Source organism: Gossypium hirsutum, chromosome D01 (assembly GCF_007990345.1).
Source record: "Gossypium hirsutum isolate 1008001.06 chromosome D01, Gossypium_hirsutum_v2.1, whole genome shotgun sequence".
NCBI classification, from domain to species: Eukaryota; Viridiplantae; Streptophyta; class Magnoliopsida; order Malvales; family Malvaceae; genus Gossypium; species Gossypium hirsutum.
The window spans coordinates 51,273,640-51,345,728 of NC_053437.1; the positions used below are offsets into that span (position 1 = coordinate 51,273,640).

General features: G+C 35.0%; 6 protein-coding genes across 8 annotated transcripts; 5 read left to right on the top strand and 1 right to left on the bottom strand.

Annotated features, from left to right (window-relative positions):
• Positions 1-3,980: 3,980 nt before the first annotated feature.
• LOC107921997 (ABC transporter B family member 26, chloroplastic) lies at positions 3,981-12,148 on the bottom strand. 3 transcript variants are annotated; one of them, XM_016851805.2, is made up of 18 exons: positions 11,560-12,148; positions 11,296-11,423; positions 10,969-11,011; positions 10,727-10,771; positions 10,508-10,630; positions 10,323-10,426; positions 8,058-8,112; positions 7,893-7,963; positions 7,693-7,795; positions 7,374-7,584; positions 6,716-6,789; positions 5,780-5,836; positions 5,625-5,699; positions 5,358-5,432; positions 4,998-5,279; positions 4,802-4,866; positions 4,668-4,728; positions 3,981-4,527 (listed from the first exon to the last, which is right to left on the bottom strand). In XM_016851805.2, the coding sequence occupies exons 1-18, from the start codon at positions 12,007-12,009 to the stop codon at positions 4,447-4,449; spliced, it is 2,103 nt and encodes a 700-aa protein (XP_016707294.1). In that variant the 5' UTR covers positions 12,010-12,148; the 3' UTR covers positions 3,981-4,446. The 3 variants fall into 3 exon arrangements, 2 of the variants coding, with proteins under 2 accessions (XP_016707294.1, XP_040943314.1); XM_041087380.1 differs by having other exon boundaries at positions 11,285-11,423; positions 11,560-11,641; XR_005909497.1 differs by having other exon boundaries at positions 4,383-4,527; positions 4,790-4,866.
• Positions 12,149-12,547: 399 nt separating this feature from the next.
• Positions 12,548-14,532, top strand: LOC107921998 (uncharacterized). The gene is made up of 4 exons (XM_016851806.2): positions 12,548-13,097; positions 13,238-13,390; positions 13,572-13,777; positions 14,167-14,532. Exons 1-4 carry the CDS (start codon positions 12,606-12,608, stop codon positions 14,372-14,374), a joined length of 1,059 nt encoding a protein of 352 aa, XP_016707295.1. The 5' UTR covers positions 12,548-12,605; the 3' UTR covers positions 14,375-14,532.
• Positions 14,533-16,854: 2,322 nt separating this feature from the next.
• LOC107921014 (kinesin-like protein KIN-UB) lies at positions 16,855-19,990 on the top strand. The gene is made up of 7 exons (XM_016850863.2): positions 16,855-17,231; positions 17,336-17,429; positions 18,251-18,476; positions 18,722-18,871; positions 19,047-19,135; positions 19,396-19,590; positions 19,733-19,990. Exons 3-7 carry the CDS (start codon positions 18,257-18,259, stop codon positions 19,904-19,906), a joined length of 828 nt encoding a protein of 275 aa, XP_016706352.1. The 5' UTR covers positions 16,855-17,231; positions 17,336-17,429; positions 18,251-18,256; the 3' UTR covers positions 19,907-19,990.
• Positions 19,991-23,854: 3,864 nt separating this feature from the next.
• LOC107922522 (60S ribosomal protein L27a-3) lies at positions 23,855-24,594 on the top strand. The gene has a single exon (XM_016852602.2). The coding sequence runs from the start codon at positions 24,010-24,012 to the stop codon at positions 24,448-24,450; it is 441 nt and encodes a 146-aa protein (XP_016708091.1). The 5' UTR covers positions 23,855-24,009; the 3' UTR covers positions 24,451-24,594.
• Positions 24,595-38,947: 14,353 nt separating this feature from the next.
• On the top strand, positions 38,948-44,342 carry LOC107922409 (copper methylamine oxidase). Its single transcript, XM_016852438.2, has 12 exons — positions 38,948-39,402; positions 39,890-39,999; positions 40,119-40,424; positions 40,689-40,801; positions 40,902-41,232; positions 41,316-41,531; positions 41,640-41,876; positions 42,202-42,387; positions 42,610-42,750; positions 42,907-43,175; positions 43,257-43,338; positions 44,012-44,342. Exons 1-12 carry the CDS (start codon positions 39,201-39,203, stop codon positions 44,132-44,134), a joined length of 2,316 nt encoding a protein of 771 aa, XP_016707927.1. The 5' UTR covers positions 38,948-39,200; the 3' UTR covers positions 44,135-44,342.
• Positions 44,343-45,187: 845 nt separating this feature from the next.
• LOC107922569 (ARM REPEAT PROTEIN INTERACTING WITH ABF2) lies at positions 45,188-48,297 on the top strand. Its single transcript, XM_016852659.2, has one exon. It carries the CDS (start codon positions 46,160-46,162, stop codon positions 48,017-48,019), a length of 1,860 nt encoding a protein of 619 aa, XP_016708148.1. The 5' UTR covers positions 45,188-46,159; the 3' UTR covers positions 48,020-48,297.
• Positions 48,298-72,089: the final 23,792 nt, after the last annotated feature.

The window sequence follows — 72,089 nt, forward strand, 5'->3', positions numbered from 1 at the left end:
TACCATTGAACCATCTAGAATTACATTGGATACTCGAAAAATCTCACACATAGTGTGCCTTTACATATACCCGTAACATTTCCTTTACATCGATGCTCATACGAGCTGTGATATGGGTTTGCTCACACGAGCTGTGGGTCAGAATGTAAGCTACACGATACTGCTTACACGAGCTGTGGAGAATCCGCAACAAATGCAGGACCTCAACCATTGGTAATACATTCAAGACCAACACTCGAAACAATAAATCCCTAATGACATTTCATTTGTCTCCTAAGAATTCTTAAGGTTCAATCGGTTCGTTATCCGTCAATTCATCATAACTTGGATTCGTTTATATATAGAGAGATTCATTTATATTAAAGCAACATAGTAAATAGTCGATTTAGCTAACATTAAAACGATCATAGTTCATACGAACTTACCTCAATAACTAGGGCGTAGAAACAAAGTCGAGCTAATCTAAAGTTATAATTTTTCCTCGATATAAGTCCAATTGTGGTTTATCTTAATCTAAATAAATAATTTCATTCAATTAAGCATTTCTAGAATACAATTTATTCCATAATTCATATTTATATAAAATTATGAATTTTCCCCTAACATTTAAACTTTTCACAATTTAGTCCTTAAGCCCATAACTTAGAATCTAACAATTTTAACCTAAATCCAACTTAATCCATGTTACCAGGGACCTTAAAGCAACTCATATTTATCAAAAATTCTCAACAAAACCCATATATTTATACTTTTAATAATTTAATCCCTATTTTTAAAATTCAACAAAAATTACTTAACAAAACATGTTTATTTTCTAAAAAAATATTCATAATTTACCAACTAACATCAAAAATCATTCAAAAAAATTCATGGAAAATCCATTAACCCTTAACAATTTTACAAATTAACCCCCGAGCTAGCTAAATTAAGCTAAAACAGACTCAAAAACATAAAAAAATCATTAAAAATAGGTTGAAAAACACATATCATGCATCAAAGAAAGCTTTGCCGAATGTTATCAACCTAAAAATAGTGATTTTCGGTAATAGCAAGTGAAAATGGAAGAAGATGATAACTTTTACTTAGTTTGTTTTAAGTTTATTTACTAAATTACCATTTTACCCTTACAAATAATAAAAAAATTTCATTAATGCCTTGTCCATACACACCCACTAACTCATTAAATAGTATATTTACCATTCAATTCTTTTATTTTAAGATTTCATAGCCATTGTACCCCTTTAACTAATAGAACTCAACTTTTATACTTTTTACAATTTAGTCCTTTTCACTTAATTAACTATTTAAATATCAAAATTTCTTAACAAAATTTTAATACAAACTTAATATAATCTCGTATAAATTAATTAAATATTAAAATAATAGTTTACTCGTCAAAATTGTGGTCCCAAAACCACTATTTTCGACATCATTGAAAACGAACTATTACACGGACCATCTATCCACAAGGATAAAGGCAAAGCCAAGCTTGTTTAGTTCTCAATTTTTTTGGTGAGTGGTTAAGAATTGCCATAAGTATGCTAACTAATATGTTTTTCAATATTGGTAACCAGTCAGACCTTCTATCCATAACTAATATTCCATCAGGTGGGCTCGTGCGTCTCTCCTACCCTTGAACATGTCTTTTGGGACCTTAAAATCTCGCGATAGACTTATTGTCGCTATCTTCAGGGTCAACTGATTGTTAGAACAAAAAATCCAGTCTATATCTCTGGACTCGGGATGCAATACCCTCACATCTCGCCACAATGCATCCATCACGTTTTGCCATTCTCTCGCATGCAAGCCTAGACCTTCATCTTGCATGGTCACATTATTGTGAAAAATCAGAATTATCAAATTGTACCTTTGTTTTAAGTTCTTTGTTCTGCTTCATTAACTCCTGCTGGAAAGTCTGCTACTGCTCAAACCGTGTATTCTATGCAGCCATTTGTTCCCTCATCAACTTCATCTACTCCTGAAGAGCAAGAAACTGTTGCGGCGACGCTTCTTGGTCAGAAGGAAGCGGTAGCCCTCAACCAGAAGGAAGGTTCAAGTCAAGCGGGCTCAAAGCTCCTAGGTGAGCCACATTACCCAGGTTTTCCAGCCAATCTACAAACCATCTAGCAATCCGTTCCAACCGGTTAGCCACCGGAACTTAATGCTCCAGCTTGTCCAGATGAAAGATCAAAGGGGAAATTCTAATTTGGGTGAGCCATTGTAACTTTTGGTAATTTTTCTCAAACTTGAAAGAAATTTGTTGGTCGGAAGTATGTCCACGCTCATCGCACCAATTGTCGAGTATTTTTCCGTTATGTCTCTTTGGAGGGGGCAATCGAATATTTATACACATGGTTACTGTTCATGAAATTGATGTTCTTGGTAAGCTCTATGCATGCTTGACACGTGTATTGCTTTGGTCTGCCTACTGGACCTTGTAGCCCCCCACATGCGAGCTCCTTGGTATACGAGAACTGGGACCACGAACTTCCCTTACTGGACCTCGTAGCCCCCCACATGCAAGTTCCTTGGTGTACGCAAATTGGGACCGCGAACTTCCCTTGCGAGACCTCCTAACGAACCCCCACTACAAGACCTGCACGCACCCAACTGGTGGGGCCCAACTGATTCGCGGGTAAGCGACCTAGATTTTATCTGGGTTTCGGATTGGTGATCATAAATACATAATAATTCTCAATAATAAGCTACGCAAAATACAAAATTAAAAAAAAAAACATGACTTCCATAGAATTATAATGTATACCATTTACAATATAAAATTATAATGTCTTAAATACATATAAAAAAATTCAAACATTATATAAAAAAAATAACACATATCTAAAAGAACATGTTTTTTTATTTTTTATTTTTCTTACTTCGTCATGATCAAACAAAATATAAAATATTTAAAAAAAAAACATCATACTATCCTTCAAATCATATTTAATGAACTGAAAATTAATCATTTACAATGTTAAATTGAGCTTTCATGTGCAATTCATATCCCATTTATTTATTGTTATGGATAATTATCATAGATAAGCTAAAAATCAAATTTAACGAAAAATTAGAACTTTTAATAATTGATGCTTAAATTACCTTTCAAATCATTTTCTTCTTCTTATGCTTAGCAACTTCTAAAGCAAATAATCCCAATTCCAAACTTAAAAAACAAAAAACAAAAAACAAAAAATAAAATTATCAACAAAAATTTTTAAATTGAACTAGGGATTGAATCAATTAGATCACCCAATATTCAATTTGATTAATTCAACTGACAATAATTTATCCATCCTTTTGTCCTCTTAGGCCGAACAATCCAAATTTTAAAGTATTTACTCATCTCGTTTCTCACTTCCATCTTTTTCTTCTCCAGCATCTCATCTCATCACTTTTCTTTACTTTTATTTATCACTTCCTTCTTCATCTTTCATCTCCCTTTATATTTTTTTTATTTGAACTTTGCTTCATGCCTCTTCATCAATCCTTCACAATAGGTTTTTTTTTTTCAAAATCTTTCACAATTTCACTCTTTACTTACTATATTCTTTCTCATAAGGTTCTGATTTTCTTTCTTTTAATTTTAATTTTTTTGTTGTTGGGTCATTGGGTTCGATAAAGCTGGGCACAAAATGAATAAATTATTAGGTCAAATATATAAAAAATAAAACAAAATTCCAAAAAACTATAGAACTCGGTTTAAATAGTTTTGGTTTCCTGTTTAATCCAAAGACAGTTCAACATCACTAATTGAACCACCGACTTAATGAATTTCTCATGATAATGACTGATTTACTCATCTCAAACGTAAAATTAATTAAACACATTCATCCCGGTGCCTAATAAATGGATTTTCCTTCCTGTTAATCTCCCTTCAACCCTCATCCCTTTCCAATTTTCAAAATTTTGTAAGATCAAACTCATGGTTGTATTTCATTAAAAATTAAAATGGGAGTATGTAACCTAAAAGACAGAAGTGCTTGAAACTACGTCTAAAGAATCTTCATAAATTCTGAATCGGATCAATGTTTATCATCAAAATTACATGGCTTAAAACATTACAATTGTATAAGCATAGTGTTGATGGATTGACTATGGTGCGTAAGTTTATCACTACATTCTACATCTAATCACACTTCCCTTTCCCTTCCATTCTTCAATCTTTACTGCTGTAATGCTATCATGCCTGCATAGTACAGTTCTGCCTACTGAAAATTAAAAACTCATACCTTCAAAGCGCTGGCAGGTGCCGACTCCTGACGCATCTCCTTTTTCCGGCAACCTCCTTCTCATACCAATAGACACTGAATTCTTGTTGTGTGATTATACACTCATCGGTCAGCTGTAAAAAGTTGCTTTGATATCCTACGCTTCATCTGTTGAGATAAAATTCGAAGGATACTTGAATTGATATTAATTACAATATGCCAATTTACATGACAATCAAACTACAGCATCGGTCTGTCTTCTTGTCAATCGTGCATATAGACCATTTTTGTGGAGAAGTTCGTTATGACTACCCATCTGCAAGTTTGGAAGACAATTGTTTAAGAACAGCAATTCTCAATGCAAGCATATGCTTTTCTTAACACACCTACATATATACTAAAGTTATGATATAAAAGACCCAAGAAAATTATATTGTCTTCAAGAAAAAAACCAACCTCGGCAATTTGACCACCATCCATCACCACAATTCTGTCAGCAGCTTGAATTGTAGAAAGTCTGTAGATAAAGCATGATAAGACTTTTATACTCACTGTTAAGTCTTGGAAAAAGATGATACCTGAAAGCTTACCGATGAGCAATTACTATGACGGTTCTTCTAGATGACAAATCACTTCTGACAGAACGAAGCACACCCTGGATAAGGTGACATGTGAAACATTAAGGGTAAGAAACAAGTGGCTCCACAAGTTCCATGCTCAACCTCCTAATTGGAAAAAAGAATATAAAGAATGGAGTCGGATATTGGTATTTATAACAATGGTTACCTTAACATTGTGTTCACTCTCTGCATCCAATGCACTGGTTGCTTCATCAAGGATGAGAATTGTAGGGTCTCTAAGAATGGCTCGAGCAATGGCAATTCTCTGCTTTTGTCCCCCACTGAGCAGATCATCATCAACAAGTGTGTTATACCCATTGGGGAGTAATGTGATGAAGTCATGGGCATATGCCAGCTTGGCAGCCCATTCAACATCCTCTTGCTTTATGTTTCTGATACATCCGTATTTAATGTTGGAACTAATGTCCATGCGGAAAAGTTTTGGTTCCTGTAACGAAAGAACGTATTAATGAGGTAAGATCCACCAAAATTTACTGAAATTCAATCCTGGAACTAAATGGAGGACCTGTCCCACATATCCTATTCTTCCCCTCAACCACTTGGTGTCCAGTTCGTTAAGAGGGACACCATCAATTAAAATCTGCAAAAAGAGGTGTAAATATAGCATAAGATTCGATTACAAATACTGGAATTAAAATTGCTGAGATGTAAGCAGAAAATACAAAATAGATGGCTACAAAACACTATGCTGTATGAAAGTTCCGAGCAGCATATGTCCAACACCGACTGCTCAGAGGTAAATTGAATAGGATGAAGATCAAAACACTTCTACCTGACCATTTGTTGGCTCATAGAGACGGAGCAAAAGATTCACCATCGTACTTTTCCCGCTACCACTGAGACCAACCTAATCAAGATCAAGTACATAGAAAATTATTCCTCATAATCGGTGAGGAAGTGATGAAAATTTGCAAGAGCAACACTTACTATTGCAACAACTTCACCAGGATGAACCGATAAATTTATATGCTGCAGGACTGGTACCTGTTAAAATTATCTATACTATTAATTGTTTCCACATAGCTATAGTAACACATTTACAAAGATATAGACATTGATGCACCAAAAATTTATGTACATGGTCTTGGGGTTAAAGGAGACCAAATAAAAGGGATTAAAAGTCTCAATTATTTTGAATCAGGCAATCCAAGGTATACCACAATGAAATTTACCACATAAAGGGGGGGGGGAGGGAGGAGAGAGAGGGAAAGTGCCACAGAGCTGTAAATGCTTAAATAGGAAAAGGTGTGCTTTACTATTTTCACATTTTTCCACTTTTATCTGGATTCTCAAGAAAAATGGAGATAAGGTTGTCCAAACCTTCCATGTAAATAGCATGGGAGACAAAAGCCAAAGAAAAATAGCATTCTTTGCTTGAGAAGCATCTTAGGAAAGAGCTTCAATCATAGTAATCTCCTAAGGATGTAGGAAAAACTCTTCTGGAAAGATGCTTTCTGTGAAAAAATGCAGCTGAAAGCCTGAAACAGTACATCATCTCCTTTGAATTGTTCTTAGACAAGACAATGTCCATAGTGGTGGCAGTTATATTTTTGGTTTTCAGTTTGAGAGGATTCTATGGCATGGAAATGGTATGCACTTATGTAAGAGAAAATAAACATATAATATAAATTAAGTCCTCTCTCTATATGTATATTTCTTGGAGAGAAAGGAGCAAAAGGGGGCATTTGAGGGAGGACAGTTTTTCTCTTGAAAATAAAAACTAAAAGAAGAAAGTTGCATCCACCGCTTGCAAGTGGCATATCTGGTTCCAGGACCATGTAATCCACTAAAATAATAGATAATATCAACAGTATCAAAAGAAAGGTGTTACTTGGAGTACTTGTGATACTAAGGACAACATACCATTTCTCTTGAAAGATATTGAAAAGATACATTTACAAATTCTATATGCCCTTGCAGCTTTTGCAGTGCCATTCCTATAACAGAGCAAAATCGAATGTGATACAAGTTAAATGAAAGAAATATGTGCCATTGAAGAAAACTTCTTCTGAAAGGAGTATTTAATTAATAATTAAAGAGAATGTTCCTCACAAGATTAAGGTTCTCTTTAATTTTGATAAAGGGAAAGAATGATGTAGAACAATAAAAACTGCTCTCTCTACAGACATATATGTCACCCACTGATAAGTAACATGCTTAAGAATGATACCAAACCTTTCATCTAAAACCTTTGTGAATTAAAATCAAATTTGAAGTACCATATGCCAATATAAAGAACATATCTTACTGTGTACAACAACACATCCCTTAATCTCAGAGCCACGCAAGGTACATCAAAAGAAGTACTATATTCAACCAAGTAACTACATGCAGGAGCATTTACCTACTCTTTTTATAAATAACAGGTTAACATAACATTAAAGTTCCAGATTACAGGTTTGCAGTTAAAACTCTACAATCTTCACAATGATGGAGTGCTATATATCACAGGAAAGTGAATGAAGGAACATTTCAGAAAAATATGCTATGAATTGTCTATCAAAGTTAATAAAATTCTTGCCTTCTGATATGAATTGGTCACTAGGCAGAAGATCCATCAATTGGAAGACCTTTTCACTTGCTCCAACAGACTGCATCAGTGATGATACATTATCCCCAACCCACCATGTTGAATAGATTAGCCATTCACTGTATAGTATAAACTTTGTAAGTTTCTCTGCTGTTATATGACCAGCAAGAATATACATCCCTCCAACAAGCACAGCGATAATCTATAGAGAAAAAAGAGGAAAATTCAATAACCAAAGGAGTATATTACTATTTTCTTTCATTTACGATATTATACTTGTTTAGAAAGGCCAGAGCCATGAGTTGCAAACCTGAGTTGCATGGTAAAGAGTGTTGAAGGTCAAATTCCAAACTCCATAAGCAGCACTTTGTCGCAAGCTTACCTCAGCCAGTTTATCCAGCCAATGGTTGTACCTATTAATCATAAACAGATCAAACCTTTTTCCATATGCTATCAAAGGAAAAGACCAAAAGCAATGACATTGACAAGAACTCCAGTAGAATAATTTACCTTTTCAGTTCTTGCTTCTCTGTTCCATAAACGCGAACAGTTCTCATTAAGGAAAATGTCTCCTGAGCTACCTATGAAATAAATAGTAAAGAATCTTTCACCCTAATGCGAAAAATTGGGGAAAAATACAGGATGTAAACTAAAAAGAAAGTTTCTATTAAATACCTCATTGGCAGAAGCAGCATATTCTTGGATCAATTTTGCCGTCTTTTTCTGGTACCTACAGAAGACGACAAAATATATTTTTCTCAGAAAATGACTACACTCAGACAATAGTCAAACCAACCATATATCTGAAAATCAAGAAAGAAGAAAACTGTGTCACTTTATATTTTAGTAAGTCAAAATCCTCAGTTTGAATCAAAGGTTTGTTGTTTGTCTGTCTTTCTTTTCTTTTCTTTTAGAATCCAAGCACATTTTGTTGTGGATGCTTAGTAGTTGCTAGGTGAGACTCTTAGGAGAAATTTGTTAAGTAGGACTCTTAGAATAAAGTTGTTTTAGGACTCTTAATATGTTGTGTTTGGTAGTGCTTTAATTACTGTAATCTCTACTTAAAAGGAGGGGAGATTAAGAAAAAAAAAGTCAAAATTTATCAAAACTCTACTAAGAGATTTGGTCTCTCTCTAACGAGAGCTAAAGGTTTCAGTCTCACTTTGATGAGTTGAACTATCAATCCCAAATTCATGGTTGTAACAATTTGGTGTTTAAAGCCAACAATTCTTGGAAATGGCAGAGCAATGGTTGGTGTTATGAATCAAAACAGAAAACAGGAAATAGAAAAGGAAGAAGAAGAATAGAAAGGAAAGAGAGGAGAGGAGAGAAATCACAGAGATGAAGAAGAAGATAGAAATCGAGAGAAAAGAAGCAAACAAAACATATTCATTTCATAACCTCCCCTCTGTTATAGACTAAGTTAAAAAAAGGGAAAAAGAGGTGAAGTTGCACCAGATTCAGTTAGCAGCTGTTACTACAGCTGTAAACAGGAGGGATTGAAACACATCGTTTCATCACGTTTCCACTCAATCCAGCCCACTAAAATATAAGTAAAAATGTTATTTTTTCCTAATCTTAATTTTGCCCCATAACAGTTGGAAAAGTGGGGAGCAGACATACGCAAGAAGCTCAAGAATATGCAAACAAAGATAGAACAGATGATTGATTGTACAATGCAGCATGTAACCAACATATTGCAGAAACTAAAACACACTGTATAACTAAATCTGTGGTAGATCAAAAGTAACTTTATGGTAGATACAAAAGTAACCCTCTAACTGAACAAAATCAAACCATGGCAGCCTCTACTAATCTCTATTTCTTATGCCATGCATCAACCCCTCCTTAACCCATCTCGACAAAAACCATCACAGTCACAGCCAACTTCGTTCCTTGTCTTATTCACGTAAACGCATATCCAGCAATCCATCCTTTTCTCTAAATCCAAGAAACCTTCAACTTTATGTCGAAAAAGTTAATGGATCTAAACTTGCTAGTGTATTTTTGAAAATTGCAAATGCTGGTAAGAAGTTTGTAAAAGGTATTGAAATAGTGAAAGAATGATGAGCTTATTCATACCTTGGTAAGTATTTATAGTGGTTACCATGCTCATTAAACCACAAAGCAGAGATAAAGAGATAAAGAAAAAGATAACAGCAAGAAATCAAAACAGAATAGTTGTTTTTGTTGCGGAATAAGTCAATGACTGTTATAGTTGTTGTTGTTGTGGACTAAGTGGCTGTTATTAGTTAGATTCAATGGTGCTGATAAATGAGAATAAATTTGTGAAGGTCCATGACCCCTTCAATTTTAACAGTTAGCAATAGAAGGAATAATGGTGCGGTAGTGGTTGTTTTATAGAGTAAAAAATGACCTTTGATCCTAATACAAGGATTATAGATGGAAGTGCAAGCATTGGATAACGCCAATCACTCTTAAGCTCTTTTCCAATAAGTATTGTTGTGGACACTTAGAAGTTCTTCGGTAGGACTCTTGAGAGAATTTGTTAGGTAGGAATCTTAAAATAGAAGTTGTGGAAGTAGGACTTTATTTACTTTCTTTAATTATTGTAATCTCTATTTAAAGGGATGATAAATAAAACAAAGGTATGTTGAATTTTATTAAATAAACAAGATTTGGGTTTCTCTCAAACAAGTCCTAAAGGTTTCAGTCTCCCTTTAATGAGATGAACTATCAATCCCAAATTCACGGTTGTAACACATTTTTAGTTAAACTGTCTCTTCCTCGAACCCTCTAAACCTACCGTGTGACTTTGCAACATCTAATTAACATTAATAGCATTCAGATATATCCTCTACTCCGCTATTTTCTTTAATTTCCTTCTTATGCATCCATTTAATCATAATTACTACCTTTTATGATATATTTTAAGTAAACTAGCTTCAATTTAAAGTGAGGATACTCTAAAAATCTTACATGCCATAGACGGTCATAATTGCTGCTAGACTAGAGCATATCACCAACGTACATACACCAAGTGGCCATGACAAAATCAGCAAGTAGATCAAGGCACCTGTCCCCTAAAAGAAGAATGAAATGCTGATGAGATTCCCACCATTCCAGCAAAGTCAAACAGATTAATTATTTGATCAATGACAAACCTGAAGAACATTCCGCATAATAAGATTAAGATCATTCCCAATCACACGGGACACTTGTTGACAATCTGAACCAAGCCTACTTGTTAAATCACCAACTGTTTCACCATCAAAAAAGGATATTTCCTGCACAAAATATGATGCAAAAACTAAAGGTATATACCTGTATGCCTAACAGCAAGCAAACATTTGAAGAAAGTAGAGTTTTTATATATTCAGAACCTGAAGAAGAAGAGACGAATACAGTGTTTCTCTCATTCGCTTAACCTGTTGATATTACATGAACAAGTCAGGCTTAAGTCACTCCAAGGAAAGAAATGTTGATCATCACTAAATACACACTCAAAAATGGAAATTAAAAATTGAATAATGGTTCCCATGAAACACCCCCAAACACAGGGCCCTATGTGAAAACCAGACAAGGCATCGGAGATTAAACAGTAAAAGCATGATAAGAAACTCACCAGGATCATATTTGCAATGCCAAAGCAGCATCCTCGCAGACCACTGAAATTCAAGCAAACACAGCAAAGCCTAAGCAGCTGTTACCTTTTCCTTCATGAAAGCTCAAATTCCAATAAAAATAGTTAAAACTTTTACAATCACTGGAAACTAAGCAATGGTGAATCCTTTCAAGCATCAATACAGGCAAACAATTAAAGGAAAAAAATCATTGACTAATAGAAGCATGACTTCAGTTTAGCTTAGTTGCGACCACAAGAAAAGGAGAATCCCATGTTTAGTATTGCAACTTTATATAGAAGGGAGATTTGACCATACTAGATTTTGACCTGCATATTCCTGCGGTAACACATATCATAATCAGATGGCGTACATTCCTGTGGAACACTGCTATTTCATGACTCTGTGCCGAAAATATTGTTGCGGTCAAGTAATGCGGGATAGATATTTCCGAAAGCTGAACCAATACATGCACCAAACAGTTGATCAGAAAACAAAAACTAAAAATCTCACCGGAAAGTAAAGTTATAATTTCAACAAACAAGATAATAACTAATAAATTATCAGAAATCATTAACCACAATGGGTCTTACAGCAGCCACAATAAGGGTAGAAAAAGCAGCGAAAATGACCAAGCGATCTTTAGCAATCAATTGCCACATTCGACTAAGCGCCCTCCAAACCGTCACTGGTTTGGCCATGAATTTAATCTCCACATCATCGGAGAAGCTCCACCAGCTCCCTCCTGGTAAAACCGATCGAAGAAAATCAATCCATTTCCGAATTCTGTCTCGCAACTCGACATTCTCTACGGAATGCTCTTCCTCAAAATGATCTAGATTCGTCTCTAGCGAGAATCCGTTAATCGAAGACGATTTTAAAGGAGCTAAGCGATGGCTAATCCTCTTAAAACAAATCGAGACCTCAGGACTCCTGGAAAATCGGAGAGTCCGGCGGTTAACGAAATGAAACAGTCGCTGGTAATGAGCCGAAGAACGATAGCCAGGATGTAACTTCGCGTTGCAGCAAAGAGGAAGCGCCATTGGACGGAGTAATAATGGAGGGAGTTTGTTTGGGGATAAAGCTAAATGTTTTTAAAATCTTTAGCTTCTGGCCCATGTGCACTTGCCAAGAAACGCCTCCGATTTTAAGGCAGGGGAAATAAATGACAATTCACAATTGTCACAAATTCTCGCGCGTGCTTAACTGCGCGCGTTGGAAGATTTTTTTCCTGTTTTGTTATGAACGTTTTCTGTGAAGTGGATGGTCTCGTCGTGTTGAATGCCACACCGTTAGATCCGCCCCAATAAAACGACAGCGTTGCCTGGAGTACATGGGAGAGATTATTTCCGATGACGTGTTTGAACGGATTAAGCTTTTTGGTCTCCACACACGACACTCGTCTTACGTAGTAACGTAGCGCCCCGTTAACATTCTTTTGACGGTATCACCCTCATGGATTTCAAATATTATCTTCAAACATTATTAAAATTTAACGCGAATGGAAGGATAATTTAGTCATTAAGATAGAAAGAAACAACCTTCTAAAAATATCTTCACGTTCACGGCGGCTTTGTTTACTGGAACCCGGTACATATTATTACCCTTCTTTTCTCTCTCTCGGGATCGGACTCCAGCCATGGCTGTGGTTCTTGGAAATTTGGCTTTGTTACTAGACGTGACGTCTGCGAGGACCGTTACGACGGACCGAAAATCTCGTCCCTTGGCGATCGACGTCGTTTTGAACCTGCAGAAGAGGGATCCTCATTTCTCCCACGTTTCTCTTCCCAACAAGAGCCAACTCGACTACTGGGACGGGGAGAATCGGGCACCCCGGGCCGTGGCTCGTGGCAAAGCGAATTCGAAAGTAAAGGCGGTGGATTTTGACGCGGCGTCCAGTGACGACGATGAAAACGGCAACGGATTTGAGGAGGAAGAGGAGGAGTACGATTGGGAGAACGAAATGAGGAAGAGAGTTAAAGAAATTGAGGAGATGAGGGAATTGGAGAAGAAAGCAGAGGAGCTGCAGAGTAAAGCGGAAGCAGAGGAAACTGAAGGTGAAGATGAAGGTGCAGATAGAGAAGAAACCGAGGAGGAAAAGAGGATGAGAGTGAGAAAAGAGCTCGAAAAGGTTTTGCCTTCGTCTCTCTTCCCTTGCTACATAAATAGAACTAATCCTCTACTTCTTTTTTCGGTTTTCGTTCCAATTTTGTATTAGAGATTCAAAGTTTAAAATTTTTTAATCAGATATAGATGCCTGTGTGAGAACAGGTGGCTAAGGAACAGGCAGAGAGGAGAGCTACGGCACAATTGATGTTCGAATTGGGCCAAAAGGCTTACGGAAAAGGCATGTACGGACGTGCCATTGAATTTCTTGAAGGTGCTCTCACGATCATTCCCAGGCCAACATTATTTGGCGGTGAGGTTGGTTGATACTTGATATTACCCTATAAGATAAGGCGGAAATTTGAGGAACTTCGATGGCCCTGTATTGAAATCCATGTTTGAACCAAACCCCCCCCCGGCCCCCAAAAAAAATAAAAAATAAAAAAAAATTGCCAAAGACTAATAGACTCTTTTTTTTTCGCCCTTTTGCGGGTATCAGATTCAAATATGGCTGGCTATGGCTTATGAGGCGAATAACCGCCATGCGGACTGCATTGCTCTGTACCAGCAATTAGAGAAGAAGCACCCTAGTGTGAGCATTCGACGGCAAGCTGCTGAACTCCGCTACATTTTGCAAGCACCCAAACTCAAGATATCCCAGGAAGAGATGGTTACAATACCGCTGATTGGTTCTAGTTACGACAGGTATATGCTTTTGGCCTTTTGGATATATATAAAATAATGGTGCAATAGACTTTAATAACACTTGCTTTTATGATGATTGACCAGCAGTTCATTTCAGTTCTCTTTTTGCATCTAAATTGGAATATTTTAGTTGTTGCCCTGTTGTTTTGCGATTAAGCTACTGCACATATTTTAATTCTCAGCCAGTCTCATCTGTTCAACTGGCAATGGCGTCTGATACTATTGAGTTCTGAGAATATTATAGGGGTTCTAGTCCATGTCCGTACTTCATAGGTTCTAGATACTTTATGAACATATAACGATTAAATGGAAGCAAGAACGTTCTTTTTGTAGGCAATCTTTTTTTACCACTAACTATATATAAATATGCATTATTTCAAAACGTTCAGCTATGCAGCGACATGGACTGACAAGTACAAGGACAAAGATCAGAAGACAAGCGGATCAACAACCAATCAGCTTCGCTCCTCCAGAGACTTTCTGGCTGATTTTCTGGTGTGGCGACCTCCTGTTGGACTGGAGAAGAACAGAGCATTTTGGGTTGCTTTGACTTTATGGTTTGGCTTGGTGGGAGCTGCCGTTTTACTACAAAGATGAATCATCCAGAACGGACTCCATAATTATTGTTGTTGTTGGATTATGATATATGTTCATTTAATTATTTATCGTGCCTTGTTAATTTGATGTCAATAATGTATGTATAAAGCAAAAGGATGTGTTCCTTAATGATTTACAAGCACACTTGAGATCTGTCATCTATGGCTGGATATCGAATTGGGTATGGTTATTTCTTTGTACAAACAATTCCTTACTACGAAACCATAAACAAGTCCAAGCGAAAGGATGTGTTCCGTAATGATTTACAAGCACCTTTTCCCCCTTTATCAAATGATGGAACTCCATACTCTTTTTGACTCGATAATAGTTTGATAAAAAAATATTTCAATTGAAATCACCCTCTTAACACTGATTAATCACTTCTGGACTTCCTAATATAAATATTTTATTTGATTTGTTCTTTTATTCCAATTACTTTTAGGACATACGAAATTGATGCTTGTCAACTTTTATTCCGGTCGGTTCAATAATTTATTTTGATTTTTATAAACTATAACACTGTAAATTAGTTATATATACATTAAAAATGATTGCCAGGAAGGGGTGGATTTGAGCATGTTGAAATGTATTATTCTCCTATTTAAAAATTAGGAAAAAAAATATTATTATGTATAAAATATATAGAACCAATTAAAATGTAGAATTAAATCATACAATACACTGCAAATAAAAAAAAACTGAAAAAACCAATCAAAATCTACCTTCACTCATGTTGGGGGCATGAATGTAAGAATATTTTACTTTGATTGGAATTTAAAATAAAATTTTTATGTATAATTTATTGGTTGAAGAGTGTACTTCTCATTTGATAGATCCTAAAAAGGCATGAAATTATGGTGGTTTGTTCCACACTGATTTCGGTTATTTTAATTGATGCGCATTGTTCTAGTGTTAAAATAAAATATTAAATTATTCTTTTCGTATCAATAAAAATTTTGATTTATACCAATATTAGTGACCTGTTTTGACTAATTTCAATCATATCGGATAGAACATGGAATACCAACCGATGCACCAAATAATATTAAAAAATGAAAATATTAATTTTTTATAATTTGCTTTGTTTGAAACTTTGAAAAATCAACACTTGCATTAACCAATAACAATATCAACTACCTTGCATGAAACTATGTTGTGCAAAGCTTAAACACGTGGACTTTTTATGCACAGAACACTTAACAAATCTGTCCAGCAAGTTCCAATTTCACAAAGCAATTGATTTATATATGTCTCATAAAGAAACTGAGAGTACACGTGGTCACATGCACCAATTCTGGCATGCTACTTTTCTTATGGTGCGGAAGAGATTATAATAATCTCATGATTGGTTTTAGGCATACTTTAATATGGTTGAGGATTGTTTGAATTCACAGTCAAAACACAACAACGTCTAGTATCTATTTCACTCAAAGCACAAATATTTTTTTTAAAAAAATATTATTATAGATATCACAAATCGACTCAATTTTTAAAATTTTAATTTTTCGCTGTGATTGAAAATCGTTTTTCTAAATCGGATTTTTCCAATAATACATGTATGTTCATATAATGAATATTGTTAGGAAGGAAATTCGTGAAGAACTCTTGCAGATAGTCACATCCATTGTTTATATATACATCATATCTATAAATTCTACATTCTATACTTATGATTCTACATGGCAGGACTTCATTCTCCACGTAATTTCATGCTGCGAAGGCCTACTGTAGCGTGGTCTACCAATGATTTTTTATTGCAAGCCTCTCCTTATGCATCTGGGAGTAGGACCATAATTACCACATTCCAGAAGCCTCCCCGCGCGTCTGGGAGTAGGGTCATCATTACCACATTCCGTAAGCCTCTTCCCATGCATCTGGGAGTAGGGCCTTTATTACCTTCCATAAGTTTGCCTCCTATTATGTGTTTGGGAGCAGGGTCACCTTATTACCTTTCATAAGTCTCCCTCTATGAGTTTGGGAGTAGGGTCATTTCATTACCTTCCATAAGCGTCCCCCCATATGGTCACTCAGTGACTGACTACCCACTTGCCTCATATCACTTTCCAAAAGTGACCGTCTATTTTTAACCACCTAATCGGGGACATTCGCTATTAATGAATATGCTCTCCTTGAGGAAAAGACCACCCACGAATCATTGTACCTCCAGTCAAACTATAAATCAAAGTTTTTAGGAATTTCAAAATGGAAGCACTTCCTTATACTTTCCTTTCATCAAGGATGGATCTTCTCCTTATAAATTGTTCAAACTGACCATTAGTTATTTTATTTGCAACAATCACTGGACGAGGGGATATTCTATGAATGGTCTCGAGACATAGTCATTTTATAACCTACCTTTCAAATAGGGGATTATTGTTATATCCCTACCTCAATTTAGACCCGATTGGGCTTGGGCCCTCGCCTCTCCTATAAATTTCCTAATATGCCACTTAGTAGGGGACTCCTTTTCACTTCCAAAATCTTAAAGACATTAAGGTCACGTTTGGTTGGATGGAATAGCTATTCCATTCTGCCTTAATTCCGCACGCTACAATAAAGCAGCCGTTTGGTTCACCGTTTGTGATTCCACGGAATTGCTATTACATGGGCATTCCCTTAACTCACGGAATTGCTATTACAGGGTTGGGGGTCTGAATACCTATTCAACGCCCCACCGTTTAGGTTTTTAGACCAAAATATCCTGCCTCTCTTTTTCCCAAAATTCATCACTCCAGGTTTCTTCCTCCCCAAATCAAACATCCATTCGCCCTTCATCTTCATCTCCTACGTTTTCTTTTTCTTTTTTTTCCTGATTCCTTTTAGTTAAAGTTCATTCATCTTCATCTCCCCAAATATTGTAAGTTCGGTTGAGACTTTTTCTGCCCTTCTTTTCCCCTTTCAGTCACGTTTTCTTATTCTTGTTTACACGAATTGAAATTATGATGTTTCCATGGGATGCAGTTAAATCCAGAAGTACCAGCAAAGTACTGAGAACTCCTCATCAGGAAACTGCCTTTCCAAAGGCTCGTTCGTGAAATTGCCCAAGGCTTTGAAGGTAAAACCATTAAATTACTGCTTCTTCTTCTTTTCTGTTTAATTATTGTAAAGAAATCAAAAGTTAAGCTCAAAGTATGGTTACGGTTATGGTTATATAAGATAAGAATGTTTGCATTTCATGAAGACGGACGATTAAACAAAAAATTGGTAGTGTGAGGAACATCCAAAAACCTTCTTATCTGTAAGCATATAGGCTTTAAATACTAGCCACCAGTAAAGAAGCTAAGTTGGAAAAGGGAAAAAGGAAAAAAAATCCATATGTTTTTCAAGGTGGTTCTCTTCTTGTTCTTTGGATTGTTTTTCGAATGGCTTGTGATTTCAATTAGTTGAGTTCTCTTTATTTGCATTTCTTTAAATTTTTTAATGATAAAATTGTGGGTTTTAATATTAAGAGGATGTTAACATGGAGTTTATGTTTTGGTTTCTGTATTGAATTAAGTTGATGTTTTTCTTTAGAGAAGATTGATTAGTTAGGTGAGAGTCTATATTCAGGATTTAATCACGAATACTGCCTAGTAGTATGTGTGGATGCGGATTTGAGAATTGCCTTCGTTTCTGTTTATGTATTATCACTATTGTTGTTGTTTAATCGGGCATGTAATGTAATGATGATAGTTTAGATCAATGTTACTTGGACTCGAGTGTGATAGCCGGATATGTTTGTCCAACTGTGCTGTTTTGTATAAAATGCTTCTTGGATTTTAAAATTTTTTATTGTTTCCTTACAGTTTATATGCTCTGATTTTTTTGTTAGACTTTCTGCTTTTGTGTTTCCTCAGTAAGAACTTTTACTAGTTTGTTTCCAATGTTTTCTTGTAGCTTTACATGGAGACCATCCAGGATCTCCTTGATCCGGCAAATGATAATATATATTCAACCATGTTACTGCAGGTACATGTTAAGAGATCAGTCTTGGGAGAAGAAGTTGCCATTCCAAGTGAATCAGACAAGTCTTCTCACTTTTTCAAACCTCCAAAGCCTCTTGTCCGGAAAAGCAAGCTAGTATTGGTAGATTTGGCAGGCTCAGAGCGTGTTCAAAAGTCAGGTGCTTATATTTTCTTCCCCTCCAATGGCAAATCGGTTGCATGCTGCATATCAAAGAGCATTTTCATTTTTTGCCACATAAGATTTTTAAGCATTGCATCTTATATATATATTTTTGGCAAAGAAGTTATATTTCCTATCCAACCTATATATACCTGTATACTTTCTTAAGTGCTAGTGCTGGCGTTACTTTTGAGTTGGATCCGATTGGTAGATGATGAGTTTGATTCTCTTTGCTTCTGGCAGGAAGTGAGGGACACATGTTAGAAGAAGCTAAGTTTATTAACCTGTCACGGAGTGCTTTGGGAAAGTGTATTAATGCTTTAGCAGAGAATAGCGCTCATGTGCCCATTCGTGATTCAAAACTTACGAGGCTACTCAGAGATTCTTTCGGAGGTAAGTCATCTTTTATGTTAATTTAAGTTGGCATGTGCCTGGGCTACATTTTAACCTAACTAAGCTATTATGGCGAAGATGTTTATGATCTAAATTTTTATATATTTCTTTAGGAGTTTTATATCTGGAGTTGAATATTTTTGAGTTATTATGAGATAGATTCTATGTATTGCAGGTACTGCCACGACCTCATTAATTGTGACAATTGGCCCTTCCCCACGACATCGAGGAGAGACTGCAAGTACGATATTGTTTGGTCAAAGGGTGAGTTCTTACACCAAAATGGGCTCAAACTATAATCTATCATGTGTTTGCTATAAGTAATATCTGCTTTCAAACAACTCATGATTATAAAGTGAAGGCACTGGGAAAGATGCATCCTAGTTATATTTAAGCTTCTCTTCGTTGTTTGACACTTTTCTTTCATCTGTCCATTTCTTCATGTCTCGTGTAACATAGTCTCTAAATTATGTAAAAGTAAGATGCTATTACCTTGCTAACTCCATTATGCCCCGGCAATGAAGGTGGAGAATATGTTGAGAATAAAGGACGAGTTTGATTATAAAAGTTTGGCTAAAAGGCTTGAGATACAGCTGGACAAGCTCATTGCAGAAAATGAAAGGCAACAGAAGGCTTTTGATGACGAAGTTGAAAGAATAAACTTAGAAGCACAAAACCGTGTCTCTGAGGTTGAGAGAAATTTCACAGATGCCTTAGAGGTTAGTTCAGCAATTCATCACTCCCCCTGATGCGTGATTCTATAACCTTGTGTTTTTATATTTTCCATTATTCATTCTTAAACAGTTATTTGCTTGAGAATGTGATATATTGATATTGAACATCTGGTTGCTCCTTTTATAGAAGGAACGACTAAAGTGCCAGATGGAATATATGGAATCAGTTAAGAAGTTGGAGGAAAAGATGATAGAAAATCAACGGAAGCATCAGCATGATGGCTTCATGAAGGACAAATGTAATGGGGAGGTACTTTGCATCAAGAACCATATCTTGTTTCATGTTAAGTTTATCAGGTGAATTCATGGCTAGCTAGTTGGAAACTTGTCTTGATGACATTTATGATCTTTCTTTGATATAACAGCATTAAGGAATTGTGCATTATTTTCCTAACTTATCATGGCATATTTTTCTTGTGTTTAAGTTTCACTTTAGATATGTAGTAGCATGCCCATTGTTGAGCCATGTTTTTTCTAATTTTCTTGTATATGTGGCTTAAAGTTTCGGGTAATTTACCAATAAAAGCCCTTTTTTTCAAAAATTACCGAAATGGGCCCATCATTTAATTATTTACCGGAATGGTCCATTTTTCGCGAAATCGCGTCCACGTCAGCGCGATGTCAGGGTACGCACCAGGAAATCGTGTCCACGTCAGTGCGAGTTGCTGACGTGGAAGCAAATCGCTCCCTTTAGGACGCGATTTGCTGACGTGGGATGAACAGTTTATGTTTTTTAGCTTTGAAAACTTTGAAAGGCCATAACTTTTCGCTCGTTTGTCCGATTAAGATGATTTTTTTTATTTCGAATAACTTTTCGAGATCTACTCGCTGACAAACCGCCCGCAGTTTTTGTCGAAAAAGATCTTTTTTACCTCTAAATTTTGATTTTTTCGGTTTAAAATTGAATTTTGAAACATTCAAATCATTATTTGCCTTATTTATTTGAAGTAAACACCAAATTTTTTTTACAGAATTGTTGCATTTATTTGAATCTTTTTTGTACTTGTTGCATTTATTTTTTTAATCAATTAACTGGGTAAAATACCAAAAAAGCCCTATTTTTCTAAAATTCACCGAAATGGGCCCAGTTAATTGATTAAAAAAATAAATGCAACAAGTACAAAAAAGATTCAAAATTATTATCAACAAGATTTGAACCAATGTACTAAGGGAAAAGAGCAAGCATCTTAACTAACTAAGCTAAATTAATTAATTGACATATTATAAAAATACTGTTATTATCTTAATTATACTATTATCGGACCTATTCCATACACGTGTTAAATCAAAAAAAATAATACAACAATTTTGTAAAAAAAAAATTCGGTGTTTACTTCAAATAAATAAAGAAAATAATGAGTTGAATGTTTTAAAATTCAATTTTAAACTGAAAAAATTAAAATTTAGAGGTAAAAAATAATCTTTTTTGACGAAAACTGCGGCAAATTCGGCGGTTTGCCAGCGAGTAGATCTCGAAAAGTTATTCGAAATAAAAAAAATCATCTCAATCGGACAACCGAGCGAAAAGTTATGGCCTTTCAAAGTTTTCCAAGCTAAAAACATAAACTGTTCATCCCACGTCAGCAAATCGCGTCCTAGAGGGAGCGATTTGCTTTCAAGTCAGCAACTCGTGCTGACGTGGATGCGATTTCCTGACGCGTACCCTAACATCGCGCTGACGTGGACGCGATTTCGCGGAAAATGGACTATTCCGATAAATAATTAAATAATAGGCCCATTTCGATAAATTTTAAAAAAAATAGCTTTTATTGGTAAATTGCCCTAAAGTTTCTTCATCAGTCAGATTTTTGTCCCATACTGTGGCTATCACCTCTCAAAGCTATTTCTGCTAACTCAAGTTCAAAGTTGTTTATTTCGCATGAGTTTATTGGAACATGTGACTAATTCAAACTTTATTCTTATAGTGTTATCAATGTTTGAAATACGTATTTATGGCTTGTTGGTGATTTGTTTGGCATTCAACATAATGGTAAAAAGACTCTGTTTTTAATAATGGTGTACACATATTAGTTGCATGATGGTCAAGTATAATTTCCTTGTACGAACTCAGTGGCCATTACTAGGTGGTGTACACAATAATTAAATACATAAAACTAATTAAATTATATATTTAATTAAATTATATTTTTTATTTTTAATATTCCAATTTATTAAAATAAAAATAATTAAATTATATATTTAATTATTAAATACCGTTTAATAATTACAAAGTCTTTAATTTTTTTAATTAACAAAATATTGTTTTAATTAACTGTAATGAGTATTAATAATAAATATGGAAACAACAAAATTTCAAATAAATCTTAAAATTACATTAAATTTTAATTTGATGTAGAATCTGATTTAAAAATTTTATTTTGGTGCAATTGTATAAATATAAATTTAATTTTAATTCAATATATAGATGAAATTTTAATTTTAACTCAATTATACATATACCTACAAAGCATCAACATAATAACATGATCAAAGATTTTGAAGACGAAGAATTTATGCAAATTGCTCTAGACTATTTTCAAAATTTGTTCACCTCACAAGGATAGTCTAATTCCACTTTATTGGCGGAAAACATGCGGGCCATTGGCGAACAAATCAGTAAGAGTATTGCCTCCGATGTAGTAGTTCAACAAAAATAAGAAGAATTCCAGATCATCTAATAAAAAGCTATAAATTTATGCCCAACTTTATGTGAAATAGAAGGTTTAACTGTGGATGAGCGCTATCGAGCATTGAGCAAAATTCCAGATCATCCAACGTAAATGCTCATTTTCTTTAGTTTACCTTCTGATGTACGGTTGGAATGGGTCAGAAGATTTCTTGCTGGCCATTAAAAATCGTGGTTCTGTTGATGATATTTTGGGGACTTTTTGTGTTTCTAATATATGGATTATGACATAAAAACTAATGAAGTCATGTAACCTTTTTGTTAATATATGAATATTTATGTTTATGCAAAATTTAATTCTTAAGTTATTTATTACTTCTAATATTTTTTTTAATTGTAGAATAATTAAATTATTTGTTTCATTAATGATATTTTAGCACATTAAATATGTATTGCGGTTTAAAAATAATAAAGTAGGTTATATATATTTTATATTATTATATATTATGATTTTAGTAAATTCATATAAGAATAATTATATTAAGAATTTTATTAAATTATATATTTTTTATTAAATTATATTTAATAATAATTATGTTAAAATATGATTAAAATATTTATTATTTATATTAATAATCTTATTATAATTTAATAACAATAACAATAACAATAATCTTCTACCTTAAAAAAATTCTGCTAAGGGTATTCTAGTAATTTTAGCTTTTTTCCTTATGTTATTACAACATCATTCCATTCAACAAAACACAAGAATACTATTACAGTTCTATTCCATTCCATTCAACCAAACAATTGAATTACTATTACAGCTCTATTCCATTACACATCTATTCCATTACAGCGAACCAAACGTGCCCTAAGTATTCATCCTTAGTCCCTCTACTTGTCTAGTGAACCAGCCTTCTTTGACACTGCTCCCTCTCCTCCTCCTTCATCTCTGTTGATACTGTGTACAACAGTGATAAACAACTATAATTTAACAACTTTTGTGTACTATTTTAGTTTATACTGATTTTTCACTTTAATCCTTGATATTTTTACCCCAATCAATACTTTAAAAAATATTTTCAGGTGACCAAAATGAAAGCAACCTAAAAGTTAGGTGACCAAAATAAAATGTAAATATGATGTGACATGTACAATTAACTATCGTTGGAGATTTAACGCTTGGGTGACTAAAATGATAATACCCTAAAAGTTAGATGACCAAATTATAAAGATTTCATTCTGAGTGATAAAAATGAAAACATCTTAAAATTTGAGTAACCAACTAAGTAGTTTACCCTATAAAAATTATAACTAATATAAACAAGGTTTGGTGGTGCTCAAGCTCAACACCATATGACACACTAAAATATCTAAAATATATACAAAATATGACATAAATACCCAAAGATATATATTTCATTTTTTCTGCTTATACACTCCCAAACATTGTCAATATTTAGGTGACTTAGTAGCTAGTCATGCTCATGTAACACAAATTTTAATTTGCCAAAATTTATAAAACTACAAAATAATTTAAGCACGATACATGCTAATCTACCTCCTTAAAGCCCATCAATGAACAAATTCAGCCAAAAGCCCATTCATTAGGGCCGAACCACAGCCATAAATTATCCACAACCCTAGAGTAAGGGCAAATCAGGAAACGAAAAACTCCTCTCCAAAATATAATTCGCACAAAACCCTAGTTTCATTTACACCTCTCTCGGCCGCTCTTAACCCTTCGTCCTCCCAACTTCCACACCCATACGAAAATGACAACCCGCTTCAAGAAGAACCGCAAGAAGCGCGGCCACGTCAGCGCTGGTCACGGACGTATTGGTAAGCATAGGAAGCATCCTGGAGGTCGCGGAAACGCCGGAGGCATGCACCACCACAGGATCCTCTTTGACAAATATCACCCTGGGTATTTCGGTAAAGTCGGTATGAGGTACTTCCACAAGCTCCGCAACAAGTTTTACTGCCCCATTGTCAACATCGACAAGCTCTGGTCTCTCGTCCCACAAGACGTGAAGGCAAAAGCCAACAAGGACGCTGCGCCGATGATCGACGTGACCCAGTTCGGGTACTTTAAGGTCCTTGGAAAGGGTGTTTTGCCCGAGGACCAACCGATCGTGGTTAAGGCTAAGTTGGTGTCCAAGACAGCTGAAAAGAAGATTAAGGAGGCTGGTGGTGCTGTTGTGCTCACCGCCTAGGTTAGCTTTTCTGTTTTTGTGGTTTTTGGATTTGAATGACATTTCTGTTATATTATTATCTTATGTTGTTTGGAGTTGATCTTGAAATGAGATTTTCAATTTATTTTGGTCAATTATATATCAAGTTTGCGACGATTTGGGTTATTATGTTTGTTTTGTTGTGTTTTACGTTGTTGAATGTTGTTGGTTTAGTCTTAATGACTTGGTTTAAACATACCTGTGTTTACCCTGCCCTTTATTGCACCTTTCTTTGTCTTCCTCATATGATATCAAATCTAAATGTACTTGTCCAAGTTTGTTCGGTTTGGCTCTGCTCGTGATATGATTTGAAGTTTGTAGGCAAAATGTGCAGAGCAAGAGATGAAGCCTTTAAAATTTTTTTAACCATCTTGTAATCGTATCTTTCAACCACAGAAACCTGCACCCAAGTTCAGTGATTAGTACTTGGCATTAGCGACAGTAGGTCTAATATAAATCATCTCAAAAATGACATTTTGCACTATCGTCCTTGATTCTTTCCACACCAATTCCCTCCCAGTTCATCCAATTCCATTAAATTTCCTCTTAGACAGAGAACTACCTTAACACCCATACCGCAATTGAAGTCCATTACGAGACACATTGGAACGCCAAAGACATGGTAACACCCGATGTTAACAGAAGCAACAAGAGCTTGCCATTCAGCTTCCTCCCCTGCCCCTGCCCCCAACATTTGCATGCTTTGTTACCCTCTATAATTTCTGGAATGTATGTTTGTCAACAAAATCCATTGAAAATAAGCTCCTTGGCAGCTTCTTTAGCTTGCGAAATGGTTGAAAATGAGTCTGGGTATTTGTCACGAAAGATAAGAAGAATAGCCACTATACCAAGAGCGATGAAAAATGAAGAGATCACTGCCACTAGCAATGAGTTTTGCTTTTCTCGGATGTCTGCCCCCAATCCATTTCGGCATATTAAAGAGCTGTTGAGTGTTGACGGCAGCCACGTTCATCCCGAAAAGCTACCATGGCCATTGGCATCCATCCCGGAATGAAACAGCTGCAAAATTGGAAGCTCTTATGAGAGATTGAGGCAGAAAGATGCGCTTTTAACGAAAATGGTAACCCGTTTTGCTATTCTTTTTAATCCATTGTTCAAGATCAAAACAAAAGTAAAATAATTTAGCACCATTAGATACAATTTAAAAGCCTTAAACAGTGCATGTAGATCATTGTTAGTATAAGTAGCGGTGGTGAAATTAGATATTATAGACACATTGCACTATCCATCCAAACTTACAAACCTACCCTGATGACTAAAAAATTGTATACAGACCAAGTCTCCGTGGTAGTCATACAATCAAATAAAAGCCATGTGAGTATTGTTTGCCATGGATGACATTAGGTTAGGTAAAATTATAAATGGTTTAACGTCATATTTGATATATGATGTAGTTGATGTGGATTAGCAATGGGATACTTTTGATTAATGGTGTTAGTTTCTGATTTATCAGGACATGTGGCATTATTTAACAGAGATTTTTTTAATTCCAAAATAAGCCAAGCATTTCAATTTAAATTTGAACCAAATAAAAATAAAAAACCTTAAAAATAAATTTAAATGCTTGCCCCAAAATTTATTTTGGCTGTTTTAGAGTTAGCCGCCGTTAGTCCTCCACCGCTGCCGCTCGTCCCCCAAATTTAAATAAATTTAATGTCTTTTTTCCTCTAAAATAAAAATGGTATAATTGACTTTATTATTCTTTTTTTTTACATCGGTTGGCACTTTATGATTGGATCAGAAGTACCACATTGATAAACAAGTTTAAGTATGAATCAAATATGACATTAAGTCAAAAATTTAAAAGTTCAATATGCTTCAAATTCATATGCTCTATACTATCATAAGAATTTAATTTTTAAATTTTAAAATTAAAAATTTAGGCTCTTAATAAAAAAATTACTCTACCAAATTTTGAAATTTTATTTGAGCTCATTTTGATGAACACAAATAAATATTATTTTTTGTGATTATTGTAAATCCAATTTGTGAGATTCTGATTGTAATTCTTCTAACAATTATAATTTAGATCGGAGAAATTAAATTTTCGATTTTGATTTTCCCTTTAGAGAGAGTTGATTTATTTCATTGGAAAGTTTTAATTTGCATACTCTTTTAACGATTGAGGGTTAGAAAATAATGGAGATCATTTTATTGAGGGTTTGAGAATAATAGAAATCATTCGATGGAGAGTTAGAACAATTTAAATATTAGATTTAAGATTTGACAAATCTCCTTAATTTGTTCAATTCGACTTTATGAAAATCACACCAAAAATATTTGATTTTATGAAAAATTTTAAATCCTGAATTGCAATAAAATCATTTTTCATAAACAATTTTTCCAATAACTTTAGTGGACAAGTAACCATAGACATAAACTAAGGTGCGAAGGTTAATTGGGAGAAAAGAAAGATGAGAAAAAAGGGAAAAAATGTATGTATATTTATGTTATGTTTTTATATAATAATTGTAATAGGGCCCAATCGACCCAGGTCCAAACAAAATTAAAATCAGTCCAAGATTTACAAGCCCATCTAAAGCAAACACGGCCCAAAAGAAAAAAGAAAAGCTAAACTCTAGAACCTTCAGCAAATGGCAGCAAGGAGCGCCGCAGCAAGCCTTCAGTGTCGTGCCCAACTCCCAGTCGCCGCACAACTCGGAGGTCGGCCTCCCCATGCGCGTTTACACTCCATGAACGCCTGAAAAAACGGACTCAAGGAGTCCAAAGAAAAACAAACAGCAAGCAATATTTTTTTTCCTTCTTTTTCGATTTATTTTCTTTCTCTTTTTCGGCCTATAAAAGGCCATTTTGTAATCTGTAAAATAGGGGGGAATTTTCGGTGTAAAGGAATACACATAGAAACACTGAAAAATACAGAGAAAAAGAAAGAAAGATACAAACTTTTCTTGAATATAAAGGTGGCTTTTTCTTTTTTTTTTTCCGGCGTTTATTATTTTTTTCGGTTTATTGTTGATTTATAAAGAGAAGAGAGTGAAGAGGAGTTTACCTCTGTGTTCGGGCCGCCGTTTGCTACCATCTTCGCCGCAATCGGGGATCCGGTTCAAAAGGCCGACGAGCGACGGTGCAGAAGGAAAAATTTTAAAAAAACCCTAGCAAAGGATTCTCAATTTTTTTCCCCTTTCAGCTGTAAATAAGTTTTTAACAAAAAAATTTGTTTTAAATAACAAAAGTGAAACGGCGTCGTTTTGCAAGGGGCTAGATCCGCGCGTCGACCCGACCCGCAAGCAGGGTCCGCGTGTTCTGGCCCTGAATGGGGAATTTGCGCAACTGGTCCCTCTGTTTTTGAGTCACCTTCAATGCAAATTTTTTTATTTTCAATTTTGACCGCACGTTTGTTTCTTGTTTCAATTTGGTCCAACATGAAAACGCTGCGTATAAGGGGCTGGTACATTTCTTGTTTGCTCCCTGATGTTTCCAGCGCACTACAAATTAGTCTTCAGCTTTTATTATTTTAAATGTTTACCTGAAAGTTTCCTGTAATTTCAATTTGGGTCCCTTGTTATTAATTATTTTATTATTAAAATTATTTATTTTTATTATATTATTTATTATTATTGATTATTATCATATTTTCTATACATATATATATACGCATAGTTTTTTTTATATATAATATACATATGGGCATTTTTTTATATATAGGTATATATATTTTTAAGCTTTTATAAATACATGCATATATTTTATACATATGTTTTATTTTTGTTTTTTACTTTTTTATATATACTTTTTTTGTAAATATATACACATGTACATATTTTTATATTTTTATCTTATTTTCATAAATTTCGCATACATATATATATACATGCATATTTTCTTAGGAATTATAATAGGTTTTTGTTTTGTTTTATATATTTCATTTATTTATTTTTATTTTATATACGTATACTTATATATACCTGTTTTAATATATGCTTATACACGTTTTCAAAATTTATTTATGTCTCATACTTATATTTTGAAAATACATATATTCATATATTTTAAATTAAAGTATCTGTATCATATTGTATATTAACTTTTTAACATACCCTTTTGAAAATATATTTTGGTTTTAACCATTCATCAAAGTTATTTTCTTGATTTAAAGGTTTTTTTTTAATAAAAGCATTATTGGAAGTTTGGGATTTTCGAGAGAAATTGAGCCCTAACGTATTGGGTTCTGATTTTCTTTGTCAATCTTAAATGACCGAGAATATTCTTTATTCAAAATGCATGAGCATAAAAATCATTTTTGGGAACTTAACTTGTCGTGCCCTAACATATTGGGTGTGGCCTGTTACTTTCTCAAAATGAAGATTTTCGCATAAAATAAGAGTGATATTCAAAGTTCAGGGATTATGAGAAATTGTACCCTAACGTATTGGGACTCGATTTCTTTACATGACTTGAACAATTGGTTATCCTTTTGCAAATTTCATCATTCAAGCTTATTTTAAAATCTTTTTTTTCAAATTTTCGACACCAAGGCATTAAATAATCAATTTGGTACCGATTTTGGGCGTCACGAGGGTGCTAATCCTTCCTTGTGCGTAACTGACTCCCGAACTCATTTTCTCAAATTTCGTAGACCAAAATCATTTTTAAGGTGAGCCGATCACACATTAATCAAAGATCAGTGGCGACTCCCACTTTCGTTTTTAAAGTCGAAAACTAAAATTTTTGTTTTCAAAAAACGGTTTCGACAGCTTGGCGACTCTACTGGGGACATTTGAGAGTCGAGCCATGAATTGATTATGCTTTGTCTTTTTGTCGAAAGTCAATTTTTTTTAAATCATGATTTCCTATTGCATTTATTGATTTTCATCATTTGCATGATTGAATCAAGTTGGTTGATCTGTATTTGCATTTTGCATTGCATGGTCAGTGTTACCCTTTAAGTGGGAGCGAGAAACTAGTCCTTCGTGAGGTTTTCACCTCCGTGTAGGGTAGTGGACCGCTTCCGGGATACATCCGTACCTATGTCTTCGTGAGATTTTCATATCCGTGCAGCCATAGGGAAATGTATCCCCCTGAACTGAACTCGATCCACGTGAGCCTATAATGGGTGAGGATCGAGGAATCTACTAGTTCGGATACCCTTACTTTAGAAAAAAACCCTCATATAGTAAACCTTAGGAACTTACCCTAGGTAGAGCTATACCAAACCCTAGAGGGGTCCTGAATAGGTGCTTTTATAATTTCCTATGTACATTGAATTATGATTTTATACATAATACTGACTTTTTTGTGTTTCACTTTGACTGCATAGCATTTAGACTGCATGACATTTCATTATAGAAAAGAGGTGTTGATTCACGTTTGGTTGTTAATAGAGAGCTCACCATGGAAAATGGGTTTCTTGATAAGGTGGAAGATAATACGGTTGTCTGAGTACAGTCTAAGAAAACGTGACACGAAAGGTCTAACAATTGGAGTATACGAATTTGCTACGTGACCTGAGAATTCAAATTGTCAAAGATTATTCAAAGTCATCAAAGGTCCCAACCTCTTAAAGAAGCTAATGAACGTGAATGAGCAAGGAGTTACGATCTAGATCAAACAAAAAGGAGTTCGAATTCGCGAGGTGCATCTTAATATCCGAATGGTCGATGCCTTCGCTTGGAGTACGAAGGTGAAGCCGTATATATATATCCGCTTTATGTAAAGAGATTTGTTTTCTAGTAAAACTTTCTAGTAAAGAATTGAACATGAATCAACGCCTCTTTTTGCATTCATTTCATGCATTTGCATTTCATTACATTATATGCATTAGACACCTTTAAATGATCCTAATTAATTAAAATCCCTGCTCAGTTAACCTGGAAACCAACCAACCAACCAAGCACCGTTACGGCACTCGAGCAAAGATTAAAGACATGGATCAGAGATTGGAAAAGCTTGAACAGTACCAGAAGGAGATGCAAGACTGACTTCAGCTACAAGTGCAGGAGCAGTTAGACAAGATGCAACAGGATATGTCTGAGAAAATGCAGGAATCCCAAAAGGATATGATGGCAAAGCTAACCAAACTGTTGACCGGAGGAGGTGATAAGGGAAAGGGTCCCATGGCTGATGTCAAAGTGGGTAATGAACCACTCTATCTTCTAGGCTTTACTCCTCCATATGTTCAAACTCAATATCCACACAAACCCACTGTCACAATCAAGCCTCAGCAGTCCCAGGCCAGTGCTTTGAACTTTCAAGTTAGATGGGCTCTAACCCCGAAAACTACCCTGTTAACTCTGCTATTCCTGACTTCGATGAAGTGGCTGAAAAGGAAAGAATAAAAGAGGAGTTACCAAGGCAGTTAGAGGAAAGGTGTAAATGGCTAGAGGAGAAATTCAAGACGATGGAAGTCACTGAAAGCTATCGCGGGATTGACGCCAAAGAGCTAAGTTTAGTTCCAGATTTGGTACTCCCTCACAAGTTTAAGATACTAGAATTCGAGAAGTACAATGGGACAACTTGCCCAGAAGCTCATATCACCATGTTCTGCAGACGAATGGCTGGATACGTTAACAATGACCAACTATTGATACATTGTTTCCAAGATAGCCTTTCAGGGGCAGCATCTAAATGGTACAGTCAGCTGAGCCGTACCACAATTGGTTCATGGAGGGACTTGGCACAAGCGTTCATGAAACAGTATAGTCATGTGACAGACATGGTTCCTGACAGAATCACCCTTCAAAATATGGAGAAGAAGCCGAACGAAAGTTTCAGGCAGTATGCACAAAGGTGGAGGGAGGTCGTAGTCCAAGTTCAACCACCGCTCTTAGAGAGAGAAACAACAATGCTCTTTGTCAATACACTGAAATCTCCATTCATTACGCATATGTTAGGAAGTGCTACAAAAAGTTTTTCTGACATAGTCATGAATGGTGAAATGATCGAAAATGCTATAAGAAGCGGGAAAATTGATACAGAGGAGAGTAACAAGAGGTCAGTCTCAAATAGAAGAGAAAATGAGGTGAACAACACAGGTTACTCTAAATTAGTTACCGTGAGTCAGCCAAGAAAGGTGGTTGGTAATCAATAGAATTCATCGAGGCAAGATTCCGGTATGAAGACTGAGAAGTTTCAGTTTACGCCAATCCTGTACCGTATAAGGAACTGTATCAAAATTTGTTTGATGCACATGTTGTTTCCCCTTTTCATATGAAGCCTCTACAACCTCCGTATCCCGAATGGTATAATGCGAACACACAATGTGAATACCATGCTGGGGTTACGGGACACTCGATTGAGAATTGCACTGCCTTCAAGAAGCAAGTTGAAAGACTCATCGACATGGGTATTGTCAAGTTTGGTGACCCATCTAGTGCAGGAAATCCGCTACCTAATCATGATGGATGATGGAGGGAATGCAATGTATGAAGAAGTGGTGAGGTTTTCATATCGATGCCATATATGCAGACACAAATAAAAGGGTCATTGTTAGATATTCGCCTGGGAGGTTTTATAAATAATGGGACTGCAGAGGAAACCCTGTAGTATTTAGAGTTTGTTAGAGTAATGTTCAGAACACACTTGTTGCTTTTAGCCTAGAAGCAATGAGAACCTCTTTGTGAAATAGGCTCACGTTTGAACATTATTATTTTAATAAAATACATTATTGCAATCATGTTTGAGCAAATGTTCTTTCATTCTTTACGATTTTTTTTCATTCTTTCAGATTCTTTTCTGCCAAACCATTCATTTATTCATTCATTTATTTGTATATCCTTTAGCACCCACTATGGGTCCCCAAATATCAATGACATGAGTGACGCTGCTACAGACTCAAAATCGCCTTCTGAGTGAGACATGTGTTTAGAGGGATCTCATGACTTTGAAGATGTCATAAATTGTAGTTTATTTCTAGACTTATTAAGGATGGTAGAGCAGGAAGGAAATTTTACCTCATGAGGAGACAATAGAAACTGTGACCTTGAGGGAACATGCATGATCGAAGAAACAAAGCAAGACGTTGTTGAGTTACTTCAAGAATTCAAAAATGTCTTCGTATGGTTATACCAGGGTATGCCCGGGTTAAACACTTTCATTGCAATCTGAACAACAACACAATATGAGAAATTTGTAGTACGTTCAAGATTAATATCATGAATGATGTAGTGGAAACTGTACCAGAGCAGTACCTCTCTCTTTAACTCATCACGATTTTTTCTATTGAAGTTGAAATTCTTTCTCTCCGGGTATTGGCTGAGCAGGTTTGATGAAGCAGAACAGATCCAATCGCAATGTGATCAATTGAACTTGATAGAAGGAAGAAGATTAAAAGTTATTCATCATGGTCAGATGTACCAGAAATGAATGATGCGAGCCTATAACAAAAGGTTCATCCTAGAGAATTCCACGAGAGTGACCAAATGTTGTAGATCCTTCCTCTACAAAAAACATTTTGGAAGGAAACGGATGCCAAATTGGGAGAAACCTTATGATTATAGAGAAGGTTTTTTTCAAATGAGCTTTGATTTTGAGCGAGATGGATGATAAAACCTGCAAAGTCTTGTAAACTCAGATTCAGTCAGGAAATACTCTGCTTAAAGAAGGAGAGGACCAAGGTAAAAACCCACAAATGGCAGCTTGAGTCCCCAAAAAAAAGAAAAATAAAAAGAAGTGATGTGAAAAAATGAAAAGATGAAAATGAAAAATGAAAAAGTAAAATAGAGAGGCTAAGGTGAAAACCCGCAAAGGGCGCCTTAGACTAAAGGGGATTTGAGTTGAAAACCCAAAAAGGGCGGCTTAAATGTTGGTCAAAATGGCGTTTGAATTTTTCAGAGCAGCTCAAATATTGATCAGAATGAGGGTATGCAGTGGTCTTGCTATACCTGAATCAACAGGAAAGGGTAGGCGACATCTTGGGGCATCGACAAAGTACTCCTAAACACATGTTAAACTCAGAATGGTCTTTAAAAATCTGTACAGAGAAGTTCAAGCTGCGATATCTGGGGCATCTAATCCTTATATTATTTTTTGTTATTCTTGGAACACTTCATTCATTTCCAAGATATGCATTCCTAAATCAATTTCTTTGTTATCCATCTTTATTATCTTTGACAACTTATTCATTTCGAGCTATGCTCAGAACCAACTCAATTCTTATCCATGATCTTTTTTGCAAGCATGTTGCATTAGAATAATGATTAATGGACTAATAAAACTTTCACAAGGGAAGTTTTGCATATTACTCTAGAAGTTTCTGAATAATATAGGAACCTCAAACAGGACTATTGTTTAGAACGCACCAGGTTGGAAATCTGATAAAGAAGAGTCAAAATTAAGACTATCCCTTTAGATTTTCTTGTCTAAAGTATTACTTGAACAAAATGGCAAGATGTCGTGTTGGTGACAAAGCTTCAATGAACAAGCAAGCAATGATCACCGAATAATAAGAAGAAGTTGTTCTTGGAGAAGATTTCTTCATTTGTGCATGAGCATTTGGTACAACACCCTGGGAATGGTGTAAGAGACCAAAAAGTTTCATATCCTATATCCTTGAATTGTGATAACAGAGGATTGAGAAAAGGCCAAATCTTTTACTCTTGGGTTACAACGGGAAAAGATGGTACAAATTTTGCATCCCAGTAGATCAAACTTGGAGGTTTACAGCGTGGGGCAATCTAGTCAAGTGCTTATTAGGTTCACCAGCCGAGCATAAAGGCGCTATAGTACATTAAGTGATAAGACCTTAATAAACTTGGAGTAATGACAACTCAAGCGTTAAAATATCATTTTTATGACATTCTACATTCATTCAAATGTCATTCATACATGTCTAGTTAGGAGCATTTGATTCATTTGATCATGACATCCTATTCACTAGGCATAATTAGGTTCACAAAATAAATCATACAGGTCATGTTTCACAGAGAACAGATTGGTGAAATCATAAAGCCTTATCTCCCTGAGTTGCAGTGGAGCAGGTTGAAAAGATAGCAGATTTTGTCTTCCCATACTGGTGGCGAAGTAGATCAAAGAAAGTAGATCTTGTCTTCATGTACTGGCGTGAAGTAGATCAGAGATAATAGATCTTACCTTCCCATACTGGTGGCGAAGCAGATCGAAGAAAACAGATCTTGTCTTCATGTACTGGTGTGAAGTAGATCAGAGATACCGATCTTGCCTTCCCATACTGGTGGCGAAGCAGATCAAAGAAAGTAGATCTTGTCTTCATGTACTGGAGTGAAGTAGATCAGAGATAACAGATCTTGCCTTCCCATACTAGTGGCGAAGCAGATCGAAGGAAAAAGCAGATCTTGTCTTCATGTACTGGCGTGAAGTAGATCAGAGATACCAGATCTTACCTTCCCATACTGGTGGCGAAGCAGATCAAAGAAAGTAGATCTTGTCTTCATGTACTGGAGTGAAGTAGATCAGAGATAACAGATCTTGCCTTCCCATACTAGTGGCGAAACAGATCGAAGGAAAAAGCAGATCTTTTCTTCATGTACTGGCGTGAAGTAGATCAGAGATACCAGATCTTGCCTTCCCATACTAGTGGCGAAGCAGATCAATGAAAGCAGATCTTGTCTTCATGTACTAGCGTGAAGTAGATCAGAGATAACAGATCATGCCTTCCCATACTGGTGGCGAAGCAGATCGAAGGAAAAAGCAGATCTTGTTTTCATGTACTGGCGTGAAGTAGATCAGAGATACCAGATCTTGCCTTCCCATACTGGTGGCGAAGCAGATCAAAGAAAGTAGATCTTGTCTTCATGTACTGGCATGAAGTAGATCAGAGATAACAAATCTTGCCTTCCCATACTGGTGGCGAAGCAGATCGAAGGAAAAAGCAGATCTTGTCTTCATGTACTGGCGTGAAGTAGATCAGAGATACCAGATCTTACCTTCCCATACTGGTGGCGAAGCAGATCAAAGAAAGAAGATCTTGTCTTCATATACTGGCGTGAAGTATATCAAAGATAACAGATCTTGTCTTCCCATACTGGTGGCGAAACAGATCGAAGAAAGCAGATCTTGTCTTCATGTACTGGCGTAAAGTAGATCAAAGATACCAGATCTTGTCTTAATGTATTGGCGTGAAGTAGATCGAAGAAAACAGATCTTGTCTTCATGTATTGGCGTGAAGTAGATCAAAGATACCCGATCTTGTCTTCCCATACTGGTGGCGAAGTAGATCGAAGAAAGCGGATCTTGTCTTCCCATACTGGTGACGAAGCAGATCGAAGATGGCAGATTTTACCTCCCTGAGATTACAGTGGAGTACATTGAAGCCAATTATTCCTATCTCATTGAAGTTGCAATGGAGTGGATTAAAGTACCAGTTCCTATACCTCTAAAGATGCAGTAGGAAGGAACAAGGCTACTGGAAAGAGAAGCATGGAATAAGTTGAGATTCAGTAGGACCGGGCACAATTGGGCCTTGTAGTCTTTGCTCTATTCCCGTTACACGACAATGAGCAAAGAGGGGCAGTTGTAATAGGGCCCAATCGATCCAGGTCCAAACAAAATTAAAATCAGTCCAAGATTTACAAGCTCATCTAAAGCAAACACGGCCCAAAAGAAAAAAGAAAAGCTAAACCCTAGAACCTTCAGCAAATGGCAGCAGGAGCGCCGCAACAAGCCTTCAGTGTCGTGCCCAACGCCCAGTCGCCGCACAACTCGGAGGTCGGCCTCCCCACGCGCGTTTACACTCCATGAACACCTGAAAAAACGGACTCAAGGAGTCCAAAGAAAAACAAACAGCAAGCAATATTTTTTTCCTTCTTTTTTGATTTATTTTCTTTCTCTTTTTCGGCCTATAAAAGGCCATTTTGTAATCTGTAAAATGGGGGGGGGGAATTTTCGGTGTAAAGGAATACACATAGAAACACTGAAAAATACAGAGAAAAAGAAAGAAAGATACAAACTTTTCTTGAATATAAATGTGGCTTTTTTTTTCGGCATTCATTATTTTTTTCATGTTTACTGTTGATTATTAAAGAGAAGAGAGTAAAGAGGAGTTTACCTCTGTGTTCGGGCCACCGTTTGCTACCATCTCCGCCGTAATAGGGGATCCGGTTCAAAAGGCCGACGAGCGACGGCGCAGAAGGAAAATTTAAAAAAAACCCTAGTAAAGGATTCTCAATTTTTTTCCCTTTCAGCTGTAAATAAGTTTTTTACAAAAAAATTTGTTTTAAATAACAAAAGTGAAACGGCGCCGTTTTGCAAGGGGCTAGATCCGCGCGTCGACCCGACCCGCAAGTAGGGTCCACGCATTCTGGCCCTGAATGGGGAATTTGCGCAAATGGTCCCTCTGTTTTTGAGTCATCTTCAATGCAATTTTTTTTATTTTCAATTTTGACCGCACGTTTGTTTCTTGTTTCAATTTGGTCCAACATGAAAACGCTGCGTATAAGGGGCTGGTACATTTCTTGTTTACTCCCTGATGTTTCCAGCGCACTACAAATTAGTCTTCAGCTTTTATTATTTTAAATGTTTACCTGAAAGTTTCCTGTAGTTTCAATTTGGGTCCCTTATTATTAATTATTTTATTATTAAAATTATTTATTTTTATTATATTATTTATTATTATTGATTATTATCATATTTTCTATACATATATATATTTATACGCATAGTTTTTTTTATATATAATATACATATGGGCATTTTTTATATATATAGGTATATATATATTTTTAAGCTTTTATAAATACATGCATATATTTTATACATATGTTTTATTTTTGTTTTTTACTTTTTTATATATACTTTTTTTTTGTAAAAATATACACATGTACATATTTTTATATTTTTATCTTATTTTCATAAATTTCGCATACATATATATACATGCATATTTTCTTAGGAATTATAATAGGTTTTTGTTTTGTTTTATATATTTCATTTATTTATTTTTATTTTATATACGTATACTTATATATACCTGTTTTAATATATGCTTATACACGTTTTCAAAATTTATTTATGTCTTATACTTATATTTTGAAAATACATATATACATATATTTAAAATTAAAGTATCTGTATCATATTGTATATTAACTTTTTAACATACCCTTTTGAAAATATATTTTGGTTTTAACCATTCATCAAAGTTATTTTCTTGATTTAAAGGTTTTTTTTTGAATAAAAGCATTATTGGAAGTTTGGGATTTTCGAGAGAAATTGAGCCCTAACGTATTGGGTTCTGATTTTCTTTGTCAATCTTAAATGACCGAGAATATTCTTTATTCAAAATGCATGAGCATAAAAATCATTTTTGGGAACTTAACTTGTCGTGCCCTAACGTATTGGGTGTGGCCTGTTACTTTATCAAAATGAAGATTTTCGCATAAAATAAGAGTGATATTCAAAGTTCGGGGATTATGAGAAATTGTACCCTAACGTATTGGGACTCGATTTCTTTACATGACTTGAATAATTGGTTATCCTTTTGCAAATTTCATCATTCAAGCTTATTTTAAATTTTTTTTTCAAATTTTCGACACCAAGGCATTAAATAATCAATTTGGTACCGATTTTGGGCGTCACGAGGGTGCTAATCCTTCCTTGTGCGTAACTGACTCCCGAACTCATTTTCTCAAATTTCGTAGACCAAAATCATTTTTAAGGTGAGCCGATCACACCTTAATCAAGGATCGGTGGCGACTCCCATTTTCGTTTTTAAAGTCGACAACTAAAATTTTTGTTTTCAAAAAACGGTTTCGACAATAATTGTATAATATATTATATATTCATATAAATTTGAAAATTTATAAGTTATTTCAATTATGTTTTGGTATATTTGTGTTAAATTTGTATTAATTTTTTATAGGTTAGTGCATAATTTGGTATATGAGTTTGATATTTTTTTATGCAGTACATGTGTTGTTTTTGGTCCAGTGTCCTACCTATATTTGATAAAAGTTATATATGTTAGTATCGGAAGATAATAATGTTAAATATTTAGTGTTTAATTCAAGTTTTAGAGTTAATTTGATGAAAATTTGTAATTAGCTAATAATATTAGCAATTAAGTTTCATTAAATCAACCTTAAAACTCAAATTAAACATTAAAAAATTAACACTATTGCCTCTAGGTATTAAAATATGTAACATTTGTCAAACACAGATATCAGATTAACATCCATACTACATTAGAAAGAAATGTCAAATTTAAGTATCAAATCATATATTAGATTTTTTTTATATTATACCCTAACTAATAGTTATGTTATATAGTAAATTAATAGTGTTAAAATAGCTTTTCTATTTATGTCCCATCTTATTATATTAATAATAATTTCATTAATTATTTAAGTGTGACATGAGTTTGAGTCATGCTAATCGCATTTATTATTTAAATTGTACCCATTATTATAGTATACAATTTTTTTAATATTTTAATTAATAATAATTCGTGTTTCCCACACCACATCCTACCAACTTCCACCAAGGACTGCTGTCGTGTATTTCAACTTTGTATTGTACTGTAATAAAAAGTGATGGGCATATTGCAGTGTGAAGCCAATCGAAATCCCATCTAAGCCCACTTCTCCCTTGTCTTTGTCTTAAAACCAATCAATTTCCTCCTTTTGTCTTAAACTTTCTGTTCTTCCATTTGGCTTCCTAATTTTGAAGTGAAGGTTAGAAACTGAGAATCCAGACCAGAGACATAGTACTTGCTGTATGTCACTAGAATACTTCAGTGACAATTTCTACGGTGGATACTGTGAGGTTGCTAACCCTTTGCAATGGCCTCAACTCAGGAAAAAGCGACGCACAAGAACAACACCCCTTCTCCTTCTTCTTCATCCTCTGCTCAGGTTTTGCAGAACTGGAGTCTTGCTGCTCCCTCCGAGGATCCCATCCCCAAGGCAGCTTCCATGGCAGCCCTGATCCGACCTGCTGAGACCATCGCCGATCCTCCTGCTACTAAGACTACTACCAGCAAAGGTTTTTTTTAACTTCAATTAAAACACTTTTCTTGGATAATTCTCCTTTTAAGTTTTATTTATAATTCAACACAAATTTACAATATATTTTCTTTCTTATTTTCCCTTATCGCTCTTAGTTGTTTTAAATAGTTAGTAAGAACTGGGAGGCTTTGTTTCAGAAAGCTGTGTAATTGAATTGAAGTCTAAGAAAGAAAGGTCTTAATCTTTTTGGTATCAAATGAGAATCTTGCTTGTCATAAGATTTTTCCCCTTCTTTCACTTCACAACATTTTATTTGCAATTAAACATTTTTCTTCTTTATATAGATAAGATTTTTCTTATTATATTTCCTTGATGTCAGATTTGCATTGATAAGAAGACGCTTTTGACTTGCTTCATTTATTTATGTAATATCAAATAATCTAAATGATTCTCTGTCAATCCTATTGGCTGGCCATAATCTGATTATATATTTCATGTACAAACTGGTGATTTTGTTTGCATAGGAATTTCAATCATGCCAAGGGCTCAGACCAGCCATCCTCTGGATCCATTATCTGCTGCTGAAATCTCGGTGGCGGTGGCAACTGTAAGGGCAGCTGGAGCAACCCCAGAGGTAAAAACAAAGGGATATTTTTACTTGTTTTCCTGCTTCAATCTTGATGCTATCATTTTAGGGAGAAATTGTTTGATGTTGATTTTCTATGAAAGAAATGATTTTTTCCCTTTCTTTAGGTGAGAGATAGCATGCGCTTTATTGAGGTGGTTTTGGTGGAACCAGATAAGCATGTTGTTGCATTGGCAGATGCATATTTCTTTCCTCCTTTCCAGCCTTCATTACTCCCTAGGACAAAGGGTGGACCTGTGATTCCTAGTAAACTTCCTCCACGGAAAGCAAGACTTGTGGTTTACAACAAAAGGTCCAATGAGACTAGTATATGGATAGTTGAATTGTCAGAAGTTCATGCTGCAACTCGAGGAGGCCACCATAGGGGCAAAGTCATTTCGTCTAAAGTTGTTCCAAATGTCCAGCCTCCCATGGTAAATATGTGTCTTCCATCGGTTCAATCAGGTTTCATTTTGTGGTTCACATCAATATTTATACCCCTGCTTCTAGAACACTGATATTATGTTCATTCAATAAGTTACTTTATCAGTTACTATATGGGTTGGATAGCATTTGTGTTTAATTTGCTGCTAACCTGTTTTGTGTTTCTCATCTATCATCTTTCTTGCTTTTAGCTTATTTGATAATCTGTAACTGACATGTTTGTTAATCAGTGTCTTTTACTTCTCAAATTATAGGATGCCATGGAATATGCTGAATGTGAGGCTGTTGTTAAGGATTTTCCTCCATTTCGAGAGGCAATGAAGAAGAGGGGCATCGAGGATATGGATCTTGTGATGGTTGATCCCTGGTAAGTGATCATGTTAGATTCTTACACTTTTCTGTTCTATAAAATCATCCAATGCAGGTTTCTTATCATTGTACTTTCAATGTCTTCCGCTCTTTGATAGGTGTGCAGGATATCATAGCAGTGCTGATGCCCCTAGCCGAAGACTTGCTAAACCACTTATCTTCTGCAGAACTGAGAGTGACTGCCCCATGGAAAATGGTTATGCTCGTCCGGTTGAGGGAATCCATGTCCTTGTTGACATGCAAAATATGGTGGTCATTGAATTTGAAGACCGCAAACTTGTTCCCCTTCCGCCAGCTGATCCTTTAAGAAATTACACTGCTGGTGAAACACGAGGAGGTGTCGATCGGAGTGATGTGAAACCACTACAAATTATTCAGACTGAAGGTCCCAGTTTTCGTATCAATGGAAATTTTATTGCATGGCAGAAGGTGCTTGCTTGTGAAATTAATTATACCTTCTATCAATTCAAGATGTTGTTATAATATATATTATTCTTAATTTCTGGTTTCAGTGGAATTTCCGAATTGGTTTCACTCCTAGGGAGGGTCTGGTAATCTATTCTGTTGCTTATATTGATGGTAGTCGTGGTCGGAGGCCTGTAGCTCATCGATTAAGTTTTGTTGAAATGGTAGTTCCTTATGGTGATCCAAATGATCCGCATTATAGGAAGAATGCATTTGATGCAGGAGAAGATGGGCTGGGCAAAAATGCACATTCTCTTAAGAAGGTTTGGCAGTTCTTTCGTGGTTAATGTTTTCTTGTTGAGTTTCATTTCGATATGCCATTTGATTAATTGAAGTTGAAATTTTCCGTGCTTTGCCTTTATTTCCTTTAGGGTTGTGATTGTTTGGGATATATCAAGTACTTTGATGCTCATTTTACAAATTTCACTGGAGGTGTTGAAACAATTGAGAATTGTGTTTGTTTGCATGAGGAGGACCATGGTATCTTATGGAAGCATCAAGATTGGAGAACTGGTTTAGCAGAAGTCCGCCGGTCAAGAAGGCTAACAGTGTCGTTTATATGCACTGTGGCTAATTATGAGTATGGATTTTTCTGGCATTTCTACCAGGCAAGTTGGTGTCTACCACGATTTTGTTTGCTTACTTTGCACGAATTGGCTCTTACTGTCATCTTTGAACTAATGCCTATTCTTAATTATTTGTGAGACTTGCCCCTATCATGTTTCTTTGATGGCAAAAGCAGGAATATTCAGTCCTTTCTTTTCAAATTTCAACTTCAGGTTGTCTTTTGAATGAGGGATGCTTATACATTAATCATATCTCTTAGTTCTATCTAATGGTCCCACTACCATTTTCTTGAGTTTTTAAGGGGGAATATTCCCTCATTTTGAAAGTAGCGTTACTTAAAATTTCAATGATTGATGCTTTTTATAGGATGGTAAAATTGAAGCTGAGGTTAAACTCACTGGAATTCTCAGTTTAGGAGCTTTGCAGCCTGGTGAAACTCGGAAATATGGCACAACCATTGCTCCTGGATTATATGCCCCTGTTCATCAACACTTTTTCGTGGCTCGCATGGACATGGCAGTAGATTGTAAACCTGGTGAAGCATTTAATCAAGTAATTTGTGTTATTATCCCATTATCATGGTTTCGTTTTCTGCCTTCATTATGCTGACATTTTCTGTTTGTAATGCATCTTATGATATCCATTATATATTTGTATTTTACATATGTAACATGTTCATGAGATTTGTCACTTCATTTTCCATTCTTTTTTGCTCCTTTAGAAATGTTAGGAGTTATTAAACGTAAGTTTATGCAAATACACGGATTCGTACAGGTTGTTGAGGTGAATCTTAAAGTTGAAGAACCAGGGAAGGATAATGTTCATAATAACGCATTCTATGCTGAAGAGGAACTACTGAGATCTGAACTGCAAGCAATGCGTGATTGTAATCCGTTGACTGCACGCCACTGGATTGTAAGTAATTTTTCTCATACTCGGTTGTTTAAATCACAGGGATATACATTTTAACTGGTGTTTAATCCACAAAGATTTTCTGAATATTGTGTGGATGTTGAGGTACTAATCCCAGTGACTTGATTGGTCAACTGTACTTTCTATTTTCAAAATTAGGTTAGAAACACAAGAAATGTCAACCGGACTGGGCAGCTAACAGGTTTCAAACTGGTACCTGGTTCAAATTGTTTGCCACTGGCTGGATCTGAGGCGAAATTTCTAAGAAGAGCTGCTTTCTTGAAGCATAATCTTTGGGTCACACCCTATGCACATGATGAAATGTATCCAGGGGGGGAGTTTCCAAATCAAAATCCACGTGTTGGGGAGGGATTAGCTACTTGGGTTAAGCAGAATCGTTCTTTGGAAGAAGCTGATGTGGTTCTGTGGTTAGTAAAATCACATCGGATAACTTCATATGAAATCCTAGGCATTTTATTATCTAACATGTATACTTTCCTCTGTATCAGGTATGTCTTTGGAGTGATACATATTCCTCGGCTGGAAGACTGGCCTGTCATGCCGGTTGATCGCATTGGCTTTATGCTTATGGTATACACTCATCCTAATAAAGTTCACTCTTTGCATCACTTGATTGCTTCATCATGATAGAATATATTAACATTCTTTTTCCTTTTCTGTTAATTCATCATTTTCATAACGATATCAAAGTTAAGGGTTACTCCATCTCATACAAGTTTATTGCTTTTGATTTACTAGCTTTTAGTTACCGACATGTGATATATAGGATCTTATTATGGACTTGGAAAGTTGTCCATCGTCTTATGTAGTTTGAAGATGTTGTCTACACATTGTCCCCTTTAGACACAAATCGCTATCGTGGTAGGCTTGCATGTTAAACAAAATGCTTGACGTAGACAGCCTGCTCAAAATTCTAGTATTTGTGCTTTCGTATGCATCCCAACTCTTAGAAGAGGAGCGCAAGTCCTGATCATGCTTTTCAAGCCTGTTCAGTTCACTTTTCTCTTTAGCAGCGTTAGTAAATAGGAAGGGAATGACTCACCTCGTCAAGGAGACAACGCGTGAGTCATTAGGGTCCCACTCTTGCACTGCATTGTCAGAATGCTTATGGTGTGGATTTGCGCTTGCAATTGAAAATGCTATGCGGAAATTCTTTTTTTAAGTTGGACACAATATAGTAAGTTTACAGCTTGGTTGACAGAAGCATGATGTTAGAAGTTAACCATTGGTATCTGCAATGCAGCCACATGGTTTCTTTAACTGCTCCCCGGCGGTCGATGTTCCTCCTAGCACGACTGATCTGGAGCTCAAGGACAACGACATTGCAACAAAGCCTATCCAAAATGTGATAATCGCGAAGCTTTGATTTCATCTCTGCAGCCTGCAAAATTTTTAGCAAACTACAAACAATTGAGCCATGGATTGGCCTCACATTATTAAAAAAGTATGATCATCTGCATTTGTTTGTCCTCATTTTTTAACCGCCCTTGAACCTTTGTGATATAATTAACTCTGGTTGAATCCTAATGTAATACTTCACTCTGAATAATTGGATCGATTGTAGTTAGTTAACATTTAAGGTGTGTTAAAAAAATTAACTTCAATACAAAATATATATATATATTGGTGCTGTGGTATACCCATTGTGTGGGTGAAAGAAATAAAATATATTTAAGCAATTCATTTTCATTTTTTAGTCAAGTTATTTTTTAGTAACTAAATTTAGTCTTTTTTTGCCACATTTTTATATTCATATTTTTTTTCATCAATTTTCATCTCTAATATCAATTTTTATTTTCATAAAAATTTTCTATTTAACTCATTTTTCAAATTTCTTGAAATTTTACTAAACAATGTTAGATGTCTTATAAAAAATTTTTGGGCTGTTGCAATGTCCATTAGCAAACCTACTCTTGTTCTGTGAAATTCTCACAAGTTAATAGCTTAATTAAAGGTAAAAGTTCAAAGGAAATCATTGTAATATAAGTAGATTGCATTTTTGTCAATTTACTAAAAAATATTAAATTGTATTAGATTAAAAATTAAATTCATCATTTTGTAAAAATTCTATAAATTTTTATTGTTAAAAATTGATCTTTATACACTAGAATAAGGTACATGTGGCATACTATATCTAACTGCTACTTTTTACTCAAAAAATAAAAAAATTAGTCCTTATATGTTAGATTAAAGAGCAAACTGATTATTTTATTAAAAATTTCATCTATTTTTATTGTTAAAATTGGTCTTAGTTATATCAGTTTTTAATAATAAATAATGATGAAATTTTTAACAAAAAGACAATAAAATAAACAAAATGTAATCTAACTCTTAATGTATTTTTAAAATTTTAACATTTTTGTAACATTATCTTATTTTTCTTATTTCAATTTTCCTATTTAATTTTCTAACAGTCTTAGGAAAAAAACTCAAAGGCATTGGAAGATGAAGCTCTTACCTAGAAACGAATCAGAGGCGCTGTCGCGAAGCTAAAACAACCAACCTTGCTCCATCATCTGAAACATCAATTAAGCAAATGAAGGAGCTGTCCTACGACATCCCAAAATCGTGGATTTGACCACTCTAGCACCTCCAAAGAACATCTCCAAACCACGAGCACTGAAATGGTCAAAAGGACTCAAGCAACAAGATAGAAGCTTCTCCCATTCAAGAAAGAGTCGAAGCACCTTTCCAAGTCAAACCACGCCCTTTACTCCACTGAAACAGACAATCAAAAGGCGGAAACCAAAGATCCCCAAAAAATAGGAAACAATAAAAAAAATACTGTAAAAATGTTAAGCTAGATATGGGGAGAAAAAACCCTAGTTTAATTAGACAAGAGGCCAAAGATTGCCCATGCAAAGAGCCAAAACAGCTTGGGAAACCCTACAGTCGGCAAGGTGTCGAGAGAGGGACAATTTTTTTTTTTTTTGTGCTTAGGATTTTTAAATACTGTATAGGTACAGATTATATTCCGCATCCTTATAATGAAAAAGTAAATCAAACCTCTTCATTAAACATAGTTGCCAAAGAAGAAGAACCTTAATTGCCATTTTTGCCAGTTTCGGGTTTTTTTTTTCACATCAGAAAAAATAAAAAAAGGATCATTTTCCTATAATTTTGTACTCCATATGACATGAAAACATATCAATCATTTTTCAAATAAAAAATAGCCAATTAATTCATCTCCTCTCTTAAAAAATTGTAATGAAAATAAATTATTAAAAGAAGCCTGAGCTCAGCTCTGCTGCTGACTACACAAAACAAACATGCGAAGAATGAATGAGCAAACAGAATAGTAGACTAGATTGAGATTCTCAAAGTCTGACTCTTCACTTCACTCATCCCCGAAAAAGGCACGAATTTTTATAGTAAAAGAGGCAACGTGTTGATGATGGGCTCGGTGGGGGAAAAGAGAATCGAGGACGACCTTTCCTATCCGATATTGCTTGCAGAACGAGTTCGCTCCGCCGCCGACGAGGCCGAGTCCTTTAAAGCCGACTGCTGGGAGGTTGGGAAGCAAGTGGATCGGCTTTCCCAAATGCTTCGAACCCTTGTCCGCTTCACCACCTCGGTTCAATCCCTCTATGAACGCCCGATTCGCCGGGTAATCGCCGAGGTTTCCAAAAACCTAGAGCGGGCCCTCACTTTAGTCCGGAAGTGCAAGCGCCATAGCGTCTTGAGCCTTGTGGTGAGAATCACCAGCGCCACTGATTTCCGCAAAGTGCTGAACCTTCTGGACGCTTCCGTCGGCGACATGAAGTGGCTCATGGGAGTCCTCGACGCCGAAAACAACGGCTCTGCTAGCGGAACCTTCCTTTCCCTCCCTCCAATCGCTAGCAACGACCCCATTATCTCCTGGGTTTGGTCTTGCATCGCAACCGTCCAAATGGGCCAATTAACCGATCGAATCGAAGCCGCCAACAACCTCGCTTCCCTCGCTCAAGACAACGACCGAAACAAAAAGATAGCCGTTGAAGAAGGCGGAGTCCCTCCTTTACTGAAACTTCTTAAAGAAAGCTCCTCAATGGAAGCGCAAATCACCGCGGCTAATGCCCTTCTTGTTTTGGCAAACGAACCGGAAAGAGTTCGCAGTATTGTTGAAGAAATGGGGGCCCCAATTGTGGTTCAAGTGTTGCGAGATTCTCCGATGAAGGTTCAAATCCCCGTAACGAAATTGATAGCGAGAATGGCGGAGTATGATCCGGTGGCTCAAGAGGATTTCGCCAGAGAGAATGTGATTAGGCCGTTGGTCACTTTGTTGTCGTTTGAGACATTCGTGGACGATTCTGGGACTCGTTTGGGTAAGCAAAGCATTCATTCTATAGTTCAAATTAATAAAGAAATGGAGAAAAATTCTTGGACTTCATCGAATTCAAGGAATTATAGTTATGGGCCCTATGCTAATTCATACTCAAATTTACACTTGGATGGTAGTACTAGGGGAGGAAACTACAGGAAAGAAAGGGAAAATGAGAACCCTGAAGTGAAAATTCAGTTGAAAATCAACTGTGCTGAAGCTTTATGGATGCTGGCTAAAGGGAGTGCTTCAAATAGTGGGAGGATAACAGAGACAAAAGGATTACTTTGCTTGGCTAAGTTGGTGGAGAAAGAACAAGGTGAGCTACAGTATAATTCTTTGATGACAATAATGGAGATTACTGCGGCTGCTGAATGGAATTCTGATCTTAGACGCTCGGCTTTCAAGATGAATTCATCTGCTGCTAAGGCTGTTATTGATCAGCTTTTGAGGGTGATTAAGGAACTGGATAGCCCTACATTGCAAATTCCGGCTATCAGATCAATTGGTTCTCTGGCGAGAACTTTTCCAGCTCGGGAGACTCGAGTGATTGGTCCTTTGGTGACACAGCTTGGTAACAACAATCAAGAAGTGGCAATGGAAGCTGCCATTGCATTGGCAAAATTTGCCTCTCCAGACAATTTTCTCAGTATGGACCATTGCAAGTCGATAATCGAGTTTAATGGTGTTCCACCTTTGATGAGATTGCTTACATGTGGCGAGAAGACACAACTGCATGCTGTGGTACTGCTCTGCTACCTTGCTATTCATGCCGGTGATCATAAAGCTTTGGAACAAGCTAGGGTCTTGACTGCCATTGAAGGGGCAGATCGAACAATGTTTGCACAACATCCTGATTTGAAAGACTTGGTGTCCAGGGCCATATATCAACTCAACCTTTACCATACCCATACCGGAGTCCATCCTCAGAGGCAATTATATGCGCCTTAAATTATGCACCCAATATTTCCGTTATGGTTATTTGTTTTGCTTTTCAGGTAAACCCTAAGTTGGAAGGCAAAGCTAACAGGGCATACACATAATAGATTTGGTAAGTTGGATGAAAAAAGTATAGGTTCAGCAATAGACAGGTTTCTGTTTAAGAACTATACGTTGTTCAAAATACCTTAGGTGCTTTTATATGCCCTTTGATGGTCCAATTGTCTGAATATTTTCTTTCATGTTTATATGAACAAATTGATTCCTTCAAACCTTTTCTAGTATTTTTATCTTCCTTGAACTTGTTACATTATTCCCTCATAGTTCTTTCTTACATTATTTTGTACGCTATGAATTCCCATGGACAAATTTTGAGGATAGGTCACTAGTTGAGGTCGCCATCTGCTCCCCAGACCACAAGTCTAGACAGCTCAACAACTTTAAATGCTTCCCCCAAGGACCATGGGCTGAGCTGATGTATGAATATAGGAAGGACCAAGGGAAAGCAAAGCAATCATACCAAATTGATTCTTACCCATTGTTGCAAATAAATGTAAAAAGCCAATAGAAACAATATATCCCGTGTAGCCATCTCAAACATAAATGTTTTACCATCAATGGTGATTGATCAATTTGTCACAGTAATAACCATCGGTGCAATTGTCAATCCTAGTGTGAGAACCGTTCTACGACTATTTTTATAGGAAAAAAAGGAAAAAGAAAAAGAAAAAAGAGGGAGTTAAAACTCATAACATGTTTTCTGGCTGTGCCACTCATACTAAAATATACCAACACTGATGCTTAACGAGCAAACAAGAAAATAAATGCCAATTGTTTCTAGTTTTCAACCCGAGCTTTATACGGGTTATTTTATTAAGAAAAACTGAAAAAAAAGTTATATCACATAAATATAATAATTCCATAGTGTTATATATTTTTACGCAATGAATTTTTAAAATATAAAATACTGAGAAACAAATGAATGATAACATAATTGATTAATTTTAAAAAAAGGTTAAATATAAAATTGGTATATGAACTTGTCAACTTCTCTTAAATTGATACTTATGGTTTTTTTTTGTCTCATATTAGTACTTGAATTTTTTTTCGTCAATTAAATCGGTACCCGAGCCTAACGCCGTTAAGTTCATGACAAGTGGCAGAATAAGATTGTGACACCTAACATAAATGACATTATGATGATGTCATAATCTAAAAAATAAAAAATAAAAATATTTTTCTTTTTTACTTTTCTCCCCCAATTTTTGTCTGTGTAATTTATTTCCTTTTTTGTTTTTTTTTGTTTGGTGTTTCTTTTTCTTCTTCTTTCTTCTTCCTCCCTTTTTTTTTGTGTAATTATATTTATATTAATCACACATGATTATTAGAAAATAATACGATTTTGGATATCATATATAAAAATGTAAAGCTAAAATTTACTGTAATTTTGCTACAATTATTCTTAATTTGAATCCATATCATAAAATGCCAAAAATATTTACTGGCGGGAAAGTACTTATTAGGGTTTTTTTACACAAATAGGGCAGGAAAAAAAATCTACTGAAATAGGGTGTCAGAAAAAGTATTTACCAAAATTGGTTACTTTTTTTATTGGAGCCTATTAGATAGGCGCCAATGAATAAAAAAATATTAATTTTTTTGAATAAAATATTATTTTTATATTTTTTAATAAAATTTTTAAAAAAATACGGGTCAAAATACGGGTTGGGTCGGGTCGGGTGGCGCCTCATAGAGAGACGCCAATGGTGGCCTTCTGCCCACGGCTGCACGGCTGCACCAGCAGCATGGTCTTGTCCCCTCATGTTTGTTTTTTTTTACCTATAAGTAAATGGTCCCAACATGCAATGGGCACGGTAGAGAAAAAAAAAAGAGAGAAAGGAGAAGAAGAGAAGGAGAAGAAAAGAAGAAGAAGAAGAGAAGAAGAAGAAAGAAAAAAAAAGGTAATATTTTTTTTTAGTAAATAATTTTGTTTATAATTTAAAAATTTTATAGTTTGTGAATATTTTAGAAGATATTGTGAATTTTTTGTTATTAATTATTGATTATAAATTATCTATATTTAGTGTTTATAGTTTGGATTAGAATTTTGTATGAATATTGTAATTTTTTATGAATATTGTAATTATTTTATAATTAAATTTGTATTTATAGTTTTGGATTAGTATTTTGTATGAATATTGTAATTTTTTGTATGAATATTGTAATTTTTTTGTATGAATATTGTAATATTATAATTTTATATGAATATTGTAATTTTGTATGAATATTGTAATGTCGAGATATATTGTAATATTGTAATTTTTTGTATGAATATTGTAATTATTTTATAATTAATTTGTTAGTAATTTAGGATTATGTTATAAATTTTTGTGTTTGTAATTATTTAAAATTTAATTTATTGGTAATTTAGGATTAAGATATAAGTTGTGTTTAGTTTAGTATTTAGTGAGTTTAACATATAAAGTTTATAAAAAAATTAAATATCATTTTATTAAAAGTTTAATTATAAAAAATTAAAAATCATTTTATTAAAAGTTTAATTATAACTGACTTTTTTAATCATATAGTTGTTGTTAACTCATTTAATTTTTATATAATGTAACTTTTATATAATTTAATTTAATTTGATTTTGTATTTATTTAACAGTAATTATTGATTTTTTGAAACAAATTAACTGAATTCATTTTTTTGATTGCAGATTTGCAGGAAATGGGTTCTCTAATTAATAATAATAATCACATATCAAGTACTATTAATGAGATGGTAATAAAATTTTTATTTGATATTCATGTTATTTGTTGAATTAAATTATATTGTATTAACTATTTTGCTAATTTAATAATGTTAGGGTCCGTACCGCGCATTAAGGGGCCGTGTTAATAGTGTAGGGTTTCAACCAGATGAACGCCTAATACCATACTTAGAGTTAGCCGGGTTCGGATCAGCGGTCTTGATCTGGACTTTTGATCTGCGATACGACTTGATTTCCGCTTTAGTCGAGCGATGGCGTCCAGAGACCCACGCATTTCATTTGCCGTGCGGAGAGTGTACCGTCACTCTAGAGGATGTTGTAGCACAGCTCGGGCTTCCCATAGACGGGAATGCAGTCACGGGCATAAGTTCAATCTCTAGGCCGACTACCCTTTGCAATGAATTACTTGGACGCTCGCCAAGTCAGGGGAAATTTACCAGTTAGAGATTTTCATGGATAAAGGCCAATTTTGAGCATTTGCCAAGTACTGCTAATGAATGTGAGGTGATGCAGGCTGTTCGAGATTACATTATGCACCTTATAGGGGGTGTACTTATGCCAGATGCAAACGGCAGTAAGGTCCACTTGATGTACTTACCCCTATTATCCAATTTGCGTAACACTCGTTCATACAGTTGGGGGTCCGCAGTTTTAGCCATACTGTATCGCGAACTTTGTCGGACGACAGATCCTTTTGCGGTTGACATAAGCGGATGCCTCATACTGCTGCAGTTGTGGGCACTTTACCGGATGCCATTCTTGGCATCCATTAGTCATCAATCATATATATTTCCACTCGTTAATAGGTGATGAATTTTTACTCATTATAATAATTAGTTGACTTTTTTTATATTATATTATTCTAACAATTTGTTGTAGGTGGAGTACTAATCCGGGTTTCGGGAGGTCACAGACGGTTCCGATATATCGTCTAATGATTGTGAATCATGCTGGAGAGGGGTAAATTTTCAAATATAAACTTAATTTTATTATTTTATCTCACTCGACCCGAGTTAATATAACAACGTTATTAACTGTGCAGTTTATTTGGATGCCGTATTCTACTCTAGAAATTATGGCAGTTATGCCCTCATCTGCCCACGTTCACTCAAACCTATGGTGCATTAGTGCACCCATTATCAATTTTAACGTAGTGGAGTGGTATCATGGCAATCGAGTACTCTGGCAGTTCGGTTCCATACAGTATATCCCGACACTGCCAGTACAATTGGGGGAGATCTATGGAATGAGCAAGAGGGGGAGGTATGGAGATAATTGGGGAAAAGTGCACGAAGAATATATTACGATATGGAACAACCGGTTCGGGAGGGTACCTCAGATGGATTGTGCTCCGGATTTGCAGCCCTCGTTAGAGTACATACAGTGGTACTGTGAGACAGGGAAACCATTTCTGTTTGGTGGGCGGTCGATTGTAGTCCCTCCGCATACAACACGAATTATGCAACCCTTTCCATATCTGCATCATGCACCAGAGCCAGAGCCAGTGCCAGTGACAGAACTACATTCTAGGGATAGTTCTTATCATCCAAAATTGGGGGACGATGACTATTTCGCGGCCTCGTATCCACCTCAGTACTCCCCTCCTTCCGGCCAATATCCGCCGTCGTACTCCTCTCCTCCCGAATCAAGTTCATCGATGGCATTTTAGACATATGATTATTCATCTATGTTTCACACACCCCAACATACTGTTGAGGAGAACGTTGATGACCGTAATCGCCCACAACGTGAACGTCGAGCTCCACAAAAATATACCCCTAGAACCACACCATCAAACCATCAATTTTAGAGGTTTTTGTAATAAACAACCTCATATTTAATGGTTTTTTATGTAAATAAAATTATAACGGTTTTTTTATGTAAATAAAATTATAATGTTTTTTTTTATTTTGCAATTTCAAATTGCTCCATAACTGCAACAAATTGTAGACAATTTTGTGATTCAAACCATCTTTATGTAATGAAGTACATACCAATTTCTACCCGATTGAGACGATTGTCCAACATGGTAGTTTCGGAGAGGGCATTTACTCTGATTATGACCGGCTAATCTGCATACGCCACACAAATTCCCGTCAGATTTCTCCCTAATATCCATTTCGTTATGGATTCTGGATGATTGCGGACGACCTTTCAGGTTCCTACGCAACCTTTTGTCTGGGACTAGCTCGAAGGTCGTCGGAGGTACCTCCCAAGTAGATAGGTCAGGAAGCACGGCGAACTCATTTTCCTATACACGCAACGTGCGTTCGATGGTGTACACTTCATCGATAAATTGTTCTACATTGAGCCCAACTTTAGCACAAGCTGCCATGACGTGTGCACATGGAAAATGAAGTGTTTGAAACCTTCTGCAATCGTATCATCTATTTCGGAGATCAACTCCGTAGGACCTAGGTGGTATACCGGGTCGACAACCGATGGTCTCTGTAACTCGAAACGTTTTATTATGTCGTGAATATACTTCTACTGTCATCGACCTCACCATTCGACGGTTTACAACCATTGCATCGCTAATGCCTTCGACAAAGACATGTCCCGCCTCCATCTGGTTCACTTGTTGTTGACCCATTCTTAGCATCAAGGTCGCCAACCTGTAGAACATTACCGAGAAGACAAATGAAATTGGAAGATGTCGTGTTTTTAATAACATAACGTTGATCCCCTCCACTAAGTTTGTAGTCATTTGACCATAACGAAAGCCCTCGTCAAAACTTTGAGCCCATTGCCACGACTCCATGGTACCTAACCACTGCCGGAAAGATGTGTTGGTTTGACCCTCCATGTCACTCTCAAGCCGGGCCATTCTTTGGCGAAAAATGTGTGGCTCTAACTCGTACGCTGCATATGTATTAAAAAAGTTTAAGTTACAGTATTGCTCTAAAACATTAAAACTTATATTGAAAAGATAAGGTAATTCTTTACCCATTCTCACAACTTGTCTCTTCCAATTTTCATTCTTATAATATCACTGGAAGTTAGCCGTGATGTGCCGGATGCAGTAAACAGATCTCCATGGTACACCAGAATGCCTAATGACTGCAATTAATCATTTCCCTCTATCGGAGATGATGCAAATATTATCGTTGCTAATAACATACCTCCGCAGGTTGGTAAGAAAGAACTCCCACGATTCCATGTTCTCCTTATCGACGATGGCAAATGATATCGGGAGCACGTTCCTGTTGCTGTCTTGAGCAACCGTAAGAAGTAAGATCTGTGTGTATTTTCCATATAGCCAGGTTCTATCTACTTGCACAAATGGTTTGCAGTGGGGAAATGCGCGCACACATTAATCAAACGTCTAGAACATCCGATGGAAAATTCTTTTTCTCGATTATAGTTGGTCATTTGGCCCGTAATAAGATCGTGTCTGCAACTCAATTACAGTCCCCGGCATGTGTTCCCTCGTGGTGGCTATCCATCCCTGTAACTCATTGTACGATGCATCAAAATCTCCGTACAATTGCTCCATTGCCATCTGCTTAGCTATCCATGCCTTTCGGTATGATACTCGATACTGGAATTGTGCTTGTATTTCGGCAATCAGTACCAAAACTTTAATGGTCGGCATGTCTTTCACCATTGGCATGATGCATGTACAGATAGTTTTCGAGTCAATTTTTCGATGATCTTCTGTCATACATGTTGAAGTGCATGTGTGAGGCCCAACAAATTTTCGTATCTCCTACATCTGCGACTTCTGCATAAATGCAGCTCGTATCAGCCAATTGCAGCCTTCTACCGACCTCCAACACTCTCCAATATATAATGTTGGTTTAGATTGGATGACTTTGTAATCTACTGATATATTCATGCTATACCGCTTAATGGCAACCATGCATTCTTCCTTACTTTCAAATCTTTGGCCCACGCATAACTCTTCTGGATCAGAATATACGCTCATTCGGTTAGCATGTGGTATTTCAGGGTACTCCGGAAACTCAATTGCCCATGTCGCATCGGGGTCTATTCGAGACATGTGTGCCCCAGGATTATTGTGTATCACAATATGACGAATCTGGTTTTCGACTGAAGACGCATTAACATTTCCATCCTCATTCACGCCTTCGTCATCAATATCATCCGGGACCTCGTCCGCGTCGGGATCACTCTCACTATCCACTTCGTAATCAGCAGGATCACTACTATAGTATACATCATCACCAACCACATCAGTCTCGGCTGCAGCATTAAGATTAATATTTATCCCGTGTATCGTTGATTGACTATCAACATACGATACCAGAACCACCATACATGGCGCTTCAACTCCATCTTCTTCACCTAATAGAGTGGGATCTTCAGTTGCCTCCACATCGGCTAACTCAACAAATAACTGAATCGATGCATTTTTGTTACTCTGAGTCCCACAATAAAAAGCGACCATTGTCTCCATGTCTTCATCGTCTACAAGTTCCATTTCGGTAAATTTTATTGGATCTGTTGAAACTGGAAACTTGTAAAAAACTTTTGATATCCTTCTCCCACAACGTCTATAAAATTTTTCACTAATTTTTTCCTTCATATCATCAAACGATTCTATCAAATTTACGACATTCAAATATACATTCCACAGTTGTTGTCAAAATTTCTCCATCGAAATAAACGCATACAAAAAATTGATTCTCCATTTTCAATACTAGATTTGTTAAAAAGAATTTCAAATTTCTTAAAATAGTTTCAAAATGTAAACAGATTACATAAAAATTACATAAAAATGTAAACAGAAGCTAAAAAAAATTAATAACCTAACAAAACAACTTTCAAATAATAAAATTACTGACAAGACTTTACATTCTATTTAAAAAGAAATAAACCAAAATACCTTATTTTTTTCTTCTTCTCATTCCTTTTTTTTCTTCTGCTTCCTTCTTATTTCTTCCGTTTCTCTAGTAAAATTTATGTATGTGTTGGGGATATTTATAAGGAAAAATCAGACCATTGGCCTCTTTCAATATGACACCAATAATGACGCCTCCCAGATAGGCACCACCATTGGCGCCTCTGAGATAAGCGCCAATACTATGTATTATACGGGTTATATACTGATCGGGAAAATAAAAAATAATATTTTATTCAAAAAAAATTAATATTTTTTATTCATTGGCGCCTATCTAATAGGCTCCAATGAAAAAAGTAACTAATTTTGGTAAATACTTTTTCTGACACCCTATTTCAGTAGATTTTTATTCTTACCCTATTTGTGTAAAAAGCCCGTACTTATTATTAATGGGCTCTCCATTGCAAATTTGCAGCAAACATTATTAACTGCATAAAAAAATAAAAAGAGGACTAGTGAAAGCTTCTTTGGCTTGGCTAGGGAGAAAAAAAAAGAACGGGAAAAGAAAAAAGAAGGAAGAAAACCCAAATTGTTTAAGAAGCCAAATAAGCTTCCTAGAAGAGCTTGTTCTTTTCCATCTCATTCATAGTTTCTCTTGAGTTTTCAGTTATTGAAGGGGTTTCTTTTCTTTCCCAAAGAACTAAAAAATACGATGATGCATAACATAAAGAAAAAGAGGACTAGTGAAAGCCTATTTGGCTAGCAAGGAAAAAAATAACAAGAAACGAAAAAAAGAGGCGAGGAAGAAAGTCCATATTTTCTAGGAAGCCAAAAAAGACCTTGTTCTTTTCCATCTCATTCATGGCTTTTTTTGAGTTTTCAGTTGATGAAGAGGGTTCTTTTCTTTTCCAAAGAACTAAAATATAGATGATGCATAACAAAAAGAAAAAGAGGACTGGTGAAAGCCTGTTTGGCTAGTGAGGAAAAAAACAATGAGAAAAGAAAAAAAAGTGGGAAGGAAAAAACCCAAATTTTCTAGGAAGCCAAACAATCTTCCTAGAAGAGCATATTCTTTTCCATCTCATTCATGGTTTCTCATGAGTTTTCAGTTGATGAAAAAGGTTTCTTTTCTTTCCAAAAGAACTAAAAAATATGATGATGCATAACAAAAAGAAAAAGAGGACTGGTGAAAGCTTGTTTGGCTAGCGAGAAAAATATAAGAATAAAAAAAGAAAAAAATGAGGGAAAGAAGAAAACTCAGATTTTCTAGGAAGCCAAAAAAGCTTAAGAGAAAAATCTATTTGGTGGGAGTTGGTTGATGGTGGCTGGAAAATGGGAAGAAAGAAGGAAGTGGTTTAAGAGATGTGATTTTTGTGATGATTGGATGGTGGAAAGTGAGGGAAAATTTTGGGGGTTTTTTTACAGAAGGAAGAAAGAATAAAGATGAAGAAGTGTAGAAGTAGGACCAAAAAAAAGAAAAAGAAAATTAAGAAAAGAGAAGAAAAGGAAAGAAAAAGGGAAGAAAATGAGGGAAAATAAAAACAAAAAGAAAAAGAGGTACAAGAGGATGCTACGTGGTGGCGCACGAATGGCCAGCACTTCCATGTCACCAAAAAATTAACGGTGTTAGACTCGGGTACCAATTTAGTTGACAAAAAAAAGTTTGGGTACAATATGGGACAAAAAAAAATCCATAAGTACCAATCTGGGAGAAGTGCATAAGTCCGGATACAAATTTTATATTTAACCCTTAAAAAACAATTTATACAAAAAATTTAAGCCTATGCATATATATGCAAAACAAATAATGTTCTGTGTCATAATTATTGTGTTGTGTTGCATAATAGCTTGAGTTCAATCTTGCTTAGGGGAGGTCAACTTTATCATGAGATTTTTCTGAATTGTTGTTTGTTAGAAGCTGACAGTTTTGTCTCCCGACTTTGCCAAGAGCCCAAGTGCTTGAAGAGCCAACTGATTCACAACACAAGAGCACCTTTTCAGGCGCTTGATAACGTGAACCATGCACATTGTGCATGGTTGGATTCAAGCCCATGCCCTAAAGCTTATAAGGTATTGTTGGATGGGAATACTGACTCTTGAACCCATATCTTCATCTTAGTTAAGGATTACAAATCTTTATACCTTTGTTTGGACAAAAGTCACTTTATAACCTTATTGCCAACTAGGCGACAATTTTGTACATACTTTGCCAAAGAGGACCTCACCCGTCCCACCTAAGGTCACCTCGCTCACTGTAGTACCTCACTAACCATAAACCTCACTGATGCATATCATGCTCGACACATGGAGCCTCTTTAATCAAGCTCATCTAGACAAATTTTGAGGCCTCTCAATGCATGCATAACATGTCACACCTGAAATGTTAAGTTCAGATCGGAATAGTGACCCTGGGTACTAAATTGTGAAATTTGAAAATTTTGCGAGATTTAGTGGAAATTAGAGTAAATAAAAGATTAGATTTCAACGATAGTCCAGTTACATTGAAACTAGAAAGTTTCTTAACGGGAGACATGATGATTATGGACATGTACACTTGGCTGTTGAATTTGAGATTGGTGAAGAAAGTGCGTCAATAATATATAAGGGGGAGATTGTAACACTCCTAACCCGTCTCCGTCACCAGATTAATGTTATAGAGTAATACAGTACAATTCAAAACATTCAAAACATTTGATCTCAAACAGAACATTTATTCAATTTAAAATTATAACAATCATTTACACATTCCGTTTATAGCATACAATATACTTACGGGCCTTAAACTGATCCTACGGGGCCCTAAAAATAGTTTGGGAACAATCTGGGATCAAATCGAAACAAATTAGAAAATTTTGGAAAAACTTGAAAATTTTTGAAATAGGGGTCACACGGCTATGTGACATAGCCCAAACTGTGTGCACATTCGAAGTTTGGACACATAACCGTGTCCCGGCCTGTGTGTCTGCCTGTGTGGGTATTCGAAATAGGGCCACACGACCGTGTCACAAGTCATGTGCCAAATCGTGTTACATACTGACTTGAGACACATGACTGTGTCGCAGGCCATGTCTCAGGCCGTGTGAAACTTGCACCTAAAATAATAATGACACAGTCGTGTGGGATGACCATGTGTGACACACGACCATGTGATAGCCTGTGTCCCAGGTCGCGTGCTTCTCAAAATGACCTTAAAACAAGCCAAAGCATTGATCTTTTCTTACATAACAAACCATACCATTCCAATCATTTTCACATGACCAAAATACTTTAAAACATACCAAAATCAACCAACATAGGTGTCCAGCCAATATGTCATCAATTGACACCACAATTCAACACAATAACTTGACTCAATTCAACATTTCGAGTCCATTCACACTTCAATGGACCAAAAGCCATCTAAATCTCAAGGCATTCATAAGGGACCAAAACATATACTTACATATTTACATTTATAAGCCAACATCAAGGTATATAGGCAAATAAACTTAAACCACATCACATTGATAAATAACATAAAAACTCCTAGTACATGCCATTTATAACCGATATCCAAAACAATCAAAACTACTAATATGACAAATGGATAGTGTGATTGTGCTCCTACATGATTCCAATTGATCGAGCTTCTGATGATTTGCAAAACAGAGAAAAATGACTATATAAGCAAATAATGCTTAGTAAGCTCATATAAATGAAACTTAACTTACCAAACATTTTAAGTTAAACAACCAAGCATAAATTCATTATGTCATAAGCCAACTTTCCATTCCTGTACACACCACCTCACAAGGTTAATTGTTATAACATTGTATGTATAATTCCAATATAGACATGGTATAAAACATATCTAACATTTCACTTTCAAAATTCACCACTTATACATTGTAACACCCTTAACCCGTATCCATCGCCAAAATAGGGTTATAGAGCGTTATCGTAAAAACATATCGTAAAAACATACATTTCCAATATGAATATAATCATAGCATACTCAATCACATACATGCATATCATCCCTTATTCGAGCCTTCGAGGCTCTAGAAACACTTTAGAAACAATTCGAGACTAAATTAGAAACATTTAAAACATTGAGAAAAAAGTTAGAAAAATTAAAACTGTAGGGTCACCCGGCCGTGTGGGTAGGTCGTGTGACTCACACAGCTGAGACACACGCCCGTGTCTTAGGCCGTGTAACAATCGAAATAAGGACACACAACCGTGTTCCAACCCGTGTTCGTGCCTGTGCTAGTGTAACTCTATGACTTGGGTCACACGGCTAAGCCATACGCCCGTGTGCCAGGCCGTGTAACACTTGAAATGGCTTCACATGCCCGTGTGCTAGGCCGTGTAACCGCTTGACTTGCAACCTTTAAAAACTACAAGGGACACATGGTTGAGACACATGCCCATGTCTTAGGCAGTGTGGACAAAAAATTGGCAAAAATCAAGCCATTTCCTTCACCTATTTCAAACATGTACCTACAAGCCATTTGCACCCTTAACCAAAGCATCTAAACATACCAATTCAAGCATAAAACAACCTGTTCAATGAACCATAAATCCATCCAAACAATATGCCAACAAGGCACTTCAAATGCATTTAACCATATCTTACCTAAACATGGAAACATTACCACATTTCATATATACCTATCAAGATCAATACCATGTCAAAACTTACCTTATTTTGACTGCAACAAAACTATTCCAACACATACCATATCGTGACCATATTGAAACCAATTCATCACATATCATTTTAGTCATTCAGACATGCATCAAAACTAAATCACATTAACACATACTAATAAGGCATCAAAAGTACCAAACCAAGTAACTTATACAAACTAAAATATCAAACAAACATTCAACTAAACATCATTATAAGTCCACCTATACATGCCATTATAACTATAACCATAATAAAAACTACCAAATTGGCTTTTGGATAGTGTGATAGATTTCTGACAAGCTTCCAACCCAATCGAGCTTTTCGATGACCTACAGGAAAAGAAAACAACTAACGTAAGCAATAATGGTTAATAAGTTCGTATAAAGGTAACCTAACTAGATTTTCGATGACCTACAGGAAAAGAAAACAACTAACGTAAGCAATAATGCTTAGTAAGTTCGTATAAAGGTAACCTAACTACTGAACATATTAGAATAATCAACTAGGCATAAATTTTCATTATATCAAAAGTTAACTTTCACTTTTCTATTCAATACACCTTGCATGAACACTTAGTGTAGCTTTGCATATACATAAATATATATTTTTAAGCATTTCATAGAACCATTTCACTTAAACGTTTCTCCTTACCATAATACTTACATATTTAACATATAATCATATTGTAATTCATCTTCGTTTCAAAGTTTCATATAAACATATTAACCATAATCACTTACTTTCACTAAACAATGTGAAAACTAAATAAACAGATTAATCATACCTTTTATTCATTCACAAAGCACTTATAAAATTAGTACTGAAAATGATTCATCATATGCTTCCTTTACTATAATAATTCAATCCAAACTCATTCATATATGTAGATAATTATCTAACTTTAACCGTATAATCATCAATAAAATTATACTCACGTATGATCAAATAGATCATTGAACATTTAATATTTACTACTATCTTGTCTATACATTAGCCTATAAGCACATAAATAAATTTGTAAATGCCATTAAACTTTAGCCTAATGAACTAATAACTTGAATCGGATACTCGGGTAACTGTACCACACCAGGGGCATCATAGATGCATAATAGGGGCACCAAAGTGCAATCAGGAGCACGAATGTGTGATTAGGGGCACCGAAGTGCAATCAGGGGCACAGATGTGCATTCAGGGGTACCGAAATACAAATAGGGGCACTTCTTCATTTCTGTATACATACTTAAATTCATGTCATGCACATATAACTTTAATACAATTCCAAGAAAAACACTATTAATAATCTCTTCTCAATATCATATATACATAAGTATTTGCAACACTCATTGTTATATAAATAACCGAAGTAATTTCACACATATATAAATCAATTAACTAGAGAACAACAACAATAATCACAAGTGATTTACATTAAATAATAAATCACTATGGACTTACATAGCTAAATTACAATAATGACTAATTACAGGGTCTATTTGGTAATTTTCTCTTTTCCTAGATTTTCATCTCGTTTTCGATCTAAAATAATAATTCCCTTCAATTAATTAATTCAAACAGAAAAATTAATTAATTTTATGCAATTTAGTCCTTTTTGATATTTTTACAAAATTACCCTCAACTTTTCATTTTTATTCAATCTAGTCCCTATGTCCTAATCATGCAAATAAACAAATTTTATTAAAAATACATACCTACCAAATATTAATAGCATTCATTATAGCACACATTTGTAAAATTTTCACACTAAGTCCTTGTATTTTACTATTTCAACAATTTAATCCCTAATCATTAAATTCATCAAAATCATTTAACAATATACTTATAAATAACAACTAATACCTCAAATTCATCATTTAACATCTAAAATCACAAAGATTTATCAATGGAAACATTCAAAATCTTTAACAGTTTCAAAAACGAAGTTACGTGCTAGCTGGACCAAATTGCAACAATCTCAAAAATATAAAAATTACAAGAAATGGAATAACAAATCCTACCATGCAAGGATAAAAAGGGACGGCCGAAGCTCCCAACTTGTTTATCCATGGTTTTCGGTGAAGAACATAATAGGTGAAGAAGATGACATTGAATTATGTTTCTTTTATTAGTATTAACTTTATTAAATTAACATATTTTAACAAATAAATATAATTTAATACATATTTACTTAGAAAATCACCCATGTGCTGTCCACCATAATTTAATTAAGGTTTATTTACAACATAAATCCCTCAATCTTAACTAATTAGACCATTGAACTAAGAAAAATAATAGCAAGTAACTTTTATAACTTTTACAGTTTAATCCTTTTTCTTTAATTAACCATTTAAATGTCAAAATTTCTTAATGAAACATTAATATGACCTAAATAACACTCCATAAATATTTAATAAAATATTTATAAGCTCAGTTTATAGAAACGAGGTCTTGATACCTTATTTTCTAAAACCACTTAACCTTAAGGTCTTACCACTTGAACTTAATTTTTCATTCAACTAACATAATTTGCCTATTCAAAATTTATTTTAATACAATAATTGAATCGTAAATATTAAATAATAATATTTATGGGCTGACTTGTCGGATTTGTGACCACGAAACCACTATTTCTGACACCACTAAAAATTGGCTGTTACATACATTATACTGAACCATTTTTTCCTTTCAATTACACATTTTATCATAATCCATATCATTACTAAAAAATCATAGTTCATTTCATGTAATTGCATACCCTTTAAAGCTTTATTTACTCGCTGAACCAAATGAAACAACCTCGAATACTCGAAAAATACTTATATAAACATTTAATTCTCTAATCACACCACAAACATAACTAGATAACATCCTTATAGACATATGAAACATATAATTACACCAAGGCATTAATATTCATTAACAAACTATACTAATCAAAACATTCATCTCATATAATTCAATATACACAACAGCTCAAATAAAAGCAATCCATGCTTCCATTTATAAACATATATACACAAACATATCATTGTACATAAATCCAACTCCAGAGTAATTTATCATTTAAACGTAAAATTTCATGGCCCGTTGAACTGTAGCAAATTGATTTGGATACTCGGGTTTCCCCCAAAACACACCAGAGAGCATCGAAATGCTAACAGAGGCACCGTAGTGCAAATATAGAGGCACCGTGTGCAAATAAAGGAATCGAAGTGCAAATAGAGGCACTTCTTATTTTCATACAAATACCATAAGTCTTTTATATTCATTTCAAATTTGTGCAACCACAGAATTCATCACTTTCGAATATTCTTTTACCATTTGTACTCAATTGCAACATTTAATGATTTATAGGTAAATAATGGAATTTCACATTATATACAATTATCCAACAAACAGTAATACACATATAAAGAAATATTCATATACATATACTTAGACTGTGTACTTACATAGACAAATACAATTGTAAAAACAAAGCCGACGACAACTCGACACATTAGCTTTTCCTTGATTTAGATCCGTTTGATTCGTTTCTTGATCTAAATAATAATTTTCATTCAATGAAACCATTCAAATAACTTAAAATAATTAATTTAACTTATAACCCTTATTAATGAAAAATTTATAAAATTACCCCAATGTTTTACCTTTTATGCAATTTAGTCCCTAAAACCAGAACTTGCAAATTTAACAAAATTTCACAAATACCCATGCTAGCTGAATTTATTCCTATTTTAGTACAATCTAGAATTACTAAAAATTCACAAGAATTCCATGTAAATTTTAATAATTATAACAAATTAACCATTTAATTAAAAACTAACTAAAATCACTTTTCAAAATAGCTCTAAACATCAACCAAGACTACGATTTCATCACTTAACTTCAAAAATACCTAGAATTCATCAATGGTACATTTCAAAATCTTAAACAGTTTCAAAATAGAGATACGGGTTAGTTGGACCTAGTTGCAACGATATCAAAAATATAAATATTACAAAAAACGGGTATACTGAACTTTAAACACCAAAAATGGTGTTCTTCGTTTACAATTTCGGTAACAAAGCTTTTGGAAGATGACGATGCCATTATTTTTATTTTTGTTTAAGTTTTAATTACTAAATTACCAATTTACCCTTTAATAATATATTATAATAAACCAAAACATAAACCTATTACTGTCCATTAGTTTATAACATGGAATAGTTACCATATAAGTCCATTAATTCAAGATTCCATAACCGTTTGACCCCTTTAACTATTAAAAATCAACATCTGCACCTTATTCACTTTAGTCCATTTTACCTAATTAACCTTTTAAACATTAAAATTTCTGAACCAAATATGACCCTAATAACACTTCATAAATATTGAATAAAATATTTATGGGCTTGGTTTATAGAAATGAGGTCACAATACCTCTTTTTCTGAAACTATTCGACTTTAAGGATATACCACTTGAACCTAATTATTCTTTTAATTAAAAAAATCATTAAATCAAATTTCAACGAAACTCTATATTTGTCTCGTAAATATTAATTAATAATATTTACAGATTCACTCGTCGGATTTGTGGCTCCAAAACCACCGTTTCTGACACCACTAAAAAATGAGTTGTTACAGAGACGCTATTCTCCAGTATGGTTTTCTCAACTATCTGTTTTTTCTTTATCTTTTTCACTAGTATGGATTGAAAGAGAGGAAGATTAAAGAGCGGTTTGCATAGAGGAAGGTAGTTAAAGATTGTGCATAAGTAACTGAGGATTTCTCAAGCTGTTAAGTTTCCTAACCTTTCTATACTCCCGGATTTAAGAAAAGGGATGGCAGTTAAGGATTTCAGTTATCCATTAAAATTTTTCTGTTTTGGATTAAGTTGTGGATAATCATTGTAATGGCCTCTGCATGCAAACAAATTCTAGTTTTTATAATGATGATATATCTTCGTTGAATATTCTGAAATGGTTGTTATATTTTGTAAGCTGGAGGCTCGAGTAGCAAAGGAAAAAATTGTAACACCCCAAACTCGACCGGGTTGGTTTGGCCTAAATTTGGCAAGCTACATTAGCCACTAGAGTGACTCTCCATTAACTCCCAACCTATCCTTCAACACACCATGGATTTACAACCCATATAATGTGCTAAGTTATCACACAACAATAGAGCATGCATGGAATGCAAAACATGCGAACTTACCAAAATGAGCAGAGGAAAGATTCGCATGTCACCTAAATAGTAAAACTTAAAGGTTCTCATCAAAGAAATAAACAGGGTATTTAGGGTATGCATACTCAAACATAAATATAAGTACATATAAGTTATTATTATGGTTTGCACAACAACACATGTTCGCATAAATCTTACAACATAGGTTCGTATAATAAGGTATCATATGAGTTCTTATAACTACATAAAGCATGAGTTCACACAAAAAATACGGGTTCGCAAAATATCAGAGGTTCGCATACTTCCTAAGTTTGCACATAAACATACATATTTGGGTTTGCATACAAAACAAGCTTCGCAACAAAAGGAGTCATTCATATAAGGGTTCTCACACTTTTATAAGGTTTGCTAAATAGTAAGTTTATCAGTACTAAGGCTTTGCATGCATATTGGGTGTCACCAACATACAGGGGTCGAAACGATATTAAGCAATATAAATGACTCGCATGTGGAATTAAGACATGCTCTGGAAAAATTATAGGAATACGACATGGCACTCATATAAAGAGGAATAATGAGCATTAAACTTTATTCATACCAAAAAGAAGAATTTAGCAACAAAGGTTTAATTCAAGGTTTCTCAAAATAAAATAAAATCAAACTTCAAGAAATTGTTTCAATAACAGCAAGAACTAAGCCCACACAGTTAACCTCATCACCTTTTTCCCCAGGATTGTTGGTATCTATTTAGGGTTTAGCCTCACCTAAATTATCCGCCTCATCACTGCCATCTGCAACCTACTTAACTACGAAGTAAGAGAGGAGTGGGTGAGTTCATTGAGAACTCAATGAATATATAGGAACATTGGCTGCCTCTGGACATACCAATGTTTAGATTGTGAATATTGTAACTAAAAGATATGAAATTAAGGCAGTGTCCACAAGTATATGGGTCAGGTTGTAATATAGTTACAACAAAGCAAGTAAGTACTCTAAGGATCGTACCCAAGGGAGACAAGTGCTAAATTAATATCAACCTAAATGAAAATAGAAGTAATTAGTAGTTTAAATGAAATATATTATGATAAAACATGAAAAGAAATATTTTGGGTTTTTTATAACTAATGAAATAAAAATAACAAAAATAAAAGGAACTTTGGAAACTGAATTCCAACTTAATCAAATCTAAGTATTGGTGATTAACTTGCTTTGGTGATCATAACTAATTCCTATATTGGGTTTCTATTCAATCAATTAGTTGCTACTCTAGTAAGGTCTCTCGATCTTCCACTAAATTAATGAGTCGGCAAGAACTACTTATCTCTTGACCTCATAGTCCAAACTGGTTCGGGGCTAAGGTGTTCATGGATAAGCCATACCAATTTTCGGTTAATTCCCACCTAAATGATTTCCTAGGGTCGTCAAGCCTAGGGTTTAAGTTCTTTCTCTCCTAAACAGTTGTTCCGCTAAGAAAACCCTACATAGCAATTAATTAATCACACCTCCACTCACTAATCCCCCATAAAAGGATTAGTTCCTTGTGGATCTCATGAACGCAATAATCTTGATAATAATGATAATTATAAATAATAAATCAAGAGAAAGGTTTAATAGAATCCTTAATTGTATTGATTGAAGCACAAAATCCGCAATAGTTTGATCACAGTTACAACTCACATTCTCCGATGAACACGAAACAGAAAAGAACTAAAATAAACCTAAATCTTAAAAGAAAGGAAAAACTAAAGACTAAATTTACAAATAAAAACTTAAAATATAAAAGCTATCCTTTAAACAAGTTTTTTAAGAGCCTATTTATAAAGTTAGGGTTGCTATTGTCCTTAATCCTAGGTCAGTTGATGTTCTCGTGTTTAATATTCATTGTGGGGACCAAAACGCTCTTGGCTCATAAGTGCTTCTTGTACAGGACTGATGTCACGACAACCTAGTTCCTGTGTCACAACATTGAAGGCAGTATGCATGGTTTAGTGCTAGATTTAGGGGTCTGTCGCGACATTCCTTGGCTATATCATGAAACCCAAGGTAGTACATTATCGCGACATTCCTTGGCTATGTCACGACACCTAAGGTAGTACATTAATCATAGCATTTTTCTCCCTGTGTTGCGGCATCGAACTCCCCGTGTTGCAACATAGCGATCAGCTTTGAGTTCCTATGCCTTTGAATGGTTTCCTACACACTTACTAAGTACGTTAACTCGCCTCTAGGCCTCAGTTGACCCCTAAGGTTAATAAATGACTTAAAATGCACTTTTTATTGAATTGAACTAAACTAAGAAAACAAAAGTAAAACATACTAAAATTGCTCGTATTTAAGCTCCTCAAGTACGAAAACTAGTTTAATATGCTACATTGAATTACAAAAGATCAAATATCAAAACATGCCATAAGAAATATGGTGTTGAAAACAAAAGCTTAGTTCAAAGACCATTTTGTGAGCTAGGCTTGCCGTAAGGGTGCAAGACCCAGTTCGCAATTACTTGTTTGTTAGAGAAACACATAAGTTTGAAAATATAATCAAATGTACTTTTCCAAAAATCATACTTAAAACCTTGGCTTGTTCCTAAAAGGAAAACTTAAAACATAAACATGTACTTGTGCTTGTTCTATTCTTATACTTGTACTGTTAATAATAGTTTCATAAAAATTTGTTCATAGTCAATTGCACTTGTCTTTTATTGGATAAGTGGATCTCCTTATAGCGCCTCACTTGTGACTCAGAGAGCTCTTAACATGTCCCATAAGTGTAGCGATAAGCTAGACACTCTCCTGTACGCCAACATGTCCTTGTGAATAGAGCATAGCTCATCATTGCCTTATCCCTCCACATGTTCCAGGCCTCAACACCCAAATCACAAAACTTATAGAAGACTACTCACAACCCTATGGCATGCCATTATATCCAACATATAAGGTCACATAAGGAGCTCGCATATAAGCACTTTGTTCACATAGATCTCACACAAAAAGCTCGTAAAACTACAGTTTATAAAACTGTACTTTAAAAACATATCTTAAAACTTTGGATCACATAGGAGCAAACATAAAACATAACTTAAAAAAATAACTTAAAAACAAAATTTTATAGAAAAGCTTACTCTTGGAATTTCGTTTAAAAACCCAAATTTATTGGAAAATATAACAGTTCGCACATAGTAACGAACCCTGAACACTCACAAAAAATTTGAGAATTTTAAATGAGTTTTGCTTTGCCTTTATCCTTGCTAGTAGATGGTCCGAATGGTTCGCAACATACATACATGAATATACACAAATTACTAAACAAACAGATTATACTCAAATATACGAGTGAACCTAGCTTTTTGGACAATCAACCCTAAGAGGACAGAGACTTATCTTGGTTGCTACGAACTTGATTCTGAATAGAGACTTGACAACACAATAATTGATGAGAGAATTTTCATGGAATAAGAGCACTAAGTGTCTTAGTATTCTTAGGATACCCTTCTTGACTTAGGAACCCTAGTCGGTTTAGAAGAAGGTTACGTGCACAAAAAGTATCCTAGATACACAATATCTTAATTTCTTTATTTAAGTCAGACTTGACTTTAACTGGCGAATTTGTAACCTCTCAAACCTGGCCTAGATGTTATAACTAGATTGAGAAGGCTGCATTAGCCACCGAAATGGCTAAGCTAACTTACATTACTTTTGAAGACCTTTAATAAACTCATTTTAGAGAAAAATGTAGTTGTACTTTTGTATTAGGTCAACTGTACTTAAGATTCATTTTATTATTGACAATATTGTTTTAGAAAAATCGTTTGTTCGTCACTTTACGTTGCAAAAACTTGATGTTAACTAATGTAGCAAAAAAAACCATTATTCATGCCATCTTTGAAATCTAGTTGCCTTATCGATTTATTTTTGTCAAAAACGGTTCCTTTGCAATGCAGCTAAATTTAGGGATCCATGTTAAATTTTACTTAAGCCAGATATCATGCGTTTTCTAGTTATTATGCTTGAGTAATCCATGCATGCAGAAAAATCCCCAAATGAAAAGTTACCAAGCCACGAACCAGAAATAATTAAAAATTACAAACCAAAACCAGTAGAGACGTCTTAATAATACTTATTAAAAATAGTCTAAGGTCCAAGGTGATTCTCCAAATACCGGCTCTGACCCTAGTTTCGAAGTTTACCTGAAAAGTTAAACACAATGGGGGGTGAGCTTATGAAAGCTCAGTCTGAGTCGAACAATTAATTAAACAGTCACAACTATCAAATACAGTGAAACATATTAGAATTAATAGAAGAACACAAAACCATCATTGAAATTTCATATCATTTCATAGCCACTATCAAAATCAATGTCAAACAGTGTTTGAGCATGTACCATCATTCATTCGAGTAATAATCATTAATTTTGATACCATTCAATACAACACAATACAATACATACCATAAGTCAATAACATTTGATTATGTCGTGAGCATGATGCAATGTAAAAAGGTTTTTATCGCAAACCATCCTTACACACCATGATTTTCCCAGAACCCGTCTGGCAAACTTTAATGTTTGCGAGCAAAGCTCGATGTGGTAAAAGCCACCGTATATCATAAATGCAAAAAATATTCCGAATAACATATAACGTGATAAAATCACCAATCCTCTCGCTATTCCAGGTGCAGTGCACTGACTACGATTAATGCAGACTTAATATACTGTCGGTACTCCACGGAACTTTTTCATCAAGCACAAATAATTACCCATCCAATGCACATGCAATATATCATACAGTCTCATACATAGCCATAATTCAATACTTTCACATTTAATTGGCATGTTCAACACGCCCTCAATTATAAAATACTTTTAGTGAATGGAATCAATATTCCAACTTTGAATTTTCCAATAAGATGTTATCATTCAACAAATCACAATTTCATGTACATTCAGAACTTTTCTGTTTGCATGTATAGTAGTCTTTCAAACGTATCTTAGCGAATCACTTGTATGAATATATCATGTATAAACCTTATTTTCAATCATAAACGTGCTATACATAGAATCAATCATACATCAAATTAACCAATCATTCATCACAATGCCAACCATTCAATCATTCAGTCAAACTAGCAATATTGCTACCATGCCAAATTGATAAGGCTCAAAACGTACTTGATTCGACCACTTACAAATTTAATTACTTAGATAGTTAGCTAAGCTCGATCAACAAGCTAAATAGTCATTATTAACCTTCAAGTTTTTGAGTTAGGACCCACACCTTATTTTACGCTATTTTGTAGCACACTAGCAAATCTTGTGGTTTCTCTAGTAAACTTTAAAATGGGCCTAAATTAAATTTAAAAAAAATCTCTATAGAACTCAATTAATAAACCCCTTAACTAATTAGATTTCTTACACTGTTTTGATGCGAATCGTACGAGCGAACGTCTTTCGGCTTTACTATTGATTTGAAGCACTCGGGTCAGCACCTAACACATTTAAATACTGGAAAATTAGTATCTAATCTTGATTAAAGTCCTTAATTTAATCAATCCATAACCTTTACCCAAAATCTATGTCGAAACAACAGACTAGTTTACAATTACCTACACTTACGCTTCCGAAATTGTTAGATCTAAATTACTGATTGATCAAGAACAATTTTACCTATTTAACATGTGATTAAAGGATGATTAAGAGGGTTTCAAGAACCCAAAATCATACTGGAAAAGGATGGGAAAGAATTAAATAAAAATAGCCCCATTTTCTTGTGCATAGGCACGTGCACCACCACTCGCAGTGGCCGAATTGGGATGATTTAAAACCACTTTCAAGATCAATTAAAAAGCTGGAAAAATACAAATTAAATATTTAAAAATCCCAAAAATTCTAGATCTAGAAATTTAGGCTTTTATTTAACAAGATTTAACAAGAAATCGAGAGAAAATAGATCTTAGACAAACTAGATGATAGGGGTGGCAATGGCACTTCTTGGAAATGTTAGGAATCAATTTTGGAAGTTCAAGATTTTAGATTTGGGGTTGAATATATTAGGGAAAAATGAAAAAAAATTTGGTGAAGGAGATGATGCAGAATCTTATGGCAAGAAGAAAAGAAAAGATGATAGATCTAGGTGCTTATGGGCGACGACAATAATAGAGGAAGAAAGAAAAATTGTAAAACAAGAAAGAGAGAAATTGTAAAACAAGAAAGAGAGGAGGAGAGGGGAAGGGAGGGACGGCTAGGGTGGAGGAAATATGATTAAAGGCTGATCAAACTTGTTAAAAGCAATATTTATACCTAGGTTTACAAGGGTATGAACGACACACAAAAAAAAGAAAGAATTTTGCAAAATTTATTTAATTTGCAAAGGAAAATATTCAAACTTGGGACCTTAATCTAATTTCCATGCTTTCTCATATTTCTTTTAACCACTAGGCTATTTCCTCATTGTTGAAATAATTTTGCAACATTTATTTTAAAAACAAGACATGTCACATACTAGGGTTTGATGCAAAATTAGAAAAATAATAAAAAAAGTGTGAGAGAAGGGATTTCAACTTGGGTTTCAAGGAGCGTTTCACTAAAACTTGTCCAAAAAACCAATGCATCATTTATTTCCTAAAAATGCATAGATAATCTTAAAAATTAGGGCATGACACCTCTATCTCTTGA

Bases quoted from the DNA above. Each gene is read 5' to 3' on its own strand.
- LOC107922409 (XM_016852438.2), top strand. From the start codon at position 39,201: ATGGCCTCAACTCAGGAAAAAGCGACGCACAAGAACAACACCCCTTCT. The intron at 40,000-40,118 runs GTAAAAACAAAG...CCCTTTCTTTAG, and splicing joins CAGCTGGAGCAACCCCAGAG to GTGAGAGATAGCATGCGCTT. The intron at 42,751-42,906 runs GTAAGTAATTTT...TTTCAAAATTAG, and splicing joins TGACTGCACGCCACTGGATT to GTTAGAAACACAAGAAATGT.
- LOC107922569 (XM_016852659.2), top strand. From the start codon at position 46,160: ATGATGGGCTCGGTGGGGGAAAAGAGAATCGAGGACGACCTTTCCTAT.
- LOC107921014 (XM_016850863.2), top strand. From the start codon at position 18,257: ATGGAGACCATCCAGGATCTCCTTGATCCGGCAAATGATAATATATAT. The intron at 18,477-18,721 runs GTGCTTATATTT...TGCTTCTGGCAG, and splicing joins AGAGCGTGTTCAAAAGTCAG to GAAGTGAGGGACACATGTTA. The intron at 18,872-19,046 runs GTAAGTCATCTT...TATGTATTGCAG, and splicing joins ACTCAGAGATTCTTTCGGAG to GTACTGCCACGACCTCATTA.
- LOC107922522 (XM_016852602.2), top strand. From the start codon at position 24,010: ATGACAACCCGCTTCAAGAAGAACCGCAAGAAGCGCGGCCACGTCAGC.
- LOC107921997 (XM_016851805.2), bottom strand. From the start codon at position 12,009: ATGGCGCTTCCTCTTTGCTGCAACGCGAAGTTACATCCTGGCTATCGT. The intron at 10,427-10,507 runs GTTTGTCATTGA...TTCTTCTTTTAG, and splicing joins TTATGCGGAATGTTCTTCAG to GGGACAGGTGCCTTGATCTA. The intron at 7,796-7,892 runs GTAAATTATTCT...TATGATTAATAG, and splicing joins GAGAAGCAAGAACTGAAAAG to GTACAACCATTGGCTGGATA.
- LOC107921998 (XM_016851806.2), top strand. From the start codon at position 12,606: ATGGCTGTGGTTCTTGGAAATTTGGCTTTGTTACTAGACGTGACGTCT. The intron at 13,391-13,571 runs GTTGGTTGATAC...TGCGGGTATCAG, and splicing joins CAACATTATTTGGCGGTGAG to ATTCAAATATGGCTGGCTAT. The intron at 13,778-14,166 runs GTATATGCTTTT...CAAAACGTTCAG, and splicing joins ATTGGTTCTAGTTACGACAG to CTATGCAGCGACATGGACTG.